We start from the raw sequence: 69,724 nt of genomic DNA, 5'->3' as shown, positions 1-69,724 counted from the left end.
ACGTGCTGTGTGGAGTCTCCAGTGGCATCTGTGATCGGGCACACTGGCCAGGAGAGAGGGCCTTGCTGGCGCTTGATTCAGGGAGTTGAACACAGGCACTGGAGAGGTGACTGGAGGAGAAAACCAGAGAAACACAGCAAAAACGTCCAGAAGAAGGTGACTTAGAGAGAGCCAAACCTCAAAGTGAAGACCACTTGGATTCCTCACACTGAGATAGAGAACAAAGGGCTTCAAGAGGAAAGAAAACCAGACCAAACTCAAGGACAGAGCAGGGGGACCCTACTGCTGGACAGCTCAGCTCAGTGAAAATGAGAGCAGAGAAAGTAACTACAAACCTCCGTTGCCAGCTGGGGGAAGATCTTTTATCAAAGATCATTAAATACATCTGCTCAAACTAGCAGAACAGAAAAGGAAAAAATATGAGTAAACAATAGAAAAAGAGAAAAGAAATGACAATTAACAGCTTCTTTCAAGGAAGTGAAAAGAGAGCAAATAAAATAGAAATAGAAGAAGAGGAAGAAGTACCAGTGAATTGGACACAGGTTTTGGAAGATCTCAAAATTCAATTAATTCAAGAACTTCAGGAACTCAAAGTGCAATCAAGAGAGGCAAGAGAGGCTGAAGACAATTTGGAAAAGGAAATACATGAACTAAACAAGAAAATAAAATATTAAAAGCCAGAATTGGCCACCTCGAAAATGAAGCAAAAAAGGCAAAAGATGATCTACAAAGAAAATCAGACCAGAAGGAGAAGGATGACCAAAAAGCCAGGGATGAAATTCTGTTTCCAGGATCTGGATGCATCTACATTGAAGGACCGGAAGGCATGGAACACAATATTCTGGAAAGCAAGAGAACTGGGTCTACAACCAAGAATCAATTATCCAGCAATGACTATATTATTGCAGGGGGAAAGTATGATCATTCAATAAAATTGAGGACTTCCAAGCATTCATAAAGAAAAAAAAACAGACTTAAACAGAAAGTTTGCTGCCCAAACACAGAACTCAAGAGAATCACCATAAGGTAATTAAGAGAATGGGGGGAGGGGAAAATCTTTTCTTTAAGGGACCCAAAAAGTTCAATCAATTTGTATCCCAAGAAGAAAAGAAGATACTGGCAAATATTAAAATTGTTATTACCAACAGGGTAACTAGAAGAAGTTTATATAGAGGGAACAGTGACAAACTGTATAAGATGAAATGTTGAGTGATATATATATGTATGTATGTATGTATAAATATATACAAAACTAGAGGGGGAAAGAAGGTAATATTAAGAAAAATGGGAAAACAAACAAAATAGAGTAAATCTATATTCCATAAAGAAGCATGTGGGGCCAACAGGGAAGAATGACAATACACTGTAAAGGTAAAGAGGTTGGAGAGAAGAAATATTTAATACTTAAGTGCATTGAAATCAACTTAAAGAGGGAAGAACAATCAGATCCACTGGGGCAGAGAATTGATTCCCATCCTATAGAGACGTAGAAGGGTAACAAAAGGATTGGTGGAGAGGGAAGTAACACTAGGAAGGGAGAAGGCAGGGGTGGGGTAGCTTAAAAAGATCCTAAAGAAGAATAAGAGGGGAATAAGAAGGGAGAGGGGAGAAAGGGATATACAATAAGTGAAGGGATTAGGGGAACTGATTAAAAACAGAACACTAATGTAGAAGGAAATAATGAAAGAAGAAAGAACAGGACAAGGAGAGAGAATCAAAATGTCTAGGAATACAAAGTTGATAATTATAACTCTGAATGTGAATGGGATGAACTTGCCCATAAAATGGAAACAAATACCAGAGTTGATTAGAAACCAAAATCCTACCATATGTTGTCTACAGGAAACACACATGAGACAAGCAGACATACAAAGAGTAAAAATGAAAGGATGGAGCAAAATCTATTGGACTTCAAATGAGAAAAAGAAGGCAGGGGTTGCCATCATGATCTCTGACAGAGCCAAAGTAAAAATAGATAAGATTAAAAGAGATAAGGAAGGCAACTACATCTTAATAAAAGACAGTATAAACAATGAAGAAATATCATACTCAACATGTATGCACCAAATGGTATAGCTTCCAAATTTCTAAAAGAGAAGCTAGAGCTCAAGGATGAAATAGATAGCAAAACTATACTAGTGGGGGGCCTCAACCTTCCCCTATCAGATCTAGATAAATCAAACCAAAAAGTAATAAGAGGGGCAGCTGGGTAGCTCAGTGGATTGAGAGTCAGGCCTAGAGTCTGGAGGTCCTAGGTTCAAATCTGGCCTCAGACACTTCCCAGCTGTGTGACCCTGGGCAAGTCACTTGACCCCCATTGCCCACCCTTACCACTCTTCCACCAAGGAGCCAATATACAGAAGTTAAGGGTTTAAAATAAATAAATAAGAAAACAAAAAACAAACAAACAAACAAATAAATAAGAAAGAGATAAGAGAAGTGAATGAAACCCTAGAAAAATTAGAGTTAATAGATATATGGAGAAAAATAAATAGGAACAAAAAGGAATACACCTTCTTTTTAGCAGTACATGGAACATTCACAAAGATAGACCATGTAATAGAGCATAGAAACATTGCAAACAAATGCAAAAAAGCAGAAATAATAAATGCAACCTTCTTAGATCACAATGCAATAAAAATAGTTATTAGTAAGAATACATGGAGAGGCAAACCAAAAGCTAATTGGAAATTAAATAATATGATTCTCCAAAATAATTTAGTGAAAGAACAAATCATAGAAGCAATTAATAACTTTATTGAAGACAATGACAGTGATGAGACTTCTTACCCAAACCTATGGGATGCAGCCAAAGCAGTTCTAAGGGGAAAATATATCACTGAGTGCATATATTAACAAATTAGGGAGGACAGATTGAATTGGGCAACTAAAAAACTAGAAAATGAAGAAATTAAAAATCCTCAGATGAAAACTAAATTAAAAATACTAAAAATCAAAGGAGAAATTAATAAAATCAAAAGTAAAAGAACTATTGAATTAATAAATAAGACTAGAAGCTAGTATTTTGAAAAAAAAAACAACAGATAAAATAGACAAAGTACTGGTAAATCTAATAAAAAAAAGGAAAGAAAAAAAAACCAAATTAACAGTATCAAAGATGAAAAGCGAGACTTTACCTCTAATGAAGAGGAAATTAAGGCAATCATTAAAAACTATTTTGCCCAATTATATGGCAATAAATATAGCAATCTAGGTGATATGTATGAATATTTACAAAAATATAAATTGCCTAGATTAACAGCAGAAGAAATAGAATATTTAAATAATCCCATATTAGAAAAAGAAATTGAACAAGCCATTAAAGAACTCCCTAAGAAAAAATTGCCAGGGCCTCATGGATTCACAAGTGAATTCTATCAAACATTCAAAGAACAGTTAATCCCAATACTATACAAATTATTTGATATAATAAGCAAAGAAGGAGTCCTACCAAATTCCTTTTATGACATAAATATGGTACTGATTCCAAAGCCAGGTAGATCAAAAACAGAGAAAGAAAACTAAAGACCAATTTCCCTAATGAACATAGATGCAAAAATCTTAAATAGAATATTAGCAAAAAGATGCCAGCAAGTGATCAAAAGGGTTATCCACCATGATCAAGTGGGATTTATACCAGGAATGCAAGGATGGTTCAACATTAGGAAAATCATCTACATAATTGACCATATCAACAAGCTAACAAACAAAAATCACATGATCATCTTAATAGATGCTGAAAAAGCCTTTGACTAAATACAATATCCATTCCTACTGAAAACACTAGAAAGTATAGGAATAGAAGGACCTTTCCTAAAAATAATAAACAGTATATATCTAAAACCATCAATAAGCATCATATGCAACAGGGATGAATTTGAAGCCTTCCCAATAATATCAGGCATGAAACAAGGATGCCCATTATCACTGCTATTATTTAACATTGTACTAGAAATACTAACAGTAGCAATTAGAGAAAAAAAAGAAACTGAAGATATTAAAATAGGCAAGGAGGAGACTAAGCTATCACTCTTTGCAGATGATATGATGGTCTACTTAAAAAATCCTAGAGAATCAACTAAAAAGCTATTAGAAATAATCAACAACTTTAGCAAAGTTGCAGGATATAAATTAAATGCACATAAATCATCAGCATTTCTATATAGCTCCAACACATCACAGCAGCAAGAGGTAGAAAGAGAAACAACATTTAAAATCACCCTAGACAGTATGAAATACTTAGGAATCTATCTACCAAAACAAACACAGGAATTATACGAACACAACTACTAAACACTTTCCAAACAATTAAAACTAGATCTAAAGAATTGGAAAAACATTGACTGTCATGGGTAGGATGAGCTAACATAATAAAAATGATCATTCTACCCAAATTAATTTACCTATTTAGTGCCTTACCTATCTACCTACCAAAAAAGTTTTTTTACTGAATTAGAAAAAACTATAACAAAGTTCATTTGGAAGAACAAAAGATCAAGAATATCAAGAGAAATAACGAAAAAAAAATGTGAAGGAAGGTGACCTAGCAGTACCAGATATTAAACTATACTATAAAGCAGAAGTCATCAAAACAAAATGGTACTGGCTAAGAGACAGAAGGGAGGACCAGTGGAATAGACTTGGGATAAGTGATGTCAGCAAGACAATGTATGAAAAAACCCAAAACCCCAACTTTTGAGACAAAAATCCACTATTTGACAAAAACTGCTGGGAAAATTGGAAAACAATATGAGAGAGATTAGGTTTAGATCAACATCTCACACCCTACACCAAGATAAATTCTGAATGGGTGAATGACTTGAAAGAAGGAAACTGTAAGTAAATTAAGTGAACACAGAATAGTATACTTGTCAGATCTCTGGGAAAGGAAAGATTTTAAAACCAAGCAAGAGTTAGAAAAAAATTACAAAATGTAAAATAAATAATTTTGATTATATTAAATTAAAAAGTTTTTGTACAAACAAAAACAATGCAACCAAAATCAGAAGAGAAACAACAAACTGGGAAAAAATCTTTATAACAAAAAACTCTGACAGAAATCTAATTACTCAAATATACAAGGAACTAAATCAATTGTATAAAAAAATCAAGCCATTCCTCAATTGATAAATGGGCAAGGGATATGAATAGGCAATTTTCAGATAAAGAAATCAAAACTATCAATAAACACATGAGAAAGTGTTCTAAATCTCTAATAATTAGAGAAATGCAAATCAAAACAACTCTGAGGGTACGCCCTTCAATTGGGGAATGGCTGAACAAATTGTGGTATAAGGTGATGATGGAATACTATTGTGCTCAAAGGAATAATAAACTGGAGGAATTCCATGTGTATTGGAACAACCTCCAGGAATTGATGCAGAGTGAAACGAGCAGAGCCAGAAGAACATTGTACACAGAGACAGATACACTGTGGTAAAATCGAATGTAATAGACTTCTATACTAGCAGCAGTGCAATGACCCAGGACAATTCTGACGGATTTATGGAAAAAGATGGCTACCCACATTCAGAGGAAGAACTACTGGAGAGGAAACAGAAGAAAAACAACTGCTTGAACACATGGGTTGATGCAGACATGATTGGGGACGTAAACTCAAAACGACCACACCAGTGCAACTATCAATAATATAGAAATAGGTCTTGATAGATGACACATGTTAAAACCAGTGGAGATGTGTGTTGGCTATGGGGGGGCGGGGTGGGTCTGGGTGGGGGTGAAGGGGAAAGTAAGAACATGAATCATGTAACCATGGAAAATTTTTCTAAAAAATAAAAAAATTTAAAAAAAGAAATGATAAACATTTATGACACTCAGATTTTAGTTCACTAGGTATATTTGTGTGCCTAAATACACTGAAAATTATATCCTATCATTGAAAGTTAGGCAAAATTAGTAAAGAAAATATTTATGTTCTCTAATTGTTTCCTTCTCATAAAAGTGAGACTATATTTGATTTATGTTCACAGATCTATGTAAATAGATACATTTTATGATGGGTATTAGAATGCACATGTACTTTGTGAAATATTAGTTGAGTATATGGTGTCTGAAATTTTTACAGATAAAATAAAGTTCATATTTTCAGGGAATTTATGTAAAATAAATTCCACTTGCTTACAAAAAGACAGTAGAAAGGAGGAATAAGCAGTCTAAGAAAGAAATTATGACCTGGGAAAAGTGTGCTGGGGACATTATTCTGACACATGCTGGCTATGTGACCATGGGAAAGTCACTTAATCTCTCATTACTATCGGCACTTAAGACTTTATGTTGCAGAGGAGTTTCTGATCTCCATTAGTAGAGGGTTTCCTTATTTCAGAATTTGCCATATTAGTAAAATCAGAATATGTACTTTTTCTATTCTATAATGAATAGAACACTTCAGATAATAATATAAAAAAGAGAACTCCTACATATGGGTCCTTTTCCTCATTCTCCATTTCCTCATTCCTCATTCTCATCCTCTTTGGGGTATAGACCTAGTAGCAGTATCACTGTATTAACTCGTATACATAGTCTAATAGCTTTTGGGCCATAGTTTTAAATTGCTTTCCAGAATGGCTGGACCAGTTCCCAGTTCTTTGTTCTACCAACAGGGCATTAAAGTGTCCATTTTCCAACAATTCTTCCAGCATTTGTCATTTCCTTTTTTTTTTTTTAGTCAACCTTGCCAATTTAATGGTATGAGATATAACATCAAAGATGTTTTAATTTGTATTTCTCTAATGATTCTTGATTTAGAAGATTTTTTTTTCATATGGCTATTGGTAGCTTAGATTTCTTCCTCTGAAAAATGGCTATTGATATCCCTTGGGATATTTATCAGTTGGAGAATGGCTCTTATTATAAATGTGAATAAATTTTAGAAGTAAGACCTTCATCAAAGAAACTTGCTACTGTAGTGCAGAGGTGCAATCAACCCTGCAAAATGCTAACTGCAGAATTTCTGGAAGTTAAGAGGGCTTAGAACCCTGACTAAGGGGAGTTGATCCTTGAGGCTTGGACAGAGTGGAGGGGGCAACTGAGCTCGGCCTTCGGGTTTAAACCTGGCCTTGAATCTGTGCTTTTCTCTTGAGATTTTGTAGCTTAGCTAATTCCTCTGGATCTCCCTGACCTTCCCTATTTCATTCCCCATTTCCTTTCCTGATTTCCTGTGGGTTTTGGGAGAAGGGTGTATTTTGGGTGGTAGCAATCAAACTTGGAAGACTTAGTTTTCCCCATAGACAAGTAGGGCTTACCCTTGATACAAACTATCTCCTGATTCATTGTTTATTACTTCCCTAACCTTAAAGGCAACAAAGCCTCTGGGTGCTGAGTGAGAGCAAGCTCTTTCTCAGTCCATGCCATTTCTGTGTCCCTCCCCCACCTGGAGCTTCTCCCTAGGCGGTTGTTAGAGAAATCTTGTATCCCTCTGTCCTTTATAATCAACCCTGAAACTTAATAAACCCTGTTGTTATTTAATCAAACTTTTTGCTAAATCATTGGTTGAACAATAAAAGAGTGTTAAGGAGAGAAAGGAATTGTTTCTCTTTGGTTCCTGAGGGGATATGGAGGCATCTATCTTGGAGGAAGTGGTGATCTCTATACTTCCTCTGAGAAGCTCTTCTATTTCACAGACAGGGAAGAGCCTTAGGACTCTTTCTTTGAGAACTTGAGAAACTGACTAGACAGCCCTCTAGTTAGTTTCAAACCATTTCTGGCTGGACCTAACCTTTTGTCTGTAGAAGTGCCCTTCCTACCTGGAAAGGTTCAGCCTGTTTCCCTTCAGTGTCCTCTATCTCAAGCCTGTGTACCCAGTCTATGTCTCCCTGTTGCAGCTGCCTGCCCAATTACCTCATCATCTCCCCTTGTCGCTCATTATACTTCATTGTTCTATATTTCCCTAAACACAGCCATTCCCTTACATCTCTCCTACCACCTCAATCTACTACCTCCACTATTGCACCCTCCTTTCCCACCTACTGACCTAGGGACCCACAAACCCCATCCACTTGCTTTATTCCCTTATTACAACTTGGTGAGCAAAGTTAGTGAATACCTGCAAATCTTCTGAAACACCCAAGATGAATCTGGCTAGGATTACATTCATTCTATCCAGTGTCTCTATAATAGCTTGGTCTTTCATGCAAGGTCTTATCAACTTCTGGTTCGTGAAAGTCCCTAGTTTAGTGCAGCAAATTCTTGAAATATATGACTACTACAAATGGTGTGCCCTAACCCTTGCTGAATGCATATGTTTCATCCCTACTGCTATTGCCATAATCCTATCTCTGGCAATTCCTAGTGATTTCTAAGATAGTTTTGACTCATCTGTGGCAATACTTTAAGACAACTCCTACTAAAAATGATGCTGACTCTGGGTGTCTAGTAAAGAACATCAAGCTACTGTTCCAAGTATTAAAGCAAATAAGAGAGGGAAAGGAATTAGATAAGCACACAATCCTCCAACTGGAGATTGTGGAATCAAAGTATTTAGGAAGTAATAACACCACTGAAGAACAACCAATCACAAATGCTGTAGACTCTGTGTTACCAATTGTGGACAGGACCATTGTACAACTGGGGAGGGGGTGGTGCATGTAAAGACATACAAGGCATTCACCCCAAGTGATATGGAGGTCTTAAAAAAATGCTTTCCCAAGTTCTTCGAGAAACCTTTCAAAAGCATCAAGGAACTCAAAAGGGTGTTCATATTGTTCAATCCTAATTTTGCTGATGTTGAATTTTTTTTAGGGGAATTTTACTCTTCCTCAGAAAAGGAAAAATTCCTCAACGAAACAAGGAAGAATCCAAATTTGAAATCATGGCCACTGGTTCATCAAGACTTAGATTTCACCCAGCATGCCAACATGAGATACCTAATGACGTGCAGGACAGACTTGATTGAGGCAATGAGGATTCATGCTAAAAGACCAAACTCGTGGCAGAAATTTGAAAAGCTAAAACAAGGGGAGGAAGAACACCCAAGTAGCTTTCTTGATAGGGTAATCAAAGCAGCAGAGACAATTCTTGGTCTGAGAGATACACATGTCCAGGATACCATTGAACACATACGTAGACAGTTTGTGAAGGGAACCTTGATCCCAATACAAAATTACTTTAGGCAGAGTTGTCCACAGTGGGAATCATTGCCCCTGGAGGATGTAAGGCAACATGCAGCTTACATTCATGACTCGAAACAAAAAGAGGCAAGATTAGCTAGACAAACTGAATCTGATAAGGATGAAGTGATAGCTGATCTAAAATGATCAATTAAAACAGGCAAAGCATGAGAAAGAAATCGAGGAGGTGAAAATTTTTGCCCTCCAAACCAGTAGGAGCCAAAATCAATATAGGCAACCTACAAGCAACACCCAAAAAACAAAATAATCGTCCCCTTGTTGTTACCTATGTGGACCTTATGGTCACATTATTCAATTTTGTAGATTTAAACAACAAATAGATTTTTCCAAAAATGATACCCAAAATCAAAGAGACAGAGGCAATAGAAAGACCTACTATAATTCTAAATGGTCCAAGAATAATAATGACACAAAAAGAAATTATGATAACAAACATGATGGTGTGTGCTGTAACCATGCATGTAAAAAATATAGCCAATCCCCTTCATTAGATGATATGGAAAGATATATTCAGATGGGAACAAAGCCTAAATCATTATGAATCGAAATTCCTAATTTAAAAACTTCTAATTAGTGTAATTTGGGCGCAACAGTGTGTAGTCTAAGTGAGGAAAGCAAAATGGGAAATCTGGGCAAAATAGAGCAAGTGTCTAAAGCAAGCTACACAGAAGATACACATAGATCTGTGGTAGATAATCAGCAATGGGAAGAAATGATGCAAATGCGCAGAGAAATCTATGGCAATAATGAGGATGATTATATAAGGGATCAGCTTTCCCATTCCATAACAGACACATTGGGTGAGAAGCATAAGGATCAATCAAGCCATCACAAAAGCTCACATCAAGACATTTTGCGATCTTGTTCAGAATCATCAAAAATTCAAATTCCTCTCTTTATTCCAAGTATAAAACAAAGGGGCAACTTGGATAAAGAACATTATGGCAAGGATTTACAAAGTTTCCAGAAAGGAACACTTTCAGTAACCTCCAGGGAATTAGATGCCAAAATTCTATCCCATTCATGTACTTTAGATATAGTGTCACAGATTGAGGTTAAAGAGCAAAACAGTCAGTACATTGGCAAAGATTTGATTTTAAAGATGCAACCCACTGAATTGCAGGATGATAGCAGCTGTTTAGGAAATTCCACATCCACCTTTCTCAACCTCTTAGCTACAGAATTTCAACCAAAACTTTGGGGAAGGGAAAGGGAGCAGTTGTTTTCTCCAGTAACCAGTGTGGCTAAACATAACATCAATGAAACTGTTGCTATGATTGATAACAAAAATCATCTGACTTCAGTCACAAAAACAGCAGGGCAAAATAGGGAACATCAGTCAGCTTTTGAATCAATAGTTCTACCTGAAGTGTTGAAGGGAACACAATCTAACTACCATATATTCCCGGATACTACTGAGGGGAAAACTGATTTGGAGCATGACAGTTCTTTAAATATCAGAGTGGACGGTAAATCAAATCAAACCTCCATTTCTTCAGCCCTTAGCGAAAGCCAACATGAAATTTGCACAAATGACAATGACTTACCAGCTCTCAATGAGAGAATGCTCTTTAAGCCTGTTTTCTGTATTTCTGATTCTAAACTGAACTTGCCGAATAGTGCTATAGGAAGTTTGAGTTTAGACACAAATGACCATTTGCAACACTGGATCAATGATAAGTGTACACAAAATACTGAGGATTCTTTATTACCCCTAGTGCCAGTGAAGTCCAATGACAGTGGAGAACCATTAGTTACCCTAGAAATCTTTGGGATACACTATGAAGGACTACTGGACACTGGTACAACTTGTTCTGTTTTACGCGAGGTACCTGAAGGATGCCAATATCAAGGCAGTTTGAGAGTAAAAGGAGCTTCTGGGGTATCACAACAAGTCCCGAAGCTAAAAGTTAAAATGCTAAAATTTGGACCTCTAACTCTTGAAAACACCTTCCTATTGATGCCATCATGTCCTTCAAACCTCATGGAATGAGATCTCCTATGCAAATTGGCCGCCACCATCCAATGTCAACCGGATGGACAAATTTATTTATACCTACCCAAGATATCTCTAAAACACCATCCCATTTTATTTTTAAACTCATGTATTGAGGAACCATCATACCAATCAACTGATAACATCTATGAGGTTCAGACGATATTCCAGATTACGTGTGGGCTAAAAATTCAAATGAGGTGGGCAGGATATTGTCAGCGGAACCAGTAAAGATAGAGGTAAAAGAAGGTTTACCTCCAAGAATTCCTCAGTTCAGACTTAGCCAAGAGGCAATAGAGGGAGTGAAACCCATCATAGAGAGTTTATTAAAGCAGGGTATATGGCTTTTCACAATATAATACACCAATCATGCCAGTAAAGAAAGCCAAATTATCTCCAGATGGGAAGACTCAATGGCATTTAGTACAAGATCTCAGAGCAATAAACGATCATGTGCAAAAGACCCATGCGGTGGTACCAAGTCTATCACAAATCATTGCAGCCATTCCACCTGAAGCTGCTTGGTTTACTGTTCTGGACCTGAGCTCTGCATACTTCTCTGTTCCCCTGCACAGAGACAGCCAGAAGCTGTTCGCTTTCTCATGGGAAGGCAAATCCATCCAACAGACCCATCTGCCACAAGGTTTTTCAGATTCAGCTTCGGTCTTCTATCAAATCCTGCAGAGAGACTTTGAGTCAATAACTTTCCAAAACAGCAAAATGGTACATTATGTTGATGATATCCTGCTAATGTCATCATCTGCTGAAGTCTGTTACACTGATAGTGTACACTTAATCAAAGAGCTAGGCAAAAGGGGCCATAAAATTTCCAAGTCAAAACTTCAATTCGTGATGGAGAAAGTAAATTATTTAGGATTCATCCTAGAAAAAGGCTCCAGAAGAATTTCCCAAAAGAGAACACAAGATATACAAAATTTGAGTTTGCCTAAGACCAAGAGGTAACTCAGGGCAATCATAGGAATAACGAGCTTCTATAGAAAGTGGATTCCAGGTTATGCTCTCATCACAAAACCTCTGATAGAGCTAACCAGGAAGGAAGTTCCAGAACCGTTAAAGCTGACTAAAGATCATGTCCATGCAATAGAGAAATTAAAATCACTTACTCTATCAGCTCCAGCCCTAGGTATCCCTGATCATGACAAACCATTCCTACTTTATGTACATGAAGATAAACGGATAGCCTCTAGTGTTCTCACACAATCATTCGGGAATAGGTTAAGACCAGTCGCCTACTATAACTCAAAATTAGATTCAGTGATCTGTGGTATGCCGGCTTGTTTAAGAGCCATAGCTGCTGTAGCCATCATGATTAGAAAATCTTCATCCTTGGTATTAGGGAGTTAACCGAAAGTATTTTCCCCACACCAAGTGGAATCTACTTTAAGAAACACCACCTTACAAGTGTTCACCTCCCAAAGACTATCACAATACCAAGCAATCTTGTTGGCTAATGAAAATATAACTTTTCACTGGTGCAGAAACTTAAATCCTGTAACTCTGATCCCAGATTTACCTCTGGAGGGAAAAAGTCTACACATCTGTGAAGATGCACTTAACATTGTGCATAAAACAAGGCCAGATTTAGATGATAAGCCCATGAAATACCCCGATATGACCTTATTCACAGATGGATCATCATACATAGTAGACAATCAGAGATATAACAGAGCAGCCGTAGTGACAGCCTCCAAGATCCTTTGGTACTCATCATTACCATCTACCACGAGTGCTCAAGGAGCAGAATTGGTCAGTTTGATACATGCTCTGAAGCTTGCTGAAAATCGCAAAGCAAACATTTTTATCGATTTTCATTATGCTTTCTCAGTCGTGCATTCTGCTGAAATCTGGAAAAATTGAGGCTTCATTACATCCAATGGCAAACAGATAGCATATGGGAATTTAATCAATCAGTTGTTGGATGCAATCCAATTACCAGCCCAAGTGTCAGTCATTCATTGCAAAGCTCATACCAAAATCCAAGGGCCAATGGAATTAGGGAACAAACGTGCAGATATCACAGCCAAATATGCAGCAAAGTATGGATCACTTACAATTCTGAACTTATCTTTGGTAGAGGAAGATGATCTCAAAAACGCATACTCCCCAAAGGAAGTGAAGAATTGGAAGAAACATCACGGTGCATACCTGGCTAACTGAGTTTGGCTGGGGGCAAATGGAAAAACCTATGTTACCTAAATCCCTATATTTCACCTTTTGCAATGCACTAACCAGAAAGGGCATTATGGAAATCTGGGCATGCCAGATTCCATAAATAGGTATTGGAATGCAAGGGGCATATATGAAGTTGCTATGAGAGTTTCACAGAGGTGTAGAAATTTGTATGCAATTCAACCAGAAAATTACAAAAGTCCACAGTCTGAGAGGCAAACCATTAGCTTATACACCATTCGAATGCTTACAAATTGATTACATCACAATTACAAGGAGTCAAGGTTACAGATATGCTTTAGTGATAGTGGATAGATTAACTAAGTGGCCAGAAGCTTTTCCAGCAAAATGTAACACCTCAGCATTTGTTGTGAAAATCTTACTGAGAGAATTGATACCCAGATTCTCTATTCCACTACACATTGTATTAGATTCTGGGTCCCATTTCACGAATAAGATTTTAGCTTAGGAGTCAAACAACATCTTCATACAATTTGTTATTAAAAGTTTTTAAATATTAAAAAGATGAAGAAATTTATGAAGCCAGGGAGTGATATGGTCAGCATATTGTACTTTTAGAACATTGCTTTGGCAGTTGCATGGAAACTAAATGGCAGAGTAGAAAGACCAACTGAGACTCTGTAGGCCTCAGCTTTTCTCTTTGTCAAACAAAGAGGGTTGTAGTCTATGAACTGTAAGGCACCCTTCACATATGACATCTGTGTGTTAGCAGTCATAGGGAGAAAGTGGACTTTACAGACTGGAAGAGGTAGTGAAACATTTTACGGCTGATAAAAATTTGCTACAGGCCATCCAAGAATCAGAAGTCTTTCTGGAAAAGAAATTGCTGCTCAACTCTGAGTCTTTCTGTTTGAATTTCTTTAGGCAGGGCTTCTTAATCTGTGGCCTATGAAGTTATTGTTGTTGTTGTTTTGTTTTGTTTTGTTTTGAAAACTGCATTTCAACAAGTTGGTTTCTTTTGTAATCCTCTGTATTTTATGTACTTGACAAATTTGAGAAGGGATTCATATTCATAGTCTTTAGTTGGCTGCCTAAAGGGTGACAAAAACATGTTAATAACTCCTGCTGTAGAGAAATTCTCCCAGGAATGAAAAAATCATTTTTTTAACTTCTCAGAAATAAGTCCAAATTTAATAGTAGAACAAACAAGTGTTAGAAGTTCCTTAATTCATGTCATATACAGACTTATAGAGTAGGAAAGCTCTTTCTCGTTACGAAGTATGACAAAGCAGGGCATGTTGGGGTCTCCAGTGTGGAGGACATGCTCAGAGGATGGAGGTGGTAGGACAGTTTATTTTTCATACATCACCTACACCAACTTCATCAAATTTCACCTTCCCAGGACCACATTCTGGGAAAAAAAAAATTTTTAAAGTTGGAAGGAATGGGGTCTTGCAAAACCAGATTTCATCTTTCTACATCATTACTCTGATGCCATTCTCTTCTAACTTATTCCTTTTCTTCACATCCAGCTCTCCCTGATGCTTGCTGAAATTCCCACCATTCAGGTCACTGAATTCCATTGAACACTTGGGAATGGATGAGGGCTTCTTTCATAAGATTATCATCCTAACAGATATTTCTGTCTCTATTTTAAGGGTTACAGAGCAGTTTCTGAGGTAGAAGGGATTTTAGAGGTCACCTAGACTAACTTCCCCCTCCCCCCTCATTTTACAGGTGAGGAAATTGAGTCCTATAAGGGAAAAGGGACATATTCAAGATTATAGACTGAAGTCATCCTCAGGTCTCCAAATTCAAGACCTGATTACTTTACTTTTCAGCAGGTCGCTTGGTGGCTCAACTTAGAGTAGAGGTGATATGACAAAATTGAAAAGTCAAGTTACATCAAAAAGCATTTATGAAGAGGGGCAGCTGGGTAGCTCAGTGGATTGAGAGTCAGGCCTAGAGACAGGAGGTCCTAGGTTCAAATCCGGCCTCAGACACTTCCCAGCTGTGTGACCCTGGGCAAGTCACTTGACCCCCATTGCCTACCCTTACCAATCTTCCACCTATAAAATCAATACACAGAAGTTAAGGGTTTAAAATTAAAACAAAAAAAACAAACAAACAAACAAAAAAAAGCATTATTGAAGCACCATGGACTATGCTAAGCATAAGAATACAAATATAAAAAGACAGTTCCTGCCATTGAGGAACTTCCATTCTAAGGTGGAGAGAAAGGGACACACAAAAAGGAGATGAAAAGCAGGGAGAAAGTACTCATTAGGGGGAATGATAGAGAATGTCTGGGGTATGAGACAAGGTTGGCCTGGGTGCTTTCTTTAAAATGGAGATTTGCTGTAAGAAATGATGAGCATAATGATTTCAGAAAAAGCTGGAAAGATCTACATGAACTGATGCACAGTGAAATAAGCAGAGCCAGAAGAACATTGCACATGGTAACAGCAATATTGTGGGATGACCAACTATGAAAGACTTAGCTACTTTTTGTTTTTTACTTAGCTATTTTTAGCAATGCAATGATCCAGGACAATTCTGAAAGTTGTATGACAAAGAATACTATTCACTTCTAGAGAAAGAATTGTTAAAGTTGGAAATGCAGATCTAAACACCTTATTTTTCACTTTGTGTTTTTATTTTTATTTTTATTTTTTTTTAACCCTTGTATTTCGGTGTATTGTCTCATAGGTGGAAGATTGGTAAGGGTGGGCAATGGGGGTCAAGTGACTTGCCCAGGGTCACACAGCTGGGAAGTGGCTGAGGCCAGGTTTGAACCTAGGACCTCCTGTCTCTAGGCCTGACTCTCACTCCACTGAGCTACCCAGCTGCCCCCTGTGTTTTTATTTTGAGGTTTTAGTTTTATGTGAATATTTTCTTGCAACAATGAATAATATGGAAAAATAAAATAAAATAGAGATTCTAAGAGGAATCAGACAATCAAAGGAAAGGGACTGGGGGGATTGAAGTGTACTTATAGGATGAGCAGGCTTTTATGACATAATAGAGAATATTCAGAGAGACAGTAGGGGAACCTGAAGAAGAATGAGTAATTGAATGCATAGACAGAGTTTAAATCCAGCCATGGACACTTCCCAGCTGGGTAAACCTGAGCAAGTAATTTAACCTCTCAGCCTCAGTTTCTCCATTTGTAAACAGGTGATAATAATGCCATCCACCTCCCAGGGTTGTTGTATGGGTCAAATGAAATAACTGAAAGTATTTAAGAATTAAAGGAGAACTCTTCTGCCTTGGAGCCAATACATGGTATTGACTCCTAGACAGAAAGTAAGGGTTTAAAAAAAAAGAATTAAAGGAGAGACTTCTTCAGGATAAGTGAAGATTTGAATATGGAAAGGATAAGGGAAAAGAAAATAAGCATTTATATAGTGCCTACTATGTGAGAGGTACTATGCTAAGTGCTTAACAAATATTATCTCATTTTATTCCCATATAACTCTTCAAGGTAGGTGTTATTATTTCCATTTTATAGGTGGGAAATTTGAGGCAAACAGAGGTTAAGTAACTATGGTATTACTCAACTGCTTCCCTCGGTACACTTTACACTGTAAATGTTAATTATTATTATTATTAGTCTTAAAAAATTATTACCTTACATCTTAGAATCAATATTGTATATTGTTTCCAAGGCAGAAGAGTGGTAAGGGCTGGGCAATGGGGATTAAGTGATTTGCCCAGGGTCATACAGTTAGGAAATGTCTAGGTCAAATTTGAACCCAGGACTTTCCATTTCCAGATTTGCCTCTCTATCCACTAAGCCACCTAGCTGCTTCCTTAAATGTCAATTATTATTATTATTAACCTAACTAAAGGGGAGACAGGCTTGGAACAAAGAGGAAAGTGGGGGATTTGGGTCAGGAAAGAGATGGAAGTCTCTTAGTATAATAGCAGAAAGAGCCCTGGATTGAGTCAAAAGTCCTGTATAACTCAGAGCAAGTCACTTTCCCTTTCTGGGCCTCTAAAGTAAATAGGATTTGTCCTCCTGCTCAAAACTATATAAGTCTATAATTAGGCTCCTGATGGAAGGTTCCTGAGGGAGCTATGGCAGGTCAGCACATAAGAGGCATAAATAAAAGTTCATTAAATTCAGGATTCCAGACCTGAGGGAAAGAGAAATTATTTATAAGCCAGGCAAGCATTGGAGCAAATAATAGAGTACAACAGAGTCTAGCTTTGGCCATAGTTGTTCAGTTGTGACCAACTCTTTGTGATCTCATTTGGAGTTTTCTTGGCAAAGATACTGGGGTGGCTAACCATTTTCTTCTTCTTCAGCTCATTTTGAAGATGAGGAAACTGAGGCAAACAGGGTAAAGTGACTTGCCCAGGGTCTCATAGCTAATGTGTCTTAGGCTGAATTTGAACTCTGGTCTTCCCGATTCTAGGCCCAGTGCTTTATCCTTTGTGCCTGTAGTTTTTACTCATCTCCTATTTTAGTCTGAGTACCAGTCTCTAATTCCTTGGATCTAGTTCTTCCCTGGGGTTGCCTGACTTAGAGATTGAAAAAGATGGCCATACTGGAGGAATAGGTTGGAAGTCATTCTGGACGTATCATCTCATTCTGCCCCTGGGAGGCTCTTGGATTGGTTGGAAAGAGGGCAAACACAGACAGAAAGAATGAGCAGCGGGAATGTCAGAGGTGGCTAAGTGACTACCGAGTGCCTCTGGAGGGTGGGGTTGAAGTGCTTGCCTGCAGCAATGCACACAGGGAGGGAGTTCTCCGTGGAAGGCGGTTCTAAAATTCCAGGCTGGGGCTCCAGTCTTCAATTTTGAACTGGGCCGGGCTCTGAGCCCCGGAGGCTCTGCTCCGGTAGATTCTGGCTATTGCAGTGGCTATAGGTGGCCAAGGATGAGCTCTGGCCTCTAGGCGGAATTCCTGTCTCCACTTTAGGACAAGGTTTGGTCTTTCCTTTGGGCTCTGGTCTTCCATTTGGGACGTCTGAGCCCTCTGAATTGGGTTCTGGGACTGGGCACTAGTGCTGGTTGAGCTTTGGGCTCTCTGAGTTGGGTGGCGGTCTAGTCTCGGCTCTCTAGCCAACAGGCTAGGTTCTAGGTTCTAAGTTCTTCTGCAGGCTCTCGGCCAGACAGCCGCCCGAGGAAATCCCGGGCTCGGGGTGGCTGGGCCGGGATCATTGGGCCGGACGAAAGCAGCCCGCAGGGAGGGGCTCGGAGCTCAGTCCCCTCCTCAGTTTGGGCTCTGAGAGCGACTCAGCTTTTGGATTCCCCGCCCCTCCCCAGCCCTTACACTACCATTGGGCTTCCTGGAACCCTTCGCTTCATGATTGGCTGATGCAGTTGCCAGTTGGTTTATTAAGCAGAGCCTTGGCTTCTGGCTAAGGCTCCGGCGTCGGGGCCGGGAGCAGCTCAGGTAGGAGAGTTTGGAATTCCCGATGGGCCAGGAGGGAGGGACGGAGGGAGATACTGGGAGATACTGGAGGAACCGAAGGACCAGGTGATGTAGGGGATGAGGAAGCGGGAGATGGGAGAGAGGGATGAGGACCTGGGTTAGAGGTTTGAGGGCGCATGGACTGAGGATTTGGGGGTGGGGGAATGGAGGGGGAGAGTGGGAGCTGGTGGAGCAGAGACAGTGGGGCTGGGCAGGAGAAGGCATAGGAGGGGCAGGGGTCCAGGGAATAGGTGAGAATAGGAATGGGTTTGCAGGTTCAGTCCAATTCCAGGAGAATTTCCTAGGCAGGTCACCTTCCCTGGATGGTAAGGTAGAAGGGAGGCCCTTGCAGGGAGTGAGCTCTCAAAGAGGTCCCAGAAAGGACCAAGCAGCAGGGTGGGAAGGGTCTCCTCTATTTGTGTCACCTCCAGTAGGGGAGGATGTGACTCCCCATCCTTGTGACTAGACCTGGGCGGAGAGAATCTGAGTTGTTAAGGCTTTGTCTTTAGGGAGGGAGGGGGCTGGCCCATGGGGGGGGGGGAGGCAGACTTGGAAGCCTCTGACCATGTTGCTACTCTTTCTCAGGTAAGGGTTGGGGTCCAGACCTGGCAGCCTGTCTTGCCCAGCTCCCTACTAGGGACTGGTACCAGGCCTCCCTTGTTCAACCTAGCTGATGCCTGGATATCACCTATCTTTTCTCACTCCACCCCCAGCCCTGGAGACTGGGTCTGGAAGAGGGAGGGGGCCCCAACCTCTCCGGAAGCAGGGGCCTGGGAAGCAGCCCCAGGGGCCCTGAGAGACAATGGGCAGGCGGATGAAGCCGCCTAGCTAGGAAGGAAGAATCTTTGTCCCTTCCGTCCCCTCCCACTCCTAGGGATAGTGAGAGAGCTCTAGGGGGGCCAGGACCTCAGTCCCCGACTGGGGTGGGGCCTCACTGAGGACAGTTCCTACTGTCCTTCAAGCAGGAAGGGGAAAGCCAGGGAGGCTTTCTTTCTTTGATCCACAAATGGGCAGTGCTGATACCTTTGACCTTCCCAAAATAGGGTCTGCAACTCCTGCCAAGGTCTTATGACTATAGGACTTTGAGGTAGAAAAGACTAGAAAAACCTAGACTCTACTCCTCATGTTATAAAGGGGGTGGGGGGTGGGGGTGGAGGCGGGGAATGAAGCCCAGTAAGGAGAATAGCTGTCTCAAAGAATTCTATATGTGGAGAGGAGATAGAGACCTGTACAAACCCCCCACTGCCACCTCCAATTGAGGAGAATACCAGTTTTTCTGTCATTTATCCAAGGAGGTACAACTAGTAAGTAATTCTGATTCTTGAGCCTCAGTTTCTTAATCTGTAAAATGGGGATAATAATACCCACATTCCTTACCTTTGTAAATCCTTAGATGTGTTAGGTTGTTATAATTCATGTGTTGTTATAATTCATCCCCTCACCAACAGTTAAGGCTTTTTTCCCTCCTTCTCCTTCCTCCCCCATTCCCAACTTGTTACCCAGTGATAATAACAGTTCAGGATCCCAAAATAGCTGGCAGGGCTCTGGGAGTCATGATGGGCTAATGAGGGGCTCTTAGGCAGCAGCATCCCCATTCCTTGACAGCTTAGGGCAGGGGGTAGGCGGCTGAAGCAAGGGAGGCTGTTTACTAAAATCAGGGCTTGGGAGCCCACTTTAATTCTCTCTGTCTCTGGCTCTTTTACACACACACATACTCACACATACTCGTACACAATGCTCCATAAAGTGATAGGGCAGGCAGGAGGTGGGTGGTATCATATGACACTGACAAACTGGTGGTAGTGGTGGTGGGGAGGGAGGGCTGTGTTCTTCACACATACATCACTGAGTTCACAGAATCCTAGAATCTCAGACCTGGTTGGGACCTCAGAGGCCTTAATCCCTTTTAAGCAACCCAGACCAGTGGTCATGTCATCTGTACTTGAAGAATTCTGGTTTACTATTAGAGATGGCCCTTTCCACTGCAAGGGGTTGGCCTAGAGAGCCAGTGTCCAAATCAGGCTCCTGAACTTCTCCCTCCTTCCCTCATCTCCAACCCCACCCCAAAGAGGCTCAGTCCCCCTGATCTATTACTGCCAAAACCTGATCAGCTCTTGAGTGTTTTTGGTCCTGTTTCCTCTGGCCTTTGGCATCTGGCTTTGCTGATTCTGAGCCATTCGCCACTGGGGATGGAGGGGTTGGGAAGAGTCACCTGCTCTGGCCAGATGAGGGAATCAGGAGCCTGAGATGGACAGACTTCTGGCTGGGGGAAGGTGAATGGAGTCAGAGAATTAACTTGTCCAATTCAAGTGACATTTACAATGAATCTGTTAGTTACATCTAGGACCCTGACCTGGGTATACACGGACCCTTATTTTTATAGGTTTACAAAGCACAACACAATTATAACCCAGACCCTGCTCCCAAGGAGCTTCCAACATAACTAACCGGGGAGGAACAAGTAAACAAATAATCTGCTACTAGGGAGAGTGAGAAGTGCAGAGGAGACAGAGGGTGCAGGCATCATGCTGAGAGTCATCCAAGAGGCACATTCTTTCCTGCAGCTGGGTCAGAGAAGGCTTCATGCAGTAGTTGGCACCTAAGTTGGCCCTGGTATGGGTGGAGCTTACAGGCTTTTGGGGAAGGCGAGTCTTGGGAGACCACAGCATCAGCATCTATCTCATGGGCCCAGGGCCCTCCCCTCTTTTCCCCTTGGTGCCTCCCTGTCCTGCTTCGGGGAGCTGGCATGTTTCCAGATGAGACTGGAATGTCTGAACTATGTATCACTAGCTTGGACAGGGGAGGAGTCTCAGGTCTCTGTTTTTTCTACTGGCCCCAGCATTCCTGTTCTCACCCTAGAAAGGCAGGGTGGGCCCAGGTCCCAAAGACTGCCTTCTTGACCCCTGTGGCTGTTTTGGCTGTTTAGAGAGCTCAGGCTCCAGTTGCAAACAGATGTTCTTGCACCCTTGGCTTTGTACTGTGTGCTCAGCTGTTCCTTTTGGCCTCCTCCCTGACTTGGCAATGAAGTCACTTCTCCCATTTCCAGGAAGTTAGACTCACACATTGTTCCAGCTAGGAGGGCAGGGAAAAGCCAATTTCCTCATGTATAGATAGGAAAGTGGGGTCCAGAAAAAAAAAAAAAGGAATGGAATTGCCTGAGGCCAGTAATGCAATCTGGACTGGAACCCAGGTCCTTGGGCTCCCAGGCTGCCCATCTGGTGAGACTGCTGGAAATAGTGCCCTTGGAGATAGGTCTCTTGGAAACCCAAGGCTCGAGTGTTCTTTGCCTATATAGCCTTTCTCCTTGTCCCCTCCTGCTTGCCTGGTTGCCTCATAATGACTCACTTATAGGAAGACATTCTTAGCCCTTTTGTCTTAGAATCATGAGATTTTAGAAGTGGGAGGGATCTTGGATGCTTTGTGGCCCAAATACTCTTCCCCCATTTTACAGAAATATAGAGAAGGGTGGTGATTTACCTAAGGTTACAGAGGTGGTAAACATCTTCTGGATGATATAAACTTGGCTTCTTTTTAGAAGTGTGGATAAACATGATGACCAGGTATTTCTAGGTTGCACAATCACAGAGGAGGGAGGGAATAGGCATTTATAGAGTGCCTGTTATGTGACAGGCACTGTGCTGAGTGATTTACAAATATGGACTCATTTGATCTTACAGACACATGGTACCAGTTTCTGTTCAATTTCCTCAGACCCAGGAGGTCAGTATCCTCAAGAAGTCACTCTCTTTTTTGGTCCAGAGTATCATCCCCGTGCTACTAGTAGAAATTCGTCTTCTTTCATATACCCAAACTGTCCTCTCTGATCACTTCCTTGCTGCTTCTTATCAGAGCACCTAGCTCCTCTTTGATCTTTTTGGTCTCTAACCCAAAGACATTCAATCTCTCTTGGCATGATAGGAAGGAAAGAATAGTTACCTGCTCCCATTGCTATATTGCTTAAACACTTCCCTCATGTGATTATGAAATACGATGTTAGGTTTTAAAGATGGAAGAGACTTTAACCCCCTTTACAAAGGAGGTACCTGAGGAGAGAGAGTAGGCATGGATGCAGAGGAAGAACTGAGTAGGGAGCATCAAGATGATGTTCAGCAGGGTCCTTGGAGTCAAGGCTGAGCCATGATTGGAATCCAGGTTCCCTGACTCCAGATTGAGTGTTTATTATGGTTCCTACTTTACAGATGCAGAAACTGAAGCTCAGAGCAATTAAGGTGTTTACTCCTTAGTTAAAGATGATAAACTGCAGAGTTTGGACTGGAACTGAGGGCCAGAATTGTACTTCCTAGCTAGATAGTTGGTGGTACAGTAGACAGAGGTGCTAGGTCTAGAGTCAGGAAGACCTGAGTTCAAATCCAGCCTCAGACACTGACTAGCCTTGTGATCCTGGGCAAATCACTTAATCTCTGTTCCTTAGTTTCCTCAATTGTAAAATAGGAATGCTATTAGCACCTACTTTCCAGGGTTGTGGGAACTGAATAAGATACTTGTAAAAAAACACTTGACATGGTACCTAGCACAGAGGAGGTGCTTTATAAATGCTTATTCCTCCCCTTCCCCTACTATATCATGCTATCTCTCAAATAATCATTCATTCAAGTATAGTTATAGGAGCCCATTTTCTACCTGTACACTCCCACCTCCTTGGTTTCCAGCTCCCTAATAGTGACACAAGTCCTTTGGTCTTCCTGCTAGCCTCAGCAGTAATCATATAAATAATAATTGGGGAAGAGGGGGAAGATCTTAGTTTTGGAACTGTGATTTCATCAGGATAGGGGATTCCTGGTGTGGAAACTCCCTCTACCCATGCAAAATCTATAACTGTTCTATAACATTTCAGAGAGATTCTGAGAGCTTATCTCACTAAGAGGGTTTAAGTGATTTAAGCTGTGGTTACATAGCTAGTGTCAAAGACCAAATATGAAACCTAACTCAAAGGTGGACTGTTAAAGCAAACTGCATCTAAACTTCCCTTTTTAAAAATAAAAAAAAAAATAATTAAAAAAAAATTTAAGCCTGTGATCTAATTGGTATAGGGAACTCCCTGGGAGGAAACGGTCTATCATTACAGATTAGCAACCGCTTTGCAACTTGTGTTGGACAATAAAAGGTTAAGTGATTTGCTAAGGATTATTTAGCATAGCAAGTCATTAAAAAAATGGGTGGCCACGATATATAGGTAGGGATGCTTCATCTGATAACTGTTATATTGAATCTCTGGGAGCTTGAAGTTCATTCAATGATTGACAGTTAAGTCAGTTGGATAGGATGTTCCCAGGGAGGCATGCGAAAGGCAGGAGGGGGCAGTTGAGAACCCTGAGCAGAAGTTCTGGGTCTGGTACCTGTCCTGAGGCGAGAGATCGGTGGATCCTGGTCTTGGAGGGAGAGGGTGCAAACATCTCTCTGCAAGCTCTTCCTGTCCTTGATATACCGTTATCAACCTGTATTTGACCATCACCTCGGTGTCTACTGTCCCTAGATATTAGGAGTTTCATCATCTAGCTATCTAGGTTTCCCAGGGCCCGGGAGGGATCCGGGAAGTGGGCAGGAGATGAAGAAGAGGGTAGAAAGGGTGGATATATCTCAACTGTTAAGGCTAAGATCTACAGAAGAAGAAGCTGAAGATTTCCCAGCAGTTTACCTACTCTAGTTTAGTCCTAGCCAGGCTGAACCAGAAGGAAGCTAACATTGTTCTTCATTTGCCTGCAGTTAGGGTTTCAATAGTAATAATTTTAATAGGGTCTCCAGTACCTCAGTCCTTTACCCTTATCCTTCCTATTAATATATAAAGTTTAAAGTACCTTCCTAAATCAGTTTCAAAACTTGTTTTGGGAAGGGAGACAACACAGTCAGAATATCGTCATTATCCTAGCTGAAGAGCCCAAATTAATATATCAATTAACCCCAGGTGGGTCCTGAAGGGATAAACCTTTTCAACCTGAAGGATCCTGCCTGGGCAACTGTTATAAAGGAGAAGGGTCATCTTATTCCTCTCTGTACATCATTTCTACTACCTCAAATAGATACAAGTGACCTCCTTTATTATAACATAACAGGTTTGGATCCAATCTTTGCTAATTGTTAACTGTGTGACCCTGAGCAAGTCACTCCCCCTTTCTGGGTCTTCTCCATATATAAAATGAGGGAGTTAAATTCAGTGGTCCCTAAGGTTCCTTCCAGTCTCAGATCCCATAATAGCTCCCATTTCCATATGACTTTGGAGCATGCAAAGTGTTTTCTCTATAATAATTTTGCTTAATAGGGCCACTTCATTTTATAGAGAAAGAAACTGAGGCCCAGACAGGGCAATGGTCTTACCTAAGAACACCTAGCTAGGAAGTTCCAGAACTAGGAATTGAACCTGGGTCTTCTGAGTTAAGGCACAAGTTCTTACTGCTTTGGCCAAAGGCCAAGTATGGGGTGCTGAGCTCTATGGTTACTAGGGGTATCAGATTCTACCTGCTAGGCAGAGCCTTAACTGGAGGGCCCTACTCTCCAGAAGCCTTTATTCACATAAAGCTCTTTTGCGACTTGCCCCCAACTTATCTTTACAGCCCTAGCTTACATTCCACTTCTCTTCTTCATCCTCTGTAGTTTCTCCAGACTGGTCTTCTGCTGGTTCCCTGAACATGGTACTTAATCTCTCTGAGCATTTGTGCAGGCTAGCCCCTTGTCTATAGCCCCTTGATTTTCATCTCTGGCTCTTAGAATCTCTTATTTCCTTCAAAGCTCAGCTTAGGGACCCTGTTTCCCCCATCTCACCCCCCAAAATCCCCAACATGAGACTTTTCCTCATCCTGCTAGCTGCCAGGGTCTCCTGCCCACTATATTCATGTATTTTGTTGTTCATTTTACAGTTGTGTCCAGCTCTTCATAACCATTTTTGTAGTTTTCTTGGCAGATATAATGGACTGGTTTGCCATTTCCTTCTCCAGCTCATTTGACAGATGAGGAAACTGAGAGCAACAGGGTTAAGTGATTTGCTCAGGGTTACATAGCTAGCGAGCGTGTCTGAGGCTAGATCTGAATTCGGTAAGATGAGCCTCCAGCTCCTGGAGTTGCCCCTGTAGGAAAGCCACCTAGCTGTCCTACCATGTATTTACTTTATTAACATTTTGTGCATATCCATACATAAACACATTGTTTTTTTTTTTGAAGGAAATGTAAGCTTCTTGAGGGCATTTTTATCTTTGAGTTTCTAGGACCTCATACAGATGGTATCTAGCCTGGCATGCAGATGGTGCTTAATAAATGCTTGTTGATTTGATTTCAAGGATCCTGCTGGAGGCAATCCTGATAACCGGCTCATTTATCTTTTTCTTTAATGTGGAGAAAGGAGATGGGGGAAGCCCCAGCAATATAGGAATCCTTCCAAGTCTCGCCTCACTTTGCCCCCTCAAGAGGTAGGTCACCATGTTCTAGAGGCAGCCAGGTGAATAGAAAAGGTAACCTGGAAACTCCCTCCACTGTACTTCCTCCAGGAATCCCTAGACTCTTGACATAAACTCTTGACTAAAATGGCAGGATTGCCTTTGGATAGGGCTGGGGTGGGAGATGGGTTGCTCTTTAGTCTGACTTTTCACTATTTTTGGTCTCACTCTTTAGGGGCCTTGGTATCATCTGGGGATCATCATCTGTAATTAAGTACGAGGCACAGGAACATAGAATGTTAGAGCTGGGAGGGACTTGAGAATGTAGCAAGTCAGAACTGGGATGTATCTTAGAGAGCATCTTGTCCCGGGATTTTTAACCCCAGGACCCAAGGTTGGATTTCAAGTCTGTGAACTTGGATGAGGGGGGAAACATTATCTTTATTTTTACTAATTTCTAACTGAAATTTAGCATTTCCTTCAGTTATGAATATAGGTAACAAAAAAGATTCTGAGAAGGGGTCCACAGACTTTACCAAAGGGGACCATGTCACAAACAAGGTTAAGAGCCCTTGGACTAGTTTAACCCTTTCATTTTATAGAGGAACAAAATGAGGTTTAAACAGGTTAAATTCTGTCCTCAGAGTCACGCAGTTAGTAAATGAAGCAGAGCAGAGACATGAATTTGGGTTTTTCTTGACTCCAAATGGAGGTCTGTCCTTCTGCCCCCAGCAGTTCCAGAGGAGAGGGCAGACTGAGCAGGACTAGGCTTAAATGGTCTGTAAACTTGCTGGTCTAGGCCAAATCTTTTTTCCTGTCTGTCCACAGAGACAATGGCCAAGTTTGCTATGAACCAGAACCTGCCAGGTGAGAGGAATTGGGGGAGGGATTTTTCCAAGGGGATAAAGTAGTTGGGCTGGTGAGAAGGGCAAAGAAATTCAGGCCATCCAGGTTTTTCCAGGAAGGAAAATTGGGAAGGTGGTGGTGCAGATATCCCCAGCAGGGAGTCCCTTTGCGTGAGATATGGGTGATCTTTGGGTTCCCCCTTCTCCTGGCCTTTGGATCTGTCCCTATGTTTGCTTCCCAAGTACTTGGGTCTAACCCTCTGGTCTCTAGCCCCTGACTATTGCTAGTTCTCAATCCTGTGTTTCTCCCCTCCAGACCTGGGTGGCCCCTTTCTATACAGGGACCAGGATGGTGGGGTTCGAAGTCCATATTCAGTGGAGACTCCTTATGGCTTCCAGTTGGACCTGGATTTTCTGAAGTATGTGGAGGATATTGAAAGTGGACAAGGTCTCCGAAGCAGAGCCCCACTGCCCACTCGACGACCCCGGGGACCCCGGCCTTCTGGTCCCCGAAGCCCCCGTAGCCCAGGACCTTGGACTTCCACAGAATCTTTGGCTAGTGAGGATGGACGGGGGACATCCCAGGGTCTGGGAGAGTCTGGGGGAGCCTTATCTTTGGCCCCAGCACCTCCCCTTAGCCTTGGCCTCCTACCACCACCATCACCACGAACAGCCTCAGGGAGAAACCTCAGAGTGGAGAAGACACTGCTGGAGACAAGTCGTAGGCTGGCACAGGAACAGGAGCAGGCACCTGTCGGCACCGGACTTGGTCCTGGTCTGGGCTGGAGGAGCCCACTGAGCTCTGGCAGAAGTAGCCCCGCCCCAGCTGCCAGCCCAGCCCAGCTACAGCATGTTCGGGAGCAGATGGCAGCCGCCTTACGGAGACTGCGAGAGCTGGAGGGCCAGGTGAAGTCACTCCCTGCTCTGCAGCAGCAGCTGCGTACCTTACGTGAGGAGAGGGCTCGTCTGCTACAGGCAGGGTACCAGCTAGGCCCTGAACCTGAGCCAGAACCAGAGCTAGACTCCCCAGCTCGGCCTGGGAAACTCGCTGAGTTACGACGGCTGACCGAAAGGCTAGCCTCATCAGAGAGGGGGATCAAGGCCCGAGCTCAGGCCCATGGGTCTTCTTGTGAGATAGGAACATTAGTGGTGCCTGAAACCCGGGAAGTGGGCACGTTAATGGCGCCTGAGATGCAGGACAAAGGTGTGTTGGCAGCTTCTGAGACCTGTGAGGCAGGCATACTGGTCATACCCAAGACTTGTGAAGAAGGCATGATGGCATTGCCCGAGACCCATGAGGCAGCCACATGGGTGACAGAAGAGCTATTAGGGGTGCCAGATGCAGCTGAACGGGAACTAGAGATGCTGAAGAGCAGTCTGGAACACCAGCGTGGGGTGAGTGCTTTCCTGCAGGAGCGACTCCAGGAACTGGAGGCTGTTCAAGTTCTGAAGGAAGAGGAGGCATTATCCTGGTCACGACGACAAGAGGCTGCCACCCAGACCCCCAGCCACCTGGGGCAGGGGACCATGGCTGAGAAGAGCACACAAGCTGAGCTGGGGCCCCTGGAACTGAGCCATGGAGAGGCTGCCCCTTCTGGGCAAGAGGTTCTCAGTGAAGTGCCAGCCCAACAGAGTAGGGTCATAGCCCAGGCTGGTGAGTTTGGCCTGCTCTTGCTTTCTACCGTATTCCTGTGGGCAGAGCTGAGTTCAACAATTAATCTTTGTCTCCAGGTACCCTCAGATCCATCATGAAGAAGCGAGATGGAGCAGCGGAGCCCAGCTCTGGCCCTAAAAGCCTACAGTTTGTGGGCATCCTCAATGGAGAGTGAGACTCTAGAACCCAATGCCCTCCTCCTAGGCTCTGGGTTCTCTCCTGGTCCCCAGTAAAGAGCCCTGGGTTTAAAGTCAGATGCCTGGATTCTAGCTCTAGTTCTACCACTCACTAGCTGTGTGACTTTGGGAAAGTCACTTCCCGTCTTTGGCAGTAACTTCCTCATCTAAAAAATAAGGGGGTTTGGTCTAGCTAATCTCAAAGGTCCCTTCAACTCTAAATCCTTTGATAGTGTTTAATTTTCCCTAGCTTAGCCAACTCTTTTCCTTGTTCTGGGCTATAGCTTCCTTCCATGATTCAAAAGTGGCTTTCTTGGATGGTAATAGTTTCCTCATCACTAGAGAATAGTTGACTATTGGTCAGGAAGGTTGGGCAGGGGGAGAGCCAGGCCAGGAACACATCATGTTCAACATATCTTGAGGTCATATTCAGCTTTGAGAGTTTGGGATTCTAGGATCCTGTTTGGTACTTGGAGCCTCGTTATTTTCAGTCCCAAAAGCTCCTCTTTGTCTTCCTCTATCCATAAGCCCTTCTCCCATCAGGTATGAGAGTTCTTCATCCAGTGAAGAGGAAGAAGCCAGTGATGGAGATAGTGACTCAGAGCCAGGGGACCCTGAGGGCTCCTCAGATGATAGCTCTGGCTCTGCTGGCCACTCTCCACCTCATTCCCCAGGGAGCAGCTCTTCTGGTGTCCAGAACCAGTCACAGGCTGCACATGATGCCCCTGACAACCAAGAGAAGTGAGTAGGACTGAAGAGAAGAGTAAGTCAGTTTTGTTCTGTCCCTGGGAGGGTCTCCATCCTATCCAGTCTTGCTCTGCTTCCTTTCTATACCTTTAGAAGTCTTCCCTGTTCCTTAGGGCCCCTTTTCTTGCTTCAGGTTTGAGCTGAGTTCCCGCCTGAAGGAAGCTTGTCTGGTGCTCCAGAAGCAGCTGAGCCAGCCCAGGGGCAGCCGGGACCGAGAGGGAGTAAGTTCTCAGACCCCCAGGACACTTACCATCAAGGCTGTATAAGCAGAGCCATGGGCAAAAATCTCCTGTCGCTCTCTAGTTTTCTTTGTCTTCACAGGCTTCCTGCACTTCACGTCTGGTACAGCAGGAATGGTTTCGTGTGTCCAGCCAAAAGCACTCCCGCCCTGGTCCTGTGGCAGCCCTCCTGGCTTCCCTGAATGCACACTCGCCAGCCTTGCTGGCCCATGTGGTCAACTTGGCAGATGGCAATGGCAACTCAGCCCTGCACTACAGTGTCTCTCATTCCAATTTTGACATTGTACGCCTGCTGCTGGATACTGGTCAGTGGGGCCTGGGGCCTGGATTGAGGCATGGAAAGCAGGGATGGGAGCTGGTCAGAGGGACTCAATAGGTGAAAGAGCTGGTCGATTGGCCCTGGAAGTCCAGCTCTAGCTGGAAGTCATAAGTTATTCCCACTGAATATGAACTTAGACCCTGGCCATCTTGGTTCCTGTGGGAAAAGGAGTCATTCAGATCTGAGGAAGATGCACAGGGTTCAGGACTAGAGACATTAGAATGAGGGCCAGAGATAGAAGTGGGAGATAGATAGATCTGGTCAGTGGGGCTGAGAGATGGGATTAACCACAACTGTCACAGCTCATTTTACGGGAGCTTCATTCTATCGACCAGTCATTCCTTCCCCTTCCCACTTTTATTTTAAACCTTTGCCTTCTGTCTTAGAATCAATACTGGGTATTGGCTCCAGGGCTGAAGAGTGGTAAGGACTAGGCAATAGGGGTGAAGTAACTTACTTGCCCAGGGTCACACAGCTAGGAAATGTCTGAGTCAGTCCCCTTTGAGTAGCCCATCATTTATGATGTGGAAGAGGCTTCTTGCCATTTAAAGTTCATGTCCTTGAGGATTTCAGGTATGAAATGGATACCCCAGAGTCTAGAGATGGGAGGGGCCATCCAGGTTGCCTAGACCAATTCCCAACCTCCCCAATGTACACAGATGGAAGAAAATAAGATCCAGAGAGTTAAGTGTCAGAGTTAGATTTACAAACCAGGTTTGTGAGATGCATTCCCAGTGCTAATTCTACTATATAATGTTATGTTCTTTCCACAGTTGTAGAACTTCAGAGCTAGGAGAGTCCTCAGAGGTCATCTGGTCCAACCCCTAATTTAATATTTTATAGATGGGAAAACTGGAAAAAGGGGGAGAAACACTTGGCCATGTTGTATAGTGAGCCAGAGCCAGATAGAATAGAAAAATTTGAGTTGGAGAGGGCCTCAGTAGGCATTTAATGCAACCTTTAATCAAAAGGAATTCCCTACTGTAACCTATAGAAGAGGTTATTTAGTCTCCTTTTAAGGGCTTCCAAAGAAAGTCAAAAGACCAAGACCTCTAAAGGCGACTCATCCCCTCTTTGTGCAATTCTGTTCCTTAGGAAGTTTTTCTTGACATCAGACCTAAATTTGTTTCTTTGTAACTTCCACCCATTGTTCCTGGTTTAGACTTTTGGGGCCAAACAGAACAAATCTAATCCCTTTTGTACACAATAGCTTTTCAGATACTTGAAGGCAGCTATCCTGGCCCCTTGAACCTTCTTTTCTTCTGACAGCTGAACCTCTTATGATGTGGACTTAAGGCCTTTCACCATCTTGATTATCCTCACGAGACTCTGGTTTTCCAGTGTTCTTAGATTGAAGTGCCCAGATTTGAACATGAGGCCTGAGATAGGATCAGGAGAATAGGACTTACCACCTGCCTATTACAAGAAGTCAGGTCCCTCAATGCAGGCCAAGACTGTGTTTACACTTTAGTTTGTCATTTCACACTTACTGATTCATACTGTATCTGTAGTACTCTATGCCAATCTTTTTAAAAACAGTCACTCTCTATCCATACCTCTCACCTTTTGCCCTTGTGAAGTTGATTTTTTTTTGTACAGAAGGTTAAGACTTCACATTTATCCTTAATGAATTCCATCTTATTAAGATTTAGCCCAATGTTTTAGAATCTCAGAAGTCTTTTGGATCCTGACTGTCATCCATTGTGTGAATTAGCTTCTCAGCTTTGTGTCATTTGCACATTTGATAAGCATGCTATCTATGTCTTTAGACTTTCCAGCTCTAAAACTCTGATCCCAAATAGCTGATCCAGGATTAAAACCCAGTTCCTCTGACCACATTTACTGCACATTGTCTCCAGTGTGTCTCCAGCTGCCTTAAGCTTACCAAGTTTAACCTAGAGTCACATCAAGCTCTTGACTATTTCTGCAGCTCAGATGACCTCAGTCATCATCTAGTACAACCTCTTCATTTTACTGGTTGGGTGACTTGGGGCAGATTCTTCCCTTCTCTATGGCTTATTTCCCCTGTCTTCCCTGCCTGGAAGGTAGAATCAATAGTACCTAGAAACTGATTGAATATTGGGTGGAAGGAAGAGTCTGAGCTCAGTAAGTACCAAACCTAGGTAATAGAGGATGATGGAACAATCAACAGAATTACCAAATTTTGGAGGGTAACACTATCTTGGTCTCCACTGAGAGAAGCTTCAAACTTAGATATGCTCTAAGCCAATATGGTCATTACCTGCACAGGCTCACACCCTGTCTATACTATTCTTCTTCATTATGGTCCCATTTTGCTTGCTAACACTATTTTGAATTTCAATTCCCTGTCATTAAAATGAAGGAGTTGAATTAGATGATCTAAAGTTCCTTCCCTTATCTGTCTAGAAAAATCTAGGCATTGTGACTTAGGCAGCTTCCACCCTTCCCAAAAGGTATATTAGTTAATATTTACAATTCAAGGTTTGCAAGTACTTTCGTTTGTTCCTCTTATTAGTCCTCTGGAAGTAGATGCTGTTATTATTCCTATTTCACTGATGATGAAACAGGCTAAAGTTAAATTACTTGCCCAGTCACACAGCTAATAATTGTCAGAGGCAGGATTCAAATTCAGGTTTTTCTGACTCATCTACTATGCTACCTAAGCTGCTTGCTTCTTTAATCCCATAACGTTCAGTTGTTTCAATTGTGTCTAGGCTCTTTGTGACTCTATTTGTAGGTTTTCTTGGCAAATATACTAGAGTGGTTTGCCATTTCCTTCTTCAGCTCATTTTACATGCATATGAGGAACTGAGGCAAACAAGGTTAAGTAATTTGCCCAGGGTCATACAGCTAGTATATGAAGTCAGATGTAAACTCAGAAGATAAATCTTGACTTCTGGGCCTTCTTCCACTATGCCCCCTAGCTACCCATAAAAAATACCCCTTAAAATTATAAATTTATGTTTTTTGCATCTCTTCACAATAACAATGCCTTATTAACAATTATAACTCATAAGAACCTGTTTATCATTCACTTTTTTGTGAGCACAGATTTTTGACAAGGGGAGAGGTGGGCATGGTTAGAGCATATGACTTTTTGAGAGCATGTGCTGTGTCCTCCCCCCTCCCCCCCCAGTGCTGGGTGTGCCTGCCCTACCCTTACCCGACATGGAGGAAGGGGAAAGTGCTCCCATTTGGGGTGGGTGAAGTGAAGAATGTCCTCAGCAAGTATAGAGATGGGGAGGGGAGTGACCTGAGTGTTCTGCTCCCTGACAGTTCTGTGAGCTGCCTACCTTACCCCAGACACAGAAGGAAGTGCTCCCATTGGGCTGCTGGGCAGATGGATGGGTAATGTGAAAAAATGTCATCAGGCCTGGTGGAGAGGGGGAAGGAAGCAGTTCTGCCCAAGTCCCTCTGCCTTTCTAGTAATGAATTCTGTGGGGGGGATTGTGATTGGGAGGAGGGGGGGGGAGGTAGTGCACGTACCTACAGAGTACTCTGTATGCCATCTTTGGCACACATGCCATAGGTTTGCCACCATTGGTATAGGAAGATTAAAGAATTTAGCTTGAATTCATGACTGCTTTGAAGAGCTCTAATCTTACTCCTTCAATCTTCTTTCCCTTCTGTCTGCCTTTTCACAATCACAACCCCACTTTACCAGATTCCACTCCACAGCACTCTAGTTTCTGGTCATGTGTTCACTGAGGACCAAGCGCAGGCTGGATGACTACTTCTGTTGAAAATGTTTATTTTTATTATGCAAAACACAGTTCCATATTGATCACTGCTGTAAGACCACACTCATGCAAAACCAAAACCGCTAAATAAAACTGCAAATACACTAATGTGAAAGACAGCATGTTTTGATCTGCATCCATAGCATTCCCTGTTAGGAATATTCTAAAGAGGATTGATGCTTTGAAAGAGATTAGCCTAAGACTTGATAAGTGTTTTTCATAAATGGAGAAAGGGTCAGGTGCCCTTCAGTGCACCTTGGACTAGAAGCAAGGGCAAATAGACTAGGCTGAAACTTGGTGAAGAGGAAGAGGCATAGAGAAGATGTTTGAATTATACAAATCTGAACCTCTTGAGATACTATTGAGTATTCCAACCACACCATTTTATTGGTAGGGAGAATGAGATTCATGAGGCAACAGCAGAGCTTCATGTATCCTTAACTTCTAGGCCAGTGTTTATTTTAAAGGAGATTAACTGAGATTAATAAAGTTGGCTTGCCTGATGCACAAATTTGAGATGTGAAGACAAGAGCTAGGGTATTACTCCCACTTTGTCCTTTCTCCCTTGCAGGGGTGTGTGAGGTGGATCATCAGAACAGAGCAGGGTACACAGCCCTCATGCTGGCTGCTCTGGCCTCTGTAGATGGAGATGATGACATGGATGTAATAAGGAGGCTCTTCAGTTTAGGAAATGTCAATGCCAAAGCCAGCCAGGTGAGCCCTCTTCCCTACTCCCAGGGGAGCCCATAATCCCAATACCCAAGTTCATCTTGGCCTGATCTGAACCTAACAGTACATATCCTGATTGGAGGACTATCCCTGGCCCTGGTCTGGTCCCTTCCCCCCAGTGATAGATGCTCCCATTATACTCTTAGCCCTGGCTTTATATCCTTGGTTTTTCCAGGCAGGGCAGACAGCCTTGATGCTGGCAGTGAGCCATGGTCGGCAGGACATGGTAGCTGCCTTGCTAGCCTGTGGAGCTGATGTGAACCTGCAAGATGAGGAGGGCTCCACGGCTCTGATGTGTGCTAGTGAACATGGACGAGTGGAAATGGTGAAGCTCCTCCTGGCTGAGCCAACCTGTGACCAGGCTGTCTTGGACAATGTGAGGCTGGGGCCTATAGGGGTGGGTGGGTGGCAGCAGAGAAGACAAGGAATGAGTTCAGAACACCATCTTCTAATTTGCCCAGAATTCCAGCTCCACTTGGCCTTTTTCTTTCTTCCTGGGATCACTGTGGGCCCCAATATATCACCTCTTTCCTCCCTGAGATTACTGTGAGTCTAGACCGTGCTCTCAAGAGCTGCCAGGATAGGTCTCATCCCTCAGGTTAGGTTGTAGTGATTCTCCTTCTCCTCAATAAAGGAAGGCACCAGTGCCCTGGCTATAGCCCTGGAAGCTGGACAGGAAGAAGTTGCTGCCCTGCTGCACGCACATTTAAGCTCAGCTAAATCAGGACCTTTGGTAAGCCACCTTCTCAAGAACTACAAAGATTCTGCCAGTACCCATTAGCAAGACTAGGCAGAGTGACTATTAAGTGCTTTGGAACTTTTATTTGCCTGCAAGTAGGGGGCATACTGAAATGGGAAAACTTGTCAGGTGAACTAATAGAGAATGCTCTAATTGTCTAGGAAAGAGGTGACACAGGCTTTAAAATTGTTTTGGTAACAGAGATAAGTGTCCAAGTCAGGCATTTCAAAGAAATGCTAGGACTTGGTGACTTGCTATATTTGGGGAAATGTGAATATAGGAAGTCAAAACCAACCAGCTTTTCTAGCCTTAGCCACTTGCATGGTGTTTATTAACTATTTGAGGGTTATTTGGTAGAGGGAACAGTTGGACATCCAGATGGTGTTGAATATACACTTGCAAAAATACAGACTTAAGAAAGTCAGAGCTGGAAATAGAGGGGAAGCTACTTCAGCTGAAAATCTATTCTAGCATCATATAGAGGCACTTAATGCCTCTTGAAAATGGGCAGAAATAACTTATTTTATATGTTAATTTTTCTGTAAGGGGTAGAGAAAGTCTGATTGTAAAAAAAAGAGAGACAAGCATAGTTGTAGGCAAAGGAGAAGCAGCCTGAGGAGATTGAAGTTAAGAGATCAAATCTAGAATGAGGATAGGAGCAAAAAAAACAAAACAAAACACTCTGTGGAGGCAAGACTAGGCAGAGTTACTATTAAGTGCTTTGGAACTCCCCCATCTCTTTCAACTCATAACTATATCCCTATCTTCCAGACACCACCAGCTTCTCCAGATTCTGAAAGCAGCAATACAGATGACAAGTGTGAAAACAAGGATGTTGGGCCTATGTGATTGGTCATATCTCTCTTGTCTCATCCCAGCTAAACATAACTTGATGTTCTGTTCCTTTTTCACTAACCTATCTGATGGAGAATAGCCTGGACCCATACAAGTTCCCAATTTTTGAGAGTCCCATAAAGTACCTTTAGGGCCTTTTAGAAACTGGGAAAGCAATTACAACTGAACTCCAAGGTTCTCAGAACTAGGGATTTGATCAGAAGATGAAATTAATTAGCTCAGCCCAGCAATAACTTTGCTTTCTGTAGCTAAAAGCTTATAACAGGCCAACAGATCTACAGGAAGAATCTGAAGAATTATTACCAACACTTCTCATTCTGTGAACAGCTAGTTATTACCCCGAAAGGGCTCCATCTATCCACCATGCCATTCTTAGTTCCTGTTCAATACCATCAAAGCTCTTCAGTCACTACTCAGACCAAGAGGAAAAAGGATAATAGATGGCACACCAGTTTGGGGTCCAGTGACTTGTACCTGTGTGACTTGCTGCAAGGCCAGGCTTCCATTTTTAAAAAAGTACCTTCTCTATATAAGGTCTCCTGCTTTTGATCTTGCAAAGTACAATAAGTTGGCTCTGTGGTCTTGGTCCTCACCCCAGCCCAAGGTCCTAAATAGCCTGGCTTCAGTCCTGTTCTGAGGTCAGAGATTCCCAATTCAATCTGGGGAAATGACACTTTCCAATAAAAATACAACAATCAGGTTATGCTTTCTGAATTCTGTTTATGGGAGTGGAGAGGCTATATAAAGAGTATTTGACCCCATACTAGCTTACATCTCAAATGGCTCTTTCCAAAGTTCCATCTTCTCCTTGCTGTGTTTTCAAGATACCAAGTACCTCAGGTAATGAAAAATACCCAAGTCTACCTGGATCATCCCACCTTTAGAAGGTCACACTACTCAGTAGCTTAGACAAAACTCTTTATTTTACACATCCCTTAAGCAGTCTTTCCAAACCAGGACCAGCAGCCTAGGACCTCCACCTGAAAATAAAGTCAGTGTAAGGTACTAGGACTTTTTGTTCACAGTATTTACCACTGTTACCCAACCCACCATTAGTCTCTCTACTTGTGTAAAGCCCTCCTGCAATCTGGTCTAAAACAGCCTGTTTCGTGAGCCCCATGACCATCTCCCCTTGGTACCATTTAAGTTATCTGGTCTTGTCCTCCCCTAGCATGAACCTACAGCCTTCCTTTTTCTATGGGATTCAGTTTTCTTTACTGCAGTTTGAGGGAAGTGAGAGCTGAGGCTGCAGATTCAAAGGCAGTTGTGAAAACCAACAGACTCGACCAGTCCTGTTCCTCAAGACAATTCTTAAGACAAGATTCCCTCTCAGAATCTCAGTACCTTACTGTCAAAGAAGGGGGCTGGGCTCTGTGAGATTCATATTGCAGAGAAGGGTTCAAGCGGGCCCTATGGAATTCTGTGCTGTAGCCAGAACCCCTCTCTGCAATATGAATCTCACAGCTCTAAGGCCCCTTAGTGGAGGTGTGATATGATAGATAGGATTGGGAAGAAATGGGGTTCCAACTCCAGCTCAGTCCCTCGCTAGTTGGATGATCCTGGCTAGTAATCATTTCACCTCTTCTCATTCAGAAGAGGAGGAAATCGGGTTCGAATAATAAAACCCGTTCTCCCTTCCCCAGCCCTAGGGGCGGTTCCGCAGGCACTCACCGGCTGGTCTCAGCGCAGCCTCCGGGCCTCGCGTTCTGACTCCAGCAGGGTGAGCACGTCCCCTTCCCGCACCGGGCCCTTCACGTTGCGGATGATGGACCGGCTGGTGTCGTCCATGAACTCCACGCGAACCTGCACAGGAGGCGGACAGGCCTCAGGGACGCCCGTGTGGGTCCGTGAAAGAGGGGAGAGAACCAGGCAGGGGGAAAGAAGGAAGCGTACGCCCAGGGCGGGGGCGCGCTGGGCGAGTGTGTACTTACCTGGGTGCACTGGCCCTGAGAACCGGTCCTGCCCAGCACCTTGGTGACCTGGAGACGAAAAGCGTAAAGTGTAAGGTTGGGGCCGGCGGCCCGTTCCCTCTTTCTTTCCCTCCCCAGATCCTACAGCGGTTCGGGTTCCCAGCCCCTTGCTGGAGGCGGGCAGCAGAGCCTTGTCCTTAATTTTGCCACTCCGAATCCCCAGTCCCGGCCCTTGTTCCTCACCCTAGCCAACTTGATGGGCTGCACGCGGCCTGTGTCCATGATGGCGGCACGAACAGTAAGAGAGAGAAGGACGAGAGAGAGTCACGTGGTCCCGGACGCTCCTTTATGGGATTCCTCAAGTCCCGCCTCTAACGCTCGCGAGATTTCGGCTCTCGCGTCCCCGCCCCTTCCTTCTTTCCCAACAGCGTTTGCGGCTGCAGTTGCTGCCCTTCATCTCAGAAACAAGATGGCATCTGCTACTGGCTTCATTCAGTGGCTCCGGAACTCGGCCTCCGGGGTGCGGCGACGACCGTAGGGATTAGGGCACAATCTGATGATTTGAGGGACGGAGAACTGACTGACCGACATCCCCGCCTTCCCTCCTGTGTCGCCCCCCCATCTCGAGCCTTACCTTGACCTGCATGTCCTAATGCCCTCTCCTTGTCCCTCCATCCCATCTTCACCAGTGACCCAAGCCCTAATCTTCGCCCCTCCCTCCCTCCTTTAACCCCTTCCCCTGTTCCTCTGTTCCTGTCACTGCCTCTGTCACCTCTCCCAGTCCATTTCCCGCAACCTGGGATCTTTGTTTCTGTCCTCTTCTTCAGCACCCCAACTTCTATCCCTAACTCCTTGTCTCTCCTTCCTCTGACCCCGTGGCCTGTACCCTTGCCTCTTTGCTCTTTGTCTCTGACCCCTCTGCCCATTCCTCACCCCTAATTCTGTACCTCTGTTATCCTTTGGTCCCTTGGTACTGTTGCCATCTCCGATCTTATATTCCTCCCTCTCTGCCCCTCCTCACCTTTGATTCTGTTCTTACCTCAAACAATGTCCTCCAGTTCTCTTCTGGCACCCTCTTTTCCTCCTCTCCAGCGACTCCATCCCTGTTCTAGGCTCCTGGGTCTCTTTAACCATTGTTTCTGCCCTCCGAATCCTCCCTGCTCATTCCTCCCTGAGCCTTTTCCCTCAGCTTTACCACAGGTCCTGACTCTGCTCCTGTAGAGCTTTTGCCCTTTCTCTCAGCTGTAACCCCTTCTCTTTTTCTCTAGGGTACCACCTCATCCCAATCAATCTCTCTCTCTCTCTCTCTCTCTCTCTCTCTCTCTCTCTCTCTCTCTCTCACCAGTCATTTTAGAATCAATACTAAGTATTGATTCCAAGGCAGAAGATTAGTAAGGGGTAGACAATTGGGTTTAAGTGACGCCTAGGGTCAAACAGCTAGGAAGTGTCTGAGGTCATATTTGAACCCAGGACCTCCCATCTCTAGACCTGGCTCTCTATCCACCTAGTTACTCCTCAATTTCTACTTTCTAATCTATGATGCTTCTTGAGATACTTCATCTCTTTCTCCAATGTGTACCTCCATTCCCATTATCTCTTTCTGCCCTGTGATATACTCTCGACCAAATCTCCAGGGCACAACCCATGCCATGTGTTCCCTGCTCTTTTCTCTCTCTTGTAGTCTCTACTGTTTTCTCAACATTTTCTCTTTTTCACAGCATAATCTCCAAGCTAAGCTGCAGCTGCGTTATCAGGAGATAGCTAAAAGGTGAGCAGGTTTACCATTCTTTTTCATTTCCCATCTTGTTTGTCTGGCTTTGGGGTCAAAGAACCAGACAGGAGAGGAAAAGTAGTCAAGAGAAAAGTGGGAGGAAAGAAGGGAGAACAAAGAATAAAGAGAAAATAATGATTCCGTATTTTTTCCATATTACTATTTGCTGTGTGCTTTTGTCTTATTTTATCCAGACAGCTCTGTGAAGAAGATAGGACAGGGATATTATCCCCATTTTTTTTTAAACCCATACCTTCTGTCTTAGAATCAGGAAGACTTGAATTCTCATTTGGCCTTATCAATTGTATGCTGCTGGGCAATTCACTTAACCTTTAACTAATTTTAAATTATTTTTCCCATGGTTATGTGATTCATGTTTTCTCACTCTTCCCTCTTGGGGTTGACAAGCAGTTCTGCTGGGTTATACATGTGTTATCACTTGATAGCTATTTCCATATTATTCATTTTTGTAATAAAGTAATCTTTTAAAATCAAAACTCCGATTCATGTATCCAAATAAACAAGTGATAAATCATATCTTTTTCTTCTGTGTTTCTATTCCCACAGTTCTTTCTCTTGATATGGATAGTGTTCTTATAAGTCCCTTGGAATTGTCCTGGATCATTGCATTGCTGCTAGTAGCAAAGTTGATTATATTTGATTGCCCCACAGTATTTCAGTTTCTGTGTACAGTGTTCTCCTGGTTCTGCTCATTTCATTCTGCATCAGTTCATGGAGGTCTTTCTAGTTCATATAGAAATCAAGCAATTCATCATTCCTTAAAGCACAATAGTCTTCCATCACCATCATATACCACAAATTTGTTCAGCCATTTCCTCATTTGAGGTTGACTCAGTCTTTTCATCTGTATCATGGGGATACAGTACCTATCAATCAGGGTGATTGTGAAGGTAAAATGAGATAACACTAGATGCCTTACCATAGTGCCTAGCATATGGTAGATGCTTAATAAATGCTTATTAAAATTTAAAGTGTAGAGGCATAGGATTGACCTTGACAGATAAACATGAGAGCTATTGCTAACACACAGTATTATATAATAATTAAGTGTCTTATTTTCTTTAGAACTCAGCCACCTCCTAAGTTGCCAGTGGGCCCTAGCCATAAGCTTTCAAACAATTACTATTATACTCGAGATGGACGTCGGGAATCCTCTCCTCCTTCAATCATAATGTCTACTGTGAAAGTTTTGGAGTCTGGTCTTCCTGAGAAGAGGTAAGTCTTTTCTGAAGGAGACTCAGGGTTCATTTAGAACTACTTGACCTGGTCCAGGTCCATCTCTACTTGGTTTATATTTACACATTGCTTTAAGATTTGCAAGCACTTTATAGACTATGACCTCATTTGATTCTCACAACTTTGTGAAGGAGGTGCTATTGTCCTCATTTCCTTGATGGAGACATTATTGAGGCTTATTAAGGTTGAGGTGTCCTAGATTTACTCAGAGGCCAGGCAATGAGGGGAGGCGATTCTAGCCAATATGCTGTACTACCTTCTCAAACCTCAGACTTAATGTGTTTGAACTTGAATTTGCTAATTCCTCTGCTTGATTTTAAGACTTTTCATAGTATAACCCCAACTGCTCTCAGACCTTAGTTTTCTTCCAAGTAGGCCAGATTTTTCATCCTCACTTTTGTTCATGCTATTGTTTACCAGTGTCATACCATAAAAATATTAATTGAAGGAACTGTGATATTTAGCTTGGAGAAAAGAAGACTTAGTGGGGCTTAGCAATTTCAAAAGCTGTAAAGCATGCAGCTCTTCCTGCTTGGCCCCACAGGAAAAACTAAGGACATTGGGTAGAAGTCTGCCAAGACACAGATTCAAACTTGATGCCAGGAAAAATTTCTGAACTGTTAAAGCCATCCCCAAATTGAATCAACTGCTTTGGGAAACAGGGCCTTCAAGCAGGGGGCAGCTGGGTGGCTCAGTGGATGGAGAGCCAGGCCCAGAGATGGAAGGTCCTAGGTTCAAATCTGACCTTACACACTTCCTAGCTGTGTGACCCTGGGCAAGTCACTTAACACCTCCCCCCCCCCCCCCCCCCATTGCCTAGCCCTTACCACTCTTCTGCCTTGGAACCAATACATAGTATTAGTTCTAAGATGAAGGTAGGATTAAAAAAAAAAGTCATCAAGCAGAAGTGGTGTTGGCCTATAAGATCTCTGAGGTCCTTTCTAATTTGGAGATTCTGGAGTAATCATACTAACTTGAATTTCATAGAGCACCTCATAGTTTTCAAAGTCCTTTTACCTCTAACTTGATCCTATAATAGCTATCTGATTACTTACTAGTTTCTAAGATCTCTGAGGACAAGGACTCCGTCTCTTCTAGATTTTAGATCTCTCTTAGCATTGATTAGTTTTAATCAAAGAGGAGGATTGTAGTAAAAATATGTTGACTTAAATTGAATTTAATGATTGTACTTCCTGTTCTAGAGTTGGAAGTCTCAAAAGCTGCTTGTCTCATGATGCAAATATGCTCTCTTTTTGTGTTCTGGGCTTTTAAAAAAATCTTATAAATCAGGCATTTAAAAAAAACCTATCTTCTTTCTCTAGCTCAAACTTGGCTATGACAGCTTCTGAGAAAAAGCCAGCAATACCAGGACCCTCCATGAAAAAGTGGGAATTGTCAAAGGATGAACCATATTTGTGAGATGGACATGGAAAGATGGACATAAAGACGCTGAGAGATTGTGTTTTTAGGTGACTGACTTGAAGGTATCATCAGCTCAGCTGCAAAGCTATCATGGAGAATCATTCAGAGAAGATTATATTTTATCTTGGGTTAGTGGTGGGGTGAAAAACATGTCCTAATACATGATAAATATACTGAGCTTCAGCAATGTTTGTATTTTTATTTTTTTAGTTTGAATTGCTTGAATTCAAGGTAAAGTTGACCCTGTTAACTATTCTCTGGGAACAATCATCTCTGAAATGTATGGATCTTAGAATAGGACTGCTAAGCATTACAGTGATTAGAATGTGAAACTTGGAAAACCTATGTTGAATTCTGGCCTCAAAAGCTCCTAGTCATGTGATCTAAGGAAAGTCATTCAACCTCTCAGCCTCAGTTTTCTCAACTGTATAATAAGGAAAATAATAGCACCTACCTCCAGGGTTGTTGTGAAGATCAAATGAGATAATAGTTATAAAATAATTTGCAAACCTTAAAGCTTGATATCAATGTTGGCTGTTATTATGTCAGAGCTAGGAGTCTAGAAGAGACCATCCATTTGAAATGAGATTTTTTTTTACAGATGGAAGAAACTGAGATCCAGACAAAAGGAACAGAGTTGTCCGAGTTTCTCTGATTTTGAAGTGAGGACTGGAGCCTAGGTTTCTAGAGTTCTTTTCACCACATCCCATTGCTGGATTTTAATGAATCAGTGGTGAACATGTAAGAAAATCTTCCTCCTTGTCACCAGAGAATATTTCTCTTAGGCTTGGAAAACACTATACATATACTCATTCTGATTAGATCCTCACCACACTCCAGTTAAATGGGTAAAGCTGAGGTGATGATTATTTTACCCATGAGGAAGAAGATAGACTCAAAGCAAAGTCAGGCGATTTGCTTGAAAGCCATTATTAGTATATAAGTGGTAGAACTGGCTATGGAACCCAGACTTCTGGACCCTAAATCAGGGCTTAGGAACTAACTTCTGATGCTTTCAAAACCAGATACAAATGGCTTTTTAAAAAACCCTTATCTTCTGCCTTAGAACTGATACAAGTAGCTTTCTGATGTAAGTATCTGTTTTAAGGCAGAAGAGTGGTAAGGGCTAGTCATTTGGGGTTAAGTGACTTTTTAGGGTCACACAGCTAGAAAGTGTCAGGCCAAATTTGAACCCAGGATCTCCCATATCCAGGCCTTTCTCCACTGAGCCACCTAGCTGCCCCATGAATGACTTTTTGATGCATACATCATTTCTTTAATCCCTCCTCTCCTATTTAGGTAGGGAGAAGAGAGGTAATTTGCAAAACATTATTTATGGGTTAGTAGGTAGGGCACTGCCCCTTCATGTCCAGAAGAGCTGGGTTCCAGTCCTGTCTCACATACACTAGCACTGTGATTCTGGGCAAATCACATAACCTCGTAGGGCCCCAGGAAATTTGCAGAATATCAGTAAATTGGCATTTGTAGAGAGAATTCCTCTGCCGGTAACATGACAAATATAGACTAAAAAATAAATACATTTTAATGAATATTTGTGAGTTGAGTTGCCAAGCTGGAGCATATTTGGATGTAAGGCGGGATTTGTGGGAATTAAAAAATCCCACAAGATACAAGGGTCACTTGAAGGTCCTGCACTATTTTACCTAAAAAGATTACTTATGATAATATGTAAGTTGTGATAGAAAAGAGGGAGCAGATTTACTCCTTGGTCTCAGAGAACACTACTAAGAATGTTGGAAAGCTATGCAGTAGCAGAAAGCAACTCATTATGAAGAGTTATTCAGAAATTAGAATAAGTTGGCTTATAAAGTAGAGAGTTCACTATATAGAGATTGTCAAGTAGCGCCTGGGATGGCCATTTGTTAGAGCTGTTGTTTTTAGATGAAAGAGTCCTGCCTTAGGTAGAGCCTGAACTGGATAAGTGGTACTCAAACCTTTTTGAATACGTGGACCCTTTTTTAGTGTAAAAATTCTGGAGACACATAGTAACTGCACAGTTAGAAACTATACTGTTCGTGTTCGTTGACTAAGTATCTGGTATGTGTATGGCAATGTGGCAGGTGCTGGAGGAACAAAGACAAAAGGAAATCAGTGCCTCCCCTCAAGAAGTGGACCTGTGTTAGGGGAAACAACAAAGTAATTTTGGTAAGGAGAGAATATAAATAACTTGTGTGTGTTGGGGTGGAAGGGTTAAGAAAGGTGGAGGTGTCTTTGAGTTGGCCTTTGATGGAAACATAAGATTCTGAGAAGGGGATAAGCCAGCAAATACATTCCAGGCAATGATATCATCCTATTATGAATGTAGGGAGACAGGAGATAGAATGCTGATGTTTAGGAAACAACTATTAGGCCAGTTTGGTTGGATTCTGAGAGTATATAGACAAAAAGGAAAAAACATTGCCTGCCCTCATGGAATTTACCTGTTCCATTGGAAGTGGAGACGGTGGGGGAACAAGATAACCCATAGTGTGTCAAAGTGCAAAGATGCAGAGGCACAAAGTAGAAATTTAATGTTTATTGATTGGTTGAAAGTTTGAATGCAGATTGAATAGGCTTTAAATGCCAGGATTAGAAGTTTGTATTTTATTCAAAGACAATTGGGAGCCCCTAAAGATTTTTGAGTAGGTGGGAGAGACCAGTTTAGTCCTCAGAAGATAGTTCATTTACTGGGCTCATATTGGATGACTTTCCAACTTGTATAGACTTGTCAAAGTTCTCCCTCTAGTACCTTTAAGGATAAGAGCTAGCATTCATGTAGCCTTTAAGGCTTGAAAAATGCATTATAAGTGTCTCACTTTATTTTCCAAACAACCCTGAGAGATAGGGGTTATTATTGCCCCCACCTTACAGTTGAGGAAACTGGGGCAAATAGGTTAAATGTCTTGCCCAGGATCACATAGCCAGTAAGTGGCTGAGACAGCAATTGACCTTTTTGACTACAGGTCCAGTGATCTTTCCATAGGCTCTCAGCTTCCTTAATCCCCAATTCACTAAAGTTCTCTATTGCCTCACTGTAATAATAGTAGCAAGTATCTAGATGACATTTTAAGGTTTACAAAAAGCCATACATACATTGACTTATTTGTTATTCATAAGGTAAAGACTGTATACTCAGGATGGAGAAACTGCCACTCAGTAAGTTATAGCCCAGGATCACCACTATTAAGTATAAAGAGGCAAAATTCTCACTGCGGTCTTCTGATTCCAAGGTCGAGTGGGGAGAGGGGGTAATGCTAACAGCTTATCCTTATATGATGTTAAGGTCTTAACTCCGCTAGGGACACCCCCACCCCCAAAGATGAGGCTCGGAGGGGGATTGCTTGGCCCAGTGCTCAGGGCAGGACCCATTCAAGCCTCTCCATTACTCATCTCTAGCTCTTTGGATGCCTTTGGCACAGGTATTTCCTGGGTGCAATGGAGTTATGAATCCTCCAGCCTAGCTTTGTTGGCCTCCACAAAGCCTCAGGGCTTTGATTTTTCGCCAGAGAAAAGAGCAAATGCACCCGCCCTCAAAGGCGTTTATGGGTGTGTTGGGAGGCGTGGATCCCAGCGAAGCTTCCAGGGGAACTAGCACAAGGGTCGCCCAGTAGCTGTGAACATATGCGAATCATGAATAAGGTTTTGGGAGTGGGGGTGGTGGTGGTGGTAGTGGTGGTAAATGTTGCTGGGACTGCACATGCGCTCTCCATCCCACTCAACCCGAAAGAGCGCGCCCAGGAGCGCGTGCGCGTGTCCCTGACTGGGGCGGAGAGAGGAGGACGCACTGAGGTCGGCCAGTCTGTCTGTAGTAGGGCATGGCGGGTGTGCTGCTGCGGCTGTTGCCCCTGCTTATGGCGGGGCTGGAGCGAGCTCTAGCTCTCAGCCTGCCTCCGGCTCCGGTGCAGCCTCTGACCTTAGCCCGCCGAGAAGGTGAGTTCTTTTGGAGAGCCCTTTCCCCTTCTAATCTTGCTTCTAGTTGGGCCGTTCTTTCATCTTCCGCTAGGCCCCGCCCCCACGCCCACCCTCCATTGGTCTTTCCATCCGTCAGTCAAGGTCACTCCCCCAGCTTCTCCACATGGCTTGGGTCGTTGTGCTGCTCCCCTGAGGGGCACAGACTGGGAGGAGCCCGAGGGGGAGGGGCGAAAATGGGGGTCGTGGCGTGAGCTGGGCTCTTGGTAGTGAAGACCCTTGTGATCACAGGCCAACCGGCCCTTGACGCCCTGCACTGATGGGAAAGGCCTTACTGAATAGCCCCTTATGGTAACCTGGTTCAAATACTCCATTGTACTCTCTGGGAAAAGTGGTGCAGAGAGGTGAAGGATTCGAGGTGGGTCACCCAGCTGGTCATTAATGACCCTCTCTCCTCTGAGGGGCTCAGGCAGCTCCCTCGGCCTCACCCTGGTATCTTTTCTACTACAGCCCCAGCCTAGGAACCTCAGTTTCCTCATCCACTCAGGAGTCCTCCCCACTCAGCTTTGATAATCCTGGCTGTTAGGTGGTTCTACTTTATTCAGAGCTTTGGTTTCAGTCTGGGGTCACATTCTCGGAAGCCTAGCAGGGTGCTTCTGTTTGTCCATTCTCTCCCTGTCCCTTTGTTCATTGTGTCTCATGTCTTGCCAGCACCTTGATGTCAGCTGGGCCTTCCTCTTTACATCCTCCTTTTCATCTTTTTTTTTTTTTAAACCCTTGTACTTCTTTGCATTGTCTCATAGGTGGAAGAGTGGTAAGGGTGGGCAATGGGGGTCAAGTGACTTGCCCAGGGTCACACAGCTGGGAAGTAGCTGAGGCCGGGTTTGAACCTAGGACCTCCTGTCTCTAGGCCTGACTCTCACTCCACTGAGCTACCCAGCTGCCCCCCTCCTCTTCATCTTAACAGTTACCAAGTGCCTACGTGTGAGAGTCCAAGGGCATATAACATTTTAAAGGTGATTTTCAAGTAACTATTTGGAGATTTAATGCCGTTTCCCCAATTGCATCTTACTAGAGATGTTTAAAGTTTAGCTTTTTTCATGACTCCAAACTTTTTTTTTTAATAATGACTCCAAACTTTGTTCTTAGTGACCATTTCTTTTGAGGGCCCTGAATTATAAATATATATAGTTATATTGCTTGGAAAAAAAAAAGGGAACATGACAGCCCCTGCCTTCATATGCTCATATTCTGCATGTACACAGACAAATAAATACTAGAGAGTTTGAAAATCACTGGAAAAATCCAGAATGGTTTCTCTGGGGAAAAATGGCAGCTCACCTCAGCCTTGAAGAAAACCAGAGGCTTCAAAAAAGAAAAGGTGAGGAAGTAAGATTAAATTACTTCTTTTTCCTAAGAAATTCAGGCAGGTGGGAAAGACAAGCATTCCCAAAAGTTAGTTGGTAATCATTTAACAATAACTGTTAAAATGAAGAGGAAGATGTAAGGAGGAAGGCCCAGTTGATAGTGTGCTGGCAAGACATGACACACGGTGAGCAAAGGGACAGGGAAAGAATGGGCAAACCAGAACCATAGTATAGTTACAGGCTTAGCCACTGACTTTCTGTGACCTGAGCTCTGTCCTCTCTAAGATGAGGGGGGTTGGGCTTGTTGGTCTCTGAGCTCTGCTCAGCTTCTGCTGTTCTGTGCTCCTAAAAGCATCACAGACCTGTGAGAAGATCTTATTCAATTAAATTCAATAAATATTTATTAAGCATCTACTATGTGCCAGGTACTATGCTAAGCTCTGAAGATACAAAAAGAGGCAAAAAGCAGTCTACTAGAACGAAAAGCCTAGGGAGGAATGCAGGCTCTGCTATAGCTGGGATGAAAGCTCATTGTCAGAATTGGAGAGGTTGTTAGAAATCATCTAGTCAAACCCTGCTTTTTATAGAGGAGAAAATAAAGATAGGAAGGGAAAGATGTTTTTGAGTAAGGGAAGCCTTCCTGTACTTCTCTTGGTGCCCTCCCTTTGGTTTCTCAGAGTTTTAGTTTGCTTTTTAGGCCTGTGCCCCCTCCCCCACCCACCTTTTTCACTCCCCCCCCCCCAAATTGCCTTGCTTAACAATCATAACCACCTGTTCACAAATTGTACCTCTTTTCTTTCCAGTAAGATTGTTGGGTTGCCTTGGTTTGTGTCCCACCTTCATTTGTTTGAGATAACCTGAGCATGGAGAGATTGTCTGGGCTCTGCCTTCTGATCTCTCAGAGAAGGGAAATGTACATAAAGAGTACAATATTTTAGTATGATAGAAGCTAGAGAATTCTGGGTTCTCTGGGCTGGAGCTTTCTGAGAAGGCTCTACAGAGGTCAATCAAGGGCTGGCCATTGTGAGGATTTAAGATTTGGCTTGGCAGAACTGAAGGTGACTGAGGAAATAAAGAGCAAATAGAAAAAAAATGGAGACAACTGGTTTAGATAGCTTATTGGAGATAGTGCATTAATGGAAAGGTTATAGTGGGAAGACAAGATCTATACTCATGGAACGTCTGTGGTGGTTGGGAGTCACATAACCAGGATTCAAGCTCCAGTTTTGTGATTAACTCAGTGAGTGACCTTGAGCAAATTGGACCTCATTTGTCTAACCTGTAAAATGTAGGGGATGAAATTGAGGTTCTCTGAATTCCTTTCAATTCTACTACTGTTCTGTGGATCTTCCTGCCCTCTTTCCGTGTTTGGTGACAATAACAATAGACAGTAAACATTTATTACTGCCAAGTTCTTTTTATTTTTTTAAATTAGCAATTTTATGAATTTTATTTTTTTGTCATTACAAATACATTTTATTTTATTATTTAAAATTGTTTTGACATGGTTACATGATTCATGTTTTTTCCCTCCCCTCATTCCTCCCCCCTCTTAGAGTTGACAAGCAATTCCACTGGGTTATATATATTCTAATCCCTCCTTAAAAGGAGGCCTTGGCTAAGACTGGTTTGGGTCCCTCAAGTTGGGTAGGTTCTTCGTCATCTTGAGGCTCTGGAACCTCAATCCAGGTAGTCTTAAGCCTCAGGGTGTGAGCTCAGTTGCAGTTAGGTATAGGGGCTGAGGTTCCCATTTTCCCTGAGATTACTGAGCTGGGGCTGTCTCCATTTCAGTGATCATAGAATCTTTTGGAGGCCACAGCACCATATTAACTGTGTTCCTCAAACTAGGTAATAAGAGCCCTGTCCATTCTGAAAACAAATGGACTAGTCATTGCAACTGGTAGCTTGGCTTGGTTTATCTCTGTGTGTACTCTGTTGGCTCCACTAAATCTGAACTTTTATTGATTTATACTTCCCTTCATGAAGTGGGCTGTAGGATGTATTCAGGGCCCTATTATCAGGAGAGAGGCTTAAGGGAGTTCTTTTTCTTTGCCCAGTTCCCCAAGTGAGCCTTCACTTTGGGAACAACACCTGGTTGTTGGGGAGGATATGTGGCCTGAGGCCAGTACCTTCCACTTTCAGGAAGTACAGTGGGTTCTCAGAGTTTGGTAGAGTTTCTGTGAAGAACTTCTATGAGGGCAACTGAGCTCATGAGTTTTTAGCGTATAAAGTGATTATCTTCTGGGAGCAGGGTCAAGTATAAAGGGTAAAGGGGTAGCTAGCTGGCTTAGTGGATTGAGAGCCAGGCTTAGAGACAGGAGGTACTGAGTGGGTTCACATGTGGCCTCAGATACTTCCTAGATCCTGGGAAAATCACTTAAAACTTATTGCCCAGCCCTTACCACTCTTCAGACAGAATATAAGGGTAAAAACAAAGGTAAACAGCACTCTTTTTTTGCTTCCCTTGTGGATGTCCATCAAACAGTTCAAGAGACAGGTGAGAGATTGGACTTTGTAGCAGGGTATTTGGGGAGGTGGAGTAGGGCGATTATGGAAGCTCTTGGAGTTAGAAAATGTAGGTTTAAATTCAGTCCCTACTCTTAACTTTATTCAGTCCTCTATAAAGTGAGTTGGTTTGAAGCTCTTTATTTTTCTCTACTTTGGGGTGCATCAACTTTAATAATAATAACAAAAATGGACATTTGTCTAGCCCTATATGGGTTGTAAAACATTTTATGTACAGTATTTCATTTTAGATGCATGACAGTTGTATGAGGTAGGTATTATTTAAAAACCCTTATCATCCACCTTAGAATTGATACTGAGTATCGGTTCCAAGCAGAAGAGGGTAAGGATGAGGTAATTGGGGTTAAGTGACTTGCCCAGGGTCATATATCTAAGGACACATCTGATGTCATAACTCAGGGCCTCATGTCTATCTTCTGAGCCACCTAGCTAACCTGAGAAAGCTTTTGTTATCATTATGGTTATAAGCTAGGTGGATAGAGTGTTGGGCTTGGAGTCAGGAAGACCTGAATTCAAACACTTCATAGCTGTGACATCCTGGGCAAATCACTTTGAGCTCTGTCTGCTTCAATTTTCCAAACCATAAAATAGGGATAATAATGACACCTCCCTTGCAGGATTGTCCTGAGGATCAAATGAGATAATGTTTGCAAAGTGCTTTGCAGATCTTAAAGCACTATATAAATGTTAGTTATAGCTATTTTTTATTCTCTTTGTATACATGAAGCAACTGAACTACAGAGAAATGACTTTACCTTTAGTTGTACAGTTAGTGTCTAAGATGAGTCAAAGCCAAATTCTTTAGACTTCAAGTCTAGTACCCTACTGATTGGCACTCTCTGTTCTGGCACAGCTCATTCAGCTTGGGCACAGAAACATGTTCCTGAAGCTTCCCTCTCTCTCAGCTCCCTCCACTAGAAATGGCATATAGCCCCAGGGGATCTTTTGCTCTGTTTGGGGTAATGTTGAATTGACTTTGGTTGGTCAAATTCCCATGGACCTACTCCCATCAAGACTTTGTCAAATCAAGGGAGTTAGCCCTTTCCCATCAATGTCAGAGGGGAAAACCTGTGTAATTCTGTGGAGGAGAACCTCTGGCGTAGATGAGGTAGAAGGGAATACATGGTTTCTAGGGGGAAAAAAAGAATTCTTCTTTGCTGTATTTCTAAATTTGCAACAAACTCATTTATAATTAATGGAGGTGCAGCTTTTCTGGAGAAAGTAATGAAGCCCAGGATATTATTTTGTTATCTATCTATCCATCCATCTGTTCTATCCAGCCTTCTCTTTACTCCCTTCCTCCCCCTCACCTTGTCATTTTAAGATAATAATCTGAGGGCAAGAAAACTTAGAGCTGGTGTGTAGTAGAGCAAGGAGTGAGAGACAAAGGCTTTTGATTTTGAGTCAGGCTCACATTCACCCTCACCATACTCTGTGTCACCTGTCATCCTAGCTGTGTTGCTTTAGACCAGCCTGGTGATACTTTGTTTTATCCATGCTTTCTTTTCACCTGTTTCCCAGGTACCGAACAGCCATGCCCACCATCTAAGTTCTCATGTGGCTTTGGCATCTGTATTCCCTCTGAGTGGCTGTGTGATGGTGACAGAGACTGTTCAGATGGCAGAGATGAAACTTCCTGCTGTAAGTGGACTTCATAGTCCTGGAACGGGGCGGGCAGTAGGTGACTCAGCCAGGGGCTGGATTGAGCAGAGCTGAACCAAATTGTTTAGGTACCCTTTTACCCCTTCTGGCCCCACAGCTTTCTGTTCTTCACTAGTTGCTTGCTTGCCGACTTGCCCTCAGGCTAGTCAAGGATTATGTTTGTGTTATGGAGAAGGGGATAGAAGTGAAGACTAATTCAAGAGATGGGTTAATTACCTTACAGATTCTGGGGAGTGAAATCTGTGTAAGGTAGAACAAGTCGGGGCATCAGTTATGTTCTTATAGATTACAGTGGTCTGAAGAGAGTCTCCAGTATTAGCTCTCTTTCATTCCATTCACTAAGGCTATCCCATCTTTCCCTGGACTCCATAGTTCTCCCTCCCTCTTACAACTACCAGTGACAATCTAACTATCGAGGAAAGTTTTCTGTTTTCAATATAATTCCTTTAGCCTGTAGCCTAATTCATTATATCTTGACTAACCTTTTTTCTTACTTATGAACAGGGGCAGAGCCTTGTGCCCATGGGGAGGAACGGTGTCCCTCTGAAACATGTTTCCCAGTTAGATGTGAAGGACCTGAATGTGCTGACTTGTGGACTAAGGCCAGCTGCCCGCCACCTCCCTGCCTGGCTGAACATCGATTTTGTGATGGAGTCAGTGATTGTCCCAATGGCACAGATGAGCAGTTTGTGAACTGCAAGAAGCGCCATTTGAAGCCGTCCTTCTCAGATTGTGCCAAAGAGGGGTTCCAGTGTGCCCCAGGAGTTTGCATTCCACATGCATGGGTGTGTGATGGACACTCAGACTGTGCCAGTGGCAACGATGAACATCATTGTGGTGAGTGTTCATGAGTGTGTGCATGTACATTGGTGCATGGGAGAGGGAAAACTTATGAGCCTTGTGCCCCAGGAAGGAGAGACTTTCAGAAGCCTCTTTGGGATTTATCTTTTGGCTTTGATGGCAGGATAAAGTAGCATGGAGGCAGAGACTGGATAGTGGATCAGAAAAGCTTGAGAGGAATGATGATGGGAGACAGGAAAATGCAAGTTGTCTTCCAATTTAGGGAGGGAATCTAGATGTGGTCATTGCTGACCTGGATCTTTCAGGCTGCCAGACTGTGATACATTTCTAAGGTCAGAGACCTCTTCTGAAACATTCATTACCCAGGGTAGCTTTCCTCACCCAAATGCTCGTCCTTTTGTCTCAGATGAAGCCAACCATAGTTAATAGTCAGTAAACAGGTATTAAACATGTACTATATGCCAGGCACCATGCTAAGCACTGAGGATACAAATGTGAAAAAAAAAAATCCCTATCCTCAAGTAGTTTATAATTTAGTAAAGGAATCTTAAAGGATACTGAAAAGCTAGTGGAGGGAGTACTTGATATGAAGTTCCAAAGTTATTCAACTAAGTGAGAAATGAGGGCCCCTCCCTTAACTGAGGGGCTTCATAGGACATCGAGGTGGTCCAATGTATAGAATACCAGGTCTGGAGTCGGGAAGACCTGAGTTCAAAACCAGCCTCAGATACTAGTTGTGTAACCCTGAACAAATCACTTAACCCTATTTGCCTCATTTATTCATCTGTAAAATGAGCTGTAGTAGGAAATGGCAAACCACTCATATCTTTGCCAAGAAAATCCCAAATGGGGACATAAAGAGTCAGACAACTGAACAAAAACAACAAAATTGGAGTTTATAGTTCCTTTTGCTAATCAGAGAGACAGAGGGTAGTAAAGAGGGGGTCCCACAGTTGAAGGGATCTTGCAGGATGATAAAGTTTTCCTAATAATGAGCTCCCTGAGACATCGTGGAGAAGTCAGTCAGAGAAGTCCCAAGGTGAGAGACAAGAAATATCTGTAGGGGCTGAGGCTCCCTCTCACCCTGGGGCTGCTCACCTGAAGCCGACTGGTTTCATTGCAGGGACTATAGGAGCTAAGGGTTATCAGGCTACCACGTTAGCTGTGTCTTCCATCCCTGGTAATGAGAGTGCTGTCCCTTCAGGAAATCAGAGTGCCAAAGGGATAATTATGGCCACTGGTGTAAGTGTCCTTGAATATGGGCAGCATCTCCAATCTGTCAGCTTTCAGAGTGTTGGCTCCATCAGCTCTGGAACCTCCATGACCTTTCTGTGATGCCTCATTCTGTAATAGCAGGTACAGATTTTTTCTTCTGTGGGGAGGTTGAAGGCTTAGGCTGCTATAGCCTCTTGCATATCCTGTAGGGAGCCTTCATTTTGAGAGGTGGACCATTGGTTGCTGGGCTGGATACTCCTTCCTCCTGCCTGGGCCAAGGGCCAGCAATCTCTCTCCTACTAAGAAGCACGTGAAGTTCTTAGCCTTTGGACCAGTTTCTCTGCAGAGGTCCTGGCACCTCTGCTGTAGAGTGAAGAATGCCCCATGCCCCAGGGCACCTCTGCTTGGCTTCCTTTAGGGATTTCCTTAGGCAACCCAGAGAGAGTAGAGGGGCCAGATTTAGGGGGTAGGGATCTTATGATGTACCAGTCTGGATGTGTCTGAACTTGGGCAAACTCCTTTCCTTTTCTTATACTCTATGTTGTCCTCTTTAAAGTAACTTATTTTCTCTAAGGTCTTTTCCAATCCAGAAATTCCCTGTTTCAGATAATAAGTATCAGTAGAGTAATAATGGAGGGCAGAGGCAATGATGGGAGTGGGAAAAGGCTTCTAACTCACATTCCTGTCTCCCTCTGATTCTGACCCATGAGGAAAGACCTGGCAAGGAGCTCTAGTTTGAGGAGGCATGTGTAACTCTATGTCCAGAACTGATTGGTTCATGGGCTCAAAAATCACTGGCCTAAACCACTCAGGTGGGTGTGCTCTGGCAGCATTTTCAGGCTCAGAAATCCTCTACAACCTTGCCCCAAAATGCAGGAAGCCTCATATCCTGTTAGCTTTAGGCGTAGCTGACTATAGGGTTTAAGATTTCCTCTTAGACACTGCTAACCTGTTTCCATTTCAGGAGTGACACAAATTCCTGGAGACCAGAACACCACCTCAGCTGTATCTCTCACCCCAGTTTATGGAAATCTCATCACTTCAGAAAGACAAAGTGCCTATGGCCTGGTCACAGTAGCAGGTAAGACCCCTTGGGCAGTATGACTGCTCAGCCATGTCTATCCTGTGACTGTAGGCTCTGCCAGTTATAAATGCTGGGTTGGGAAGAACCTTGCAGACCATCTAGCTCAATTCATTTTGTTGTTCAGTCATTCATTTGTGTCTGACTCTTTGAGACCCCACAGACCATACCATGTCAGACCCTTCTATCTCTCAAAGTCTGTCCAAGTACATGTTCGTTGTTTCCAGGAAACTGTCTCATCTTCCGTTCCCTTTTCCTTTTGCTTTCAATCTTTCCCAACATCAGGGTCTTTTCTAATGACTCCTGTCTTCTCATTATGTATTTATTTATGTAGTATTTAAGCTTTAGCTTCAGTATTTTATCTTCCAGTGAATAGTCTGAATTAATTCCTTTAAGGATTGACTGATTTGATCTTCTTACTATTCAAAAGACTCTCAAAAGTCTTCTCCAGCACCATAATTCAGAAGTGCAGATTCTGTGGTGCTCAGCTTTTCTTGTAGTCTCACTCTCACAGGCATACATTGCTACTGGAAAAACCATAACTTTGACTTTGATGGACCTTTGTTGGCAAGGCGATGTCTCTGCTCTTTAGCACACTGTACTGATTTGCCGTAGCTTTCCTTCCAAGGAGCAATTGTCTTTTTTTTTTTTTTTTTTTTTTTTTTAAATTTTTATTTTAAACCCTTAACTTCTGTGTATTGACTTATAGGTGGAAGAGTGGTAAGGGTAGGCAACGGGGGTCAAGTGACTTGCCCAGGGTCACACAGCTGGGAAGTGTCTGAGGCCAGATTTGAACCTAGGACCTCCTGTCTCTAGGCCTGGCTCTCAATCCACTGAGCTACCAGCTGCCCCCAGCAATTGTCTTTTAATTTCACAGTTGAAGTCACCTTCTACAGTGATCTTTGAGCCTAAGAATATAGAATCTGACACTGCTTCCATTTCTTTTCTCCCTATTTGCCAGGAAGTGATGGAAGCAGTTGCCATGACCTTAGTTTTTTTGATGTTAAGTTTAAAGCCAGTTTTTACAGTCTCCACTTTTACCTTCATCAAGAGGCTTCATAATTCTTCTTCAATTTCTACTGTCAGAGTGGTATTGTTTGCATATCTGAGATTATTGATATTTCTCCCAGCAACATTAATTCCAGCTTTTTATTTGTCCAGACTGGCATTTTGTATGATATACTCTGCATATAAGTTAAATAAATAAGGTGACAGTATACAACTTGGAGTATTTCTTGTCCAATCTTAAATGAATCAGTTGTTCCAGGTTTGATTCTAACTGTTGCTTCATGGCCCACATATAGATTCCTAAAGAGACAAATAAGATGTTCTGGTACTCTCATCTCTTTGAGGACCTGCCACATTTTGTTACGATCCATACAGTCAGAGGCTTTAGTGTAGTCAGTGAAACTGAAGTAGTTATTTTTCTGGAACTCCCTTGCTTTCTCCAAAATCCAGAGAACATTGGCAGCTTGGTCTCTAGTTCCTCTACCTCTTCAGAAACCAGCCTACTCTTCTGGTATTGTAGGTTCACATATTGCTGAAGCCTAGCTTGCAGAATCTTAAGTATAATCATGCTGGCAAATGAAACGAGTGCAATTGTTCAATAATTTGAACATTCTTTGGCATTGCCCTTCTTTTAGGATTGAGACACAAACTCATCTTGTTTTTTTTTTTAATTCTTATCTTTTGTCTTACAATCAATATTAAGTATTGGTTCCCAGGCAGAAGTACAGTTAGATCTAAGCAATGGGGGTTAAGTGATTTGCCTTGGGTCATATAGCTAGGAGGTGTCTGAGGTCAGATTTGAACCCAGGACCTCTGATTTCCAGGTTTGGCTCTCTATCCACTGAACCACGTAGCTGCCCCATAAACTGATCTTTTCCAATCCAGTGGCCACTGTTGAGTTTTCCAAATTTGCTGGCATTTGGAATACCACACTTTAACAGTGTCATCTTTTGGGATACTAAGTAGCTCAGCTGGAATTCCATTACCTTCTTATTGTTAACCTTATTGTTAGCAGTGCTTCTTAAGGCCCATTTGACTTCATTCTCCAGGATGTTTGGCTCTCGATCAATAATGTGGCTAGAGATGATGTTAAAAATCTTTCTTATGTAGTTCTTCAGTGTATTCCTGCCACCTCTTCTTAATCTCTTCTACCTACCATTTTTGCCTTGTATTCTGTCCATTTTTGCATGAAACATTCCCTTGATATCTCTAATTTTTTGAAGAGATCTCTTGTCTTTCCCATTCTATTGTTTTGTTCTATCTGAGGCCAGATTTGAGCCTAGGGCCTCCCGTCTCTCAGCCTGACTCTTAATCCACTGATCTACCCCAGTTGCCTCATTCTGGCAGCATTTTCAAGCTCAGAAATCCTCTGCAACCTTGCCCAGATATGCAGGAAGTCTTAGATCCCATTAGCTCTACATGTAGCTGTCCTTGGAGTTTAAGACTCATCTTATACAAAGGAAATTTAATCTTCCCCCTTTCTGGGGTCTGGAAGGTGATGTTGACTACTTGCATACCTGTCATGAGCCTGAACTTGACCTGGAGGTGAGGATTGTGTGAAGGAAATCATTGAGTGCATTGGGTTACAAGGATAGAATGGCAGCTAGAAAAAGGCAGCAATAAAGTCAAGAGATCATGAGACAGGGGACAGGGTGATGTCCCCTGCACTGGCCCCTGGACTGCACCCCTAGGCAGCCCAAGCAAAATAGAAAGCCCAAGTTGGCTCTTGAGACTTGATGTGTGAATTAGTGGGCAGAGAAAAAGTTTGATAAACTGAGGCATTCTCTTCTTTTCTGTGTTTTTTGCTGGCTAGACTTCCCTGTGAACATGGCTAGGGGGCCCTAATGGTGGCCACAGAATAGCAAGCTAAATTGAGCAATAAAGAAAATAACCTATACATCTCTTCTATTTTTCCATCTTTTCCCCTTGCTACTTTTGATTTTATAAAATTATTAATTTATGGCCAGGCTCATGATTTTTCCTCTTACAGTTCTTCTCTCGTACACTGCTAACCTGAGGATGCTTCCATTTCAGGGGTGACACAAACTCCTGGAGATCAGAACACCACTTCAGCTGTGTCTCTCACCCCAGGCCATGGACACCTCACGCCTTCAGAAAGACGAAGTGCATATGGCCTGGTTATGGCAGCAGGTAAGTCCCCCCGGCAGTGTGGCTGCTCAGTTGGATCTACCCTGTGACTATAGGCTCTGCCAGTCACAGATGCTGGCTTTTGTATGTAAGGAAGCTTGTAGACCATCTTGCTCAAAACCATGTTATAACCTCTTGAACAAGTAGTCACACAGCCTTTGCTTGAAGACCTCAAGTGAGGGGTAACAAATACCTCTTGGGGCAGTCTGTTTTCCTTAATAGAGTTACTCCTTACTTGACATCAAGCCTAAGCATGGTTTGCTTCAATTTCTGCCAAGTGCTTCTAGTTCTGCTCCCTGGGGGAAAATGAACATGTTTAATACATTATCCACATGATGGTGTTCCCCGGGATTTCTTGTTTTTAGCTAAATATGTCTAGTTTCCTCAACTGATCCTTCTGAGGTTGCTAAGTCACAATAATAGATAGAGCACTGGACTTCAAATAAGGAAGCTCTGAGTTTAAATCTTGACTCAGTTTTGTATTACTTTGTGACCCTGGGCTTTCTGCTTCAGTTTCCCCTTTTGTAAACTGGGAATAATAATAGCACCTACCCTCCAAGGTTGTTGTGAAGATCAAATATCAAAATATGCAGATTGCTTTGCAAACCTCAAAGCAGCAATATAGAAATGCTAGCTATTGTTATTATCTCCAGGCCCTTTACTATCCTAGTTTCCCTTCTTTGGACACTGTAGTTCATCTTCTGGTTCCTTCATTGGTACCCAGAGCTGCCCTCCAGATCTCCAGATCTTGTCTGACCAGTGCAGAGGATACCAGGCCTAGCTTTCCCTATACCTCAACCTTGTACCTCCCTGAATATAGTCTAAGGCCACATTATCTATCAGGGCTGCTGGGGCACCTTGCTGACCCATTAAACTTTCAGGTTACTAAACCCCTTAGATCTTTTTTAAATGAATTGTTCTCAAGACTGTTTTACCCGTCCTATTTGGGATATTGATATTTTGAACTCGTGTACACCTTTTCATTTATCCCTCTTAAAGTTCATCTTATTAGATTCAGCCCAACATTTCAGACTGTCCAAAGCTTTTTATATCCCAACTATCTTCTAATGTGTTAGCTTTCCCTCCCAACTTTATGTCATCTGCAAATTTGCTAAATATGCCATATTTGCTTTTATCCAAAGCAGTGATCCAGCAGACCCAAGCAGAGATTCCCAGGATACTTGACTGGAGAGCTTTCTCAAAGCTTACATGGGGTCATTAATGACTGCTCTTTGGGGCCAACCATTCAACCATTTCCACATCTACCTTGTGTCATCAACTGACCCACATCTCTCTAGTTTGTACACAAGGAGAGTACAAGACACTTTGTCTTGTCCATTTTTTTTTACTAGCTAGGTAAGCCATGCCATCTGCCGGTCTAGTGGCTGTTAAAAAAGCAACTGAGATTTGTCTGCCAATATTCTCAATAAAAACAAGTCTGCTTCTTTGTGATCTCTACTTATTTCCTTTTCCAAATGTTCACAAAGCATCCCTATGATAATATGCTATAAGAATTTTACCAGGAATCAAAATTCTGTTCATTGACCTATAATTTTCCAATTTCATTCTCTGGTTCTCTTTGACAATCAGACTCCATCTCACTCTCTAGACTTGCAGCATCTTCCCTATTCCCTATAGACTCTCAGAGATCAAGACTAGGAGCTCAGCCATATATCCATTCATCACCTCAATCCCTGCTTATTCTGGGTCTGGTGACCTAAAATCTGGCAGGTGGTTTTCTTCTTTCACTTGGTAACCTAGCTTGGATTTCAGCTTTCTATTGGCCATTATTTGCTCCATCCTTTCTGGCCTGATGACCATTCTTCTTGGCAGAGAGAACAGAAGCAAATTTAAGGAATGACCTGCCCAACTTTTGCTCAATTTTCAACCATGACCTAGTCCCCAGGAGCAATTTTGTCCTTCTTTGACTCTTCCTTCCCCTGTATATCCAGAAAACCTCTTTTGGTTGTGTCTGTCAGTCAGTCAATAAACATCTATGAAATGCTTACTCTGTCAGATACAGTGTTTAAGCTGAGCACTGGGTTACAAAGAAAGGCTTAAGATAGCCCCTGCCCTCAAGGAATTTACAATCACAAAACATAGAAGGTAAAAAGCCTTCTTTTGTGGTGGATCTGGAAAGGCAAAGGGGACTGAAGGAAAGGTGAATTTCAAAGTTGATGACATCTTGCAGAATACAAAGGAAGTTCCTGTAGATGATGAAGTCCAGGAAAGTACCTCACTTGGAAATGTTTTTGGCTTTCCCAGTAGCCACAGCTCATTGTATCCATTAGCCCACTGGGTACTTTCCTTGCAGGCTCATGCCCCTGTTTGTATTTATCTTCTGTTACTTTCTTAAAACCTGGACTAAGCCCCTCTTTGCTGCTCTATCTTATAGAAACAGTCCTTTCTTCTTCCATATTCCTGAATTCTTAGCCTTCAGAGCAGTGTCTGTTAGCACCTAAAATGACCTTTGCTAGTAATCCCCTGGGGATTGGGGGATCTGGGCTGAGTACAAGGTGCACTTGCCCTGATGCCACTCTGATGGTGGTCCTTCAGATGGCTCATGGGAAAGATGAGGAAGTCAGGTAATGATAGTGTGGTATAGGATATGGTAGTGGTGAGTGCTAAATCTGGAGTCAAAAGACACAGATGCAAATCCAGGCTCTCCCACTAACCTTCCATGTGACCAACTGGGCAGGTGACTCCCTTCTCTGACCCTTATTTTAATTCTCTATAAAATGAGGGGGTTGAACCAGATTTTCTTTATGGTCTTTTTCACCTGTGACCTTTTCTGCATCTATGATTTTTTTTCCTTTTTAGCTGCTCTGAGTGGAGTTCTGGCTGCTGCCTGTCTCCTTGTGTGCTGCCAGACCTGGGCCCAAGTCCGGTGGCGCCTCCTCCCCCAGCCAAATCTGCTGGAAGCTGTGAAGGAGTCACTGCTGATACCTGAGAGGACACCATCGCCCTTACTCTGAGTGCCACTTTGACTACCTTTTGGTCCTCCAGGACTGCTTATGCATTTGTGAAACTGGACCAGGCTTCCCTGGGGCTGAATCAAGAGTCTTCTAGGAGGAGGAAAGGCAGAGAGGGGAGAGAGACTGTTAGTTGTACAGAACTCTTCCTCATAAGCCTCCATCTTAAGCTACCTCTCTCTTTAAGGCAGCCAATAGTTCCTGACTTTGTTGCTGCCTTCTACTACCCTCAGAGGCCCTGCATATCTGGATGGGTGTGAATCCTGGTTCTTTCCAATAGAATGCATCCTGCCTGCATGGGGATGGGGGTGGGGAGTTAACTGTTCACTCTCTCAGTGAGCTGGCTCCATGGGCTGTACTCTTTGCTGAGCAATGGAGGGTGTCCCTGATACTGGCCATAGGACAAGGATGGTGGCCCAGGGGTGAGTTACTCCATTCAGACACTACAGGTAAAAGAGAGAATATCCTCTTTACCTAGGATGAGCTACAATTGAGCAATTAAAATGATTTCTCAAAACTTAAGACTTTTTCTCCAGTCTGTCTCCTGGATTCCTTTCTAGATGTCCCCATGGAGGAAGAATCTGACCTAGAACTCATGGACAACGTGGATGGATGCAAGTAGAGATAGACTTATTCTCATCCTAGAAGAATTTGCATCTTCTTTTGGGGAAATGGAGTTTGCACAAGTAGGGGAAACTGAACTAGATGGTCTCTAAGGTTCTAGGAATCTCTGTTAATAATTCTCCACATTCTTCCCTTCATTGTAAGAAGCTATAGGTGCAATACAAACCCAAGCCAGGCATTTTGAAGCTGGCAGTAACTTTTCCTACAAGCAGAAAGGAAAATAGAGGCATAGACTTTTAAGTCAGGTTGACCTAGTTTCAAAAGAAGAGTATTTAGATTTGTTTTGCTTGATTTCGTGTAAAACAAGGAGCAGTAAGTAGAAGATGTAGGAAGGCAAGTTTAGGATTTGCTTTAAAAAAAAAATCCTAAAAATTAGCCCAAAGTGGAAGGCATTTGCTTGGGAGAAATGTTTCCTTTTACTGGAGGTCTTAAGTGCTGAATGACACTTGTAGGATGTGTTGATATTTTGATAGCATTGTAAGGTAGATAAAATACTTTCCTTATAATAATCCATCAGGTAGGTTGTAGAAGTGTTATTATTTCCATTTTTCAGAGCAGAAAAACTGAAATCTATAAAAGTTAGATGATTTATTGGTGGTCACGCAGTTTCAGAGCTGGGATTTGAACACAGATCTCTTGATTGCAAATGAATATACCATGCTTCCTCCCATAGAAGTGAAATCCTTTGAAAGGAATCTTTGAAAGCTAGTTCAACTTTTTACTCCAGTCCAGAGGGTAATCTCTTTTTGACAGCATCTCTGCTAGGGGGAGGAGGAGGCAAGGCATTGTATAGAAGTCAGAGGATCTGGATTTGGGGCTTGCCAAACTTGCTTGGGTTTGCCATTTAAATTTTGTTTAACCTCAGTCAAGTCACTTTTTTTGAGTTTTAGTTTCCTTATATATAAAGTGAGGTCTTGAATAGATACAATTCAACATTTATTGAGCATCTACTATGTACAAGGTAATGTAATAGGCACTGGGGATACAAAGAGTAAATTGGAACACTTTCTTTCCTCAAGGAATTTACAGCCTTACCCTGTGGGAGATGATATAGCATTTCAGGAGTGGTTCAGGGAAAGGAAGTGAGAGATAGGAAATGGCAAGCTCTGTTTGGGGATCAGTAGACCAGGTTGCTAGAAAACATGAAGGGAAGTCATATGAAGTCATTCTAGAAAGGTGGCAGAAAGGCACAGTGAGGACTTCACAGGCAAGGTTTGTATTTCATCCTTGAGGCAATAAGGGAGCCTTTGAAAATTTTTAAAGTAGGGAATGACGTCATTAGATCTGTGTCTTAGACATAGTAATTTGACAGATGTATAGAAGATGGATTAGAAAGGGGAGAGAGTGGAAGCAAGAAGACCAATCAGTAATCTAGTTACTGTAACAGTCTAGGTCAGTGATAGCAAACCTTTTAGAGACCGAGTGCCCAAACTACAACCCTCACTCTGCATGTCAGCTGCCCCCTTATCCCAGATGGGGAGGGAGGAAGTGCTCCCATTGGGCTGCTGGGCAGAGGGATGGGTGATGTGAGAAATGTCCTCAGGCATGTATGGAGAGGGATAGGGGAGCAGCCCCCTCCAGAGCACTCTGGCACTTGTGCCATAAGTTTTGCCAGCATGGGTCTAGGTGGAGGGTGATGGGTCTAGATGGAGAGTCCAAATTAGGAGAGTGGCTGTGTGAGTGGAGGGAAGGTGTCATGTGTGAAGGTTAATCAGTGTAATTTGGAAAATGATTGGATATGGTAGAAGAAGGAGAGAGAAGAGTCAAGGATGATTAAGTTTTAAACCTGGTTGACTGGAAGGATAGTAGTGCCTTTCAACAGAAAAAGCAATTTGGGGAAGGAATGGCTGGAGGGCAAGGAGTTGGGTAAGGGAAGGTGTTTCATGATTTTTGTGGAAGAGTATTTAGATTTGTTTTGCCTGATTTCATGTAAAACTAGGAACAGTAAGTGGAAAATGTAGGAAGGCAAGTTTAGGATTTGCCTAAAGAAAAACATCCTAAAAATTAGCCCAAAGTGGAAGGCATTTGCTTGGGAGATGTTTCCTTTTACTGGAGGTCTTCAAGAAAGTGCTGAATGACACTTTTAGGATGTGTTGAGGAGATCCTTGCTGAATCTGGGTTGGACAAGTTGGCTTCTGAGGTGCCTCCCAGCTCTGAGATTCTCTCAGTCTAATGAGTTCTGTTTTACTCCTGTATTAAATCAGTCAATAAACATTTAGGCATTGTGAAGTTCTGGGGATACAAAGAAAGATAGAAGGAAAGCCTTGCCCTTGAGGCTCTCACATTCTAATGAAGGTGATGGCATGCAGACAACTATGTTCAAACAAGTTATATACAATATAAATGGAGATAATCATCTAAGGAAGGGCACTAGAATTGAAAGGTTGGGAAAAGCTTCCTGCAGGTGAGGTTTGATTAGAACTTGAAAGAAGCCAGAAGATAGGAGTGAAGAGGAAAAGCATTCCAGGTATGGAGGATACCCAGTAAAATATGGGGAGTCAAGAGATGGAGTGTCTTGTGTGATGATCAGCAAGATGATGTTGAATCCGAGATGCTGTTAGATGTTCTGGCAGTTTGTGATGAACTGGAATATGGGAGGGAGGCTTAGAATTGAATACAATACATCTCAGAACCACCTTCATAGAAACATGATAACCTTTGGGAGTTGCTGAGAAGGTCCCAGCTCTGGACAGATGATTCTGTGATTATCCAGCCTCCAGGGTTTGAACATTTCTAGTGATAAAATTAATCGTCCTCTAAGGCAGACAATTTCACAACTCTCTGTCGGAAAGGCCTACAGAAAGTTCACCCCTACTGGCCCAGGAATCCATTTGTTTAGCACACTTTGCAAGGGGCATCAAATCACTACCCAAAGTCCCCTAAAGGCAGTCTGTTCCATATTTGCATGGCCCTATAGCAGTTTCAAGGTTTTTGTCATGAAAATTAGATAAGACAAGACCTGCAGAGTACTTTGCAAACCTTAAAAATCCATTCTTTTGCTGAGGCAGGATGGCAAGATTTATTTATTTGACTCCTTTCCTCTGCTGTAAAATGAACTAAATCATTTGGTCTAAATCAAGGGTTTTTAATCCAGAGACCATGAATTTAAAAAATTTTTCTTGCTAGCTGAATTTCAACATAATGGGTTTTCTTCATCATCTTGTGTATTTTATACATTTTAAAACGTTGTTCTGAGAAGGGTTCCATGTGCTTCACCAGACTGCCAAAGGGGTCTGTGACTTGAGGTTAGAAACCCCCGGTCTACATGACCTCTAGTGTACTCTTCCAGTGCCTGCTAGTCTCTCCCCTATGATGGTCTCATCCTACCATTGTCTTTGTGGCCACTTACACAATTAGTGCCCTACTAGGGCATCAAGGAAGTTGACAGCCTCAGTACAATGGGAGTTCTTCTGGTACATGGGAGAGAAGGGGGGGAAACCCATTGCTAGAAGTGTCAGATAAGACAAGCTTAGGAACCTGCCGTGTCGTCTTTGGACACTGGGGTACTCAGATCCCGACTGTTGATGGAGGATGGCATGGTGTCAAAAATACCTGACTTAGTGACTGGAGAGATTTGGAGTCGAATCCAAGCAAGAGATACAGTCCCCAAATGGATGACCATGGTCAAATCACTTCTCTTGTCTTATTTGCAGCCTCCTCATCTGAAAAATTGAGACCATAATAACCTGTTGTACCCGCTCTTTGAGATTGTTATGGAAATGAAATGAGAGAACATAGAGCTTTGCTGGCCTCAAATCCTATCAGATATTGGTTACTAAGTCAATCTCATTCACCCAATAAATATTAAATACAATGTACAATTAAGTATTGTATTAAGTACAAGTACAGTGAATGAAAGGATCAGACTCCTTCCAACTGTCTATGTCCTCTGGAGTTAATAGCCATTTTCTGATAGGTCTGGCTATTAGGAACTTATATCAAACTGAATTCTACCCTCCTTGTGACTTTACCAGTAATTGAACTTACATTTGCCCTTAGGGTGCTTTCAGCTCAATGATAAATGTCTCTAATTTCTCGCTACTTTCACCAAGACTGGAATGAAAATGATCATATCCTACTTAAGACTAGATACATCATTGGACCTGAAGTTGGGAAGACAAATTAAAATTTGGCCTCAGACACTTAATAGCTCTTTGACTCTGTGCAAGTTGCTTTCCCTCTGCCTCAGTTTCCTCCTCTATAAAATGAGGAATAATAATAGAATCTACCTCCCAGGATTGTTAAGAACATCAAATTGTTACAAAGTGCTTTGCAAACCTTAAAGTATCCTACAAATGCTAGCTGGGTTATAATTTTTTTATCATCATCTTTTTTTTTTTCAAGCTAACCAGTTCCAGCCTTTTCAACCAAATGTCATCTGACATAGTTTTGAGATTTTTTATTATCCTGGCTGCCTTCTTTAAGACATGCTGACACTGTGGACCTAGAAAGAATGGAACACAATATTCCAACGGTAGTCTGAGTAGGGCAGAAAACAGTGGTACTATCACAACCTCTTAGAAAACATTTCAGATTTTTGTTGTTGTTGTTGCTATATGCTTCCTTCTTATCTTCCTCCCCCCCCCCTTTTTTAAATTTATCTTTCTCTAATTTCCAGAAGCAAGTCAGCCCCTTTCCAGCTAAGATTTTCAGTCCCTAATCTTGTTAAAAGCAAATCTTTTTAAAAGCTTTCTCTTGGATGTTTTCCCATTTTTTCCAGTCTAGAACACTTCATTCCAAACATCACCCCTGCCCCAGGAGTGAGTGGCCTAGTGTTCCCATCTCTCATAGAGGAAGGAGAGAGAAAAGATTTGAGGACTGATGTAGAAGGTGGAGGTGAGATTCAGTATATGAAACATATTTAATTTATAGAATTGCGAGTGGTTAGGGAGAGGATTTTCCCAGAAATAGGTGATGGAAAATGGGGATGGTAGTGTTACTAAATATTATCTAAGGTCCCTTTCATCTGTGATTTTATATGCCACGTGCTAAATGACTAATATAGACATTAAACACTAGAGAAGTTTAGCAGTGATTACTTTGGATCAGAACAAACCAGAAAAACTTCACTGAAGAGATGGGATTTAATCTGGGCATTGAAGGATGGCTAGGATGTCAAAAGGTAGAGATACTGGTGCTGGGTCTAGAGGTTGTTGTGAATTTCAGACAGAGGAAAGTTGTTACCTAAAACAGTGCTCAGGAAAGTACGAAATATATTTGGGGAATTGGCCAGTGGAACAATTGGTTGGAGGTCAGAGTTTGTGGAGAGTAAGAAATAATCTGGAAAGGTAAAAGGACCTTGAATACACAGGTTAGTTTGGCTTTTATTTGGAAGTCCGTGGGGGAGCTACTCAAGATTTTGGAGTATAGAGAATGACCCAATCAGAACTATGCAATAGGAAAACTGGATGAGATATATCATGGTCTCCATAAAATCCCTGATCAAGTCACCCTTCCCTGGCCACCACTCCCCTATATATATATATATATATATATATATATTGTCTACTCCTACTCTCTCTGCATCAACTCCTGGATACTCTCTCCTCTCCGGTTTTCATAATATTGTTATCCTTTAGTCCTCATATTTGTCTGACTATTCCTTTTTTGTCTCCTTTATTGGATCTTCACATCACACCTTCTAGCTACAGATGTTCCCCTGGGTTCTGTCCTGGAACATCTCCTCTTCTATATTATCTAGCTTGGTGATCTCATTAGCTCCCATGAGTTTAATCTTTTAATCTTTAGCAGGTGCTTGCCAGATTCATATATTGGGCCCGAGTCTCTCCTCTGCACTCCAGCCCCATTTTACCAATTGCTTTTTTGGACAGCTCAACCTAGATATTTCATAGGTACCTCAAACTCAACATGTTCAAAACAATTCATCTTTCCCCCCAAAACCTTCCATCTTTCCATTTCTTCTTTTTGATACTGTTAAGGGTATCATGGTCTTCTTGAGTCATCCAAACTTCAGTGCCATTCTCTCCTTTTTACTTGGACTCCATTCATCTAACCTATTATCAGATCTTATTCTTTCATCTTTTCAACATTGTTCACAGAACTACCACTCTGGTTAGCATAGACACCTCATCACCTCTTACCTGAACTATATCACCTCAAGCCTCTTCCCCACTTCAGTTCACTCTATTCAGCTACCAAAGTGATCTTTCTTTCTTTCCTTTTTTTTTTCCTTTAAAACCCTTGCTTTCCATCTTAAGAGTCAATACCGTGTATTGGCTCCAAGGCAGAAGAGTGGTAAGGGTAGGCAATGGGGGTCAAGTGACTTGCCCAGGGTCACACAGCTGGGAAGTGTCTGAGGCTAGATTTGTACCTAAGACCTCCTGTCTCTAGGCCTGGCTCTCAATCCACTGAGCTACCCAGCTGACCCCCAATGTGGTCTTTCTAAAGTGCAGGCCTAACAACAACATACTGTTCCTCAACAGGCTTCACCTATCACTTCCAAGATTAAATATGAAGTCCTCTAATTAAAATCCTTAATAAGAAAAGCTAGCCCCTTTGTAGCGATCTTTCCAATCTACTTATACTTCTCTTCAAGCATTCTGTAATCCAGCCACACTGGCTACCGTATTGCTCTTCTCACAAGACACTCCTTTGTGCTCACTGGCTATCTGTCATGCCTGGAACTCTCTAGCCCTTCTCAATTCTGATTCTCACTTTCCCTCCCTTCCTTTAACTTAGTTCAAATCCCACTTAACATGAGAGGTCATTCATGGCCTTCAACACCAATGCCTTCCCTCCAGAGACTCCTTTATATGTTATTTCCATGTTGTCTCTCCAATTCTGATGTGAGATTCTTAAAAATAGGGGAAAGTTTTTTGTCTTTATTTCTCCAGTGTCTGGTACTATGCCTGGCACATAGTGTGCCTTTTTTAAACGATTACCTTCTGTCTTAGAATTGATACAAATATTGGTTCCAAGGCAGGAGAATAGTAGGGCAATTGGAATTAAGTGACTTGTCCTAGGGTCACACAGCTAGGAAGTACCACTGAGTCACCTAGATTTGCCATAGTATACTCTTACTAAATGCAGGCTTAGGCACACATTGAATGCTTTTTCATTCATTATTCACCTGTTTATTTGTGCCTCAGGAACATACATTGGAAAGAGCAATGGACTTGGAATATGATGACTTGGGTTCAAACTTTGGTACTTGCTATCTGACTGTTTCTGCCTTCTTTGTGGCTGAATTTTTTCATCCTAAAATGAGTTTAACTAGGTAATCTCTAAGAATCTTTCTAGCTCTATATTATATTAGCTGACAGGCAAAGTTTTTGTTTTATTTAATTTCATAATCTTACCATCTGTCTTAGAATTGAAACAAGTATCAATTCCAAGACAGAAGAGTGGTAAGGGCTAGGCAATTGGGGTTAAGTGACTTGTCCAGGGTCACACTGCTAGAAAGTATCTGAGGCCACATTTGAATCCAGGGCTTCCTGACTCCAGGCCTGGCTGTCCTTCCATTGAGCCACCCAGCTGCCTCCCAGACAGTTTTTTAAAAAAGAAGGATAATTGTTCCTTTGGGTAAAAATTGTGAGAGACAAAAGGAATTTTTTTCTTGTTTTCTTTGTTGGTAGTGTGTGAAATTATATTAATTTGCCCCTTGAGAACATCAAAATTTCATTCTCTTACCACCTTAACTGCTCTACATACTTGGACCTAGATGAGATGGACCCCAGCTCTGTCTTGGTTGTCAGTCAATAAACATTTTAGGGGCCCAATATATGCCAGGACCTGTGCTGGGCATGCAAAGAAAGACATAAATCCCTGCTCTCAAGGAGCTCAGATTTTTGCATGTCATATGCAAACAACAACATACAAAATAGATTGGATATAATCAACAGAGAAGGCACTAGCATTAAGGGAAGCTGGAGGGGTTGTTCTAAATATCATTAGATTGGGAGCTTT

At 42.6% G+C, this 69,724-nt stretch overlaps 4 protein-coding genes across 7 annotated transcripts; 3 read left to right on the top strand and 1 right to left on the bottom strand.

The window, feature by feature from the left end:
* The first annotated feature begins 18,173 nt into the window (after positions 1 to 18,173).
* KANK3 (KN motif and ankyrin repeat domains 3) lies at positions 18,174 to 36,823 on the top strand. Of its 4 annotated transcripts, none has more exons than XM_044672686.1 (12): positions 18,174 to 18,226; positions 26,063 to 26,133; positions 26,929 to 26,967; positions 27,262 to 28,599; positions 28,677 to 28,770; positions 29,319 to 29,516; positions 29,656 to 29,743; positions 29,826 to 30,066; positions 34,374 to 34,516; positions 34,707 to 34,907; positions 35,166 to 35,264; positions 36,042 to 36,823. In XM_044672686.1, the coding sequence occupies exons 3-12, from the start codon at positions 26,934 to 26,936 to the stop codon at positions 36,117 to 36,119; spliced, it is 2,514 nt and encodes an 837-aa protein (XP_044528621.1). In that variant the 5' UTR covers positions 18,174 to 18,226; positions 26,063 to 26,133; positions 26,929 to 26,933; the 3' UTR covers positions 36,120 to 36,823. The 4 variants fall into 4 exon arrangements, with proteins under 4 accessions (XP_044528621.1, XP_044528612.1, XP_044528630.1 ...); XM_044672677.1 differs by lacking the exon at positions 18,174 to 18,226 and adding an exon at positions 18,631 to 18,697; XM_044672695.1 differs by lacking the exon at positions 18,174 to 18,226 and adding an exon at positions 18,671 to 18,697 and having other exon boundaries at positions 26,005 to 26,133; positions 29,844 to 30,066.
* A 207-nt stretch (positions 36,824 to 37,030) lies between these two features.
* Positions 37,031 to 38,386, bottom strand: RPS28 (ribosomal protein S28). The gene is made up of 4 exons (XM_044672707.1): positions 38,279 to 38,386; positions 38,057 to 38,104; positions 37,797 to 37,928; positions 37,031 to 37,105 (listed from the first exon to the last, which is right to left on the bottom strand). The coding sequence occupies exons 1-3, from the start codon at positions 38,315 to 38,317 to the stop codon at positions 37,806 to 37,808; spliced, it is 210 nt and encodes a 69-aa protein (XP_044528642.1). The 5' UTR covers positions 38,318 to 38,386; the 3' UTR covers positions 37,031 to 37,105; positions 37,797 to 37,805.
* Positions 38,387 to 38,449: 63 nt separating this feature from the next.
* NDUFA7 (NADH:ubiquinone oxidoreductase subunit A7) lies at positions 38,450 to 42,672 on the top strand. Its single transcript, XM_044672719.1, has 4 exons — positions 38,450 to 38,555; positions 39,754 to 39,803; positions 40,893 to 41,042; positions 42,386 to 42,672. Exons 1-4 carry the CDS (start codon positions 38,505 to 38,507, stop codon positions 42,480 to 42,482), a joined length of 348 nt encoding a protein of 115 aa, XP_044528654.1. The 5' UTR covers positions 38,450 to 38,504; the 3' UTR covers positions 42,483 to 42,672.
* Positions 42,673 to 46,294: 3,622 nt separating this feature from the next.
* On the top strand, positions 46,295 to 61,696 carry CD320 (CD320 molecule). The gene is made up of 6 exons (XM_044658690.1): positions 46,295 to 46,415; positions 51,809 to 51,928; positions 52,454 to 52,786; positions 54,930 to 55,046; positions 58,089 to 58,205; positions 61,023 to 61,696. The coding sequence occupies exons 1-6, from the start codon at positions 46,301 to 46,303 to the stop codon at positions 61,175 to 61,177; spliced, it is 957 nt and encodes a 318-aa protein (XP_044514625.1). The 5' UTR covers positions 46,295 to 46,300; the 3' UTR covers positions 61,178 to 61,696.
* The last annotated feature ends 8,028 nt before the right edge of the window (positions 61,697 to 69,724 follow it).

Source organism: Gracilinanus agilis, chromosome 1 (assembly GCF_016433145.1).
Source record: "Gracilinanus agilis isolate LMUSP501 chromosome 1, AgileGrace, whole genome shotgun sequence".
Taxonomy (NCBI): domain Eukaryota; kingdom Metazoa; phylum Chordata; class Mammalia; order Didelphimorphia; family Didelphidae; genus Gracilinanus; species Gracilinanus agilis.
Note: the sequence above shows the minus strand (reverse complement) of the source record. Positions and strands in the feature narration are given on the sequence as shown.

What these genes read in the sequence shown, in the direction of transcription:
- KANK3 (XM_044672686.1), top strand. Translation starts at nt 26,934, where the DNA reads ATGGCCAAGTTTGCTATGAACCAGAACCTGCCAG. An exon ending in GTGGGCATCCTCAATGGAGA is followed by an intron (nt 28,771 to 29,318) that starts GTGAGACTCTAG and finishes TTCTCCCATCAG; the next exon opens with GTATGAGAGTTCTTCATCCA. An exon ending in ACGCCTGCTGCTGGATACTG is followed by an intron (nt 30,067 to 34,373) that starts GTCAGTGGGGCC and finishes TCTCCCTTGCAG; the next exon opens with GGGTGTGTGAGGTGGATCAT.
- RPS28 (XM_044672707.1), bottom strand. Translation starts at nt 38,317, where the DNA reads ATGGACACAGGCCGCGTGCAGCCCATCAAGTTGGCTAGG. An exon ending in AGCCCATCAAGTTGGCTAGG is followed by an intron (nt 38,105 to 38,278) that starts GTGAGGAACAAG and finishes TTTCGTCTCCAG; the next exon opens with GTCACCAAGGTGCTGGGCAG. An exon ending in CTCAGGGCCAGTGCACCCAG is followed by an intron (nt 37,929 to 38,056) that starts GTAAGTACACAC and finishes CCTCCTGTGCAG; the next exon opens with GTTCGCGTGGAGTTCATGGA.
- NDUFA7 (XM_044672719.1), top strand. Translation starts at nt 38,505, where the DNA reads ATGGCATCTGCTACTGGCTTCATTCAGTGGCTCCGGAACTCGGCCTCC. An exon ending in TCCGGAACTCGGCCTCCGGG is followed by an intron (nt 38,556 to 39,753) that starts GTGCGGCGACGA and finishes TCTTTTTCACAG; the next exon opens with CATAATCTCCAAGCTAAGCT. An exon ending in TATCAGGAGATAGCTAAAAG is followed by an intron (nt 39,804 to 40,892) that starts GTGAGCAGGTTT and finishes TATTTTCTTTAG; the next exon opens with AACTCAGCCACCTCCTAAGT.
- CD320 (XM_044658690.1), top strand. Translation starts at nt 46,301, where the DNA reads ATGGCGGGTGTGCTGCTGCGGCTGTTGCCCCTGCTTATGGCGGGGCTG. An exon ending in CAGAGATGAAACTTCCTGCT is followed by an intron (nt 51,929 to 52,453) that starts GTAAGTGGACTT and finishes ACTTATGAACAG; the next exon opens with GGGCAGAGCCTTGTGCCCAT. An exon ending in CAACGATGAACATCATTGTG is followed by an intron (nt 52,787 to 54,929) that starts GTGAGTGTTCAT and finishes TTTCCATTTCAG; the next exon opens with GAGTGACACAAATTCCTGGA.